We start from the raw sequence: 72,089 nt of genomic DNA, 5'->3' as shown, positions 1-72,089 counted from the left end.
TGGACATGAGTTTGAGTAAGCTCTGGGAGTTGGTGATGGACAGGGATGCCTGGCGTGCTGCGATTCATGGGATCGCAAAGAGTCGGACACGACTGAGTGACTGAACTGAACTGAACTGAGTGGCTTTTAGGCAGGGGAGTGACAGAGTCCGATTTGCATTTTAGATTGATAACCCTGAAGGCAGGGTGGGGAGGATGGTGGGAAAGATTAGGGCTGGAAGTAGGGTGACTAGAGTTAGAGAGCAGAGGATTTGCGGGGAGAGGGAGGGGAAAGTGGAGGTGACAGAGAGAGGAAGAATGAACCTGGGAGGGCAGGTTCTTAGAGGAGAGGAAATCTTGAGCTTTGGCAGCTGCAGTCCTGAATGATGGGGGTAGGGGGAAGGTCAGAGTTCTCCCACAGGCAAGAAGGCACAGCAGGAGGTGTTTGTAGGTCTGGGTGAAGTGATTTAGGAAATTGGGGGAGCTCCTGCTTGAGAGGTTCACATTGTCTAAATTTCTTGAGCCCCAGGTCAGCCTGCCTACATCCTTTGTATGGATCATCTCTCTCTTTCCCTCATCTGATGGCTCAGGATTCAGCAAAGTTTTTCCTTAAAGGGTCAGATAGTCATTATTTTCGGCATTGTGGACCATGCAGTCTCTGCCTAGACTCTAAAATGGTGGTGCAAAAGTAGCCGTAGACAGTCCATCCATGGAGGGGCGAGGCTGTGTGCCAATAAACTTTAGTTACTAAAACTGTCCAGCCATAGTTTGCAGACCCCTGAGCTACCTGATTCCTACTCAGCCTGACCCTCTATAAATGCTCTCATTGCCCTTTGTTCTTTTCCTTCAGAGCTCACATCTCAGTTCTAATGAATTATTTGTCCAAACTGTGCTTAGCACTGACTCCAGTGTTGGGGTTATAGCAGGGGCTGTGCCCGTCTTGTCTTCACGGCTCCCAGAGCTGACAGATATGTCACCCAGAATGCATCCATGCTCACAGAGTGCCAGTGTTCACTGCTTTGTATTCATCAGTTTCCTCAAACTGCCCAGGGATTGCCCAGTAGGTAGGCACCCCTCTTATCCTCCTTGACAGATAAGGAAACTGAGACTCAGAGAGGCTAACTAATGCGCTTGAAATCATACAGTTGGAAAGTAGGGGGATCCAACTTTGGACTCGTTGGGCTCTGTAACCACAACACCATTGATAAGTTGCTGGTGAAAAGTGACCCAAGTAAATAAGAAGTTCAGTTCCTCCTCTGGTAGAAAAGGGGGCAGGGTGAGGTAGGGCTTCCTAAGGAGGAGGATGGAAACCTGGCATTGTCACTGTGGGAGAGGAAGTGGGAGCTGACTGTGGACAGGAAGTGGCTTTGCCCTGTGGTCTAGGTGAGGAGGAAGGACTTACATGGATGCTTCTACAAGCTATGCGCATTCCTCTGGATGGATGCAGCAGCGTGTGGCAGGGAGGCACTGCTGAGGTCTGGGTTGATGCAAGTTGTGGGTTTACCAACAGGTATCTTATTCCCAGGTAGTGTAAGTGGTAAAGACTCGACCTGCCATTACAGGAGGTGCAAGAGACATGATTTTGATCCCTGGGTCGGGAAGATCCCTGGGGGAGGAAATGGCAGCCCACTCCAGTATTTCTTGCCTGGAAAATTCCATGAACAGAGGAGCCTGGCAGGCTATAGTCCACAGGGTTGCAAAGACTGAGCACACATGCACGAATCTTGGGTCAGAGCAGCAGTAATTACTGCCTGGATCAGATCACCTTTTGGTTCTGGTTTTGGCGCTTACTGACCCCACAGACACATTGCCTAATTGAGTTGAGTCTTAATTTTATGTTTAATAATTTTGTATCTGAGAACCTTGCTCAACTCATTTATTAACTAAGAGTTCATAGAATATGTTGAATTTTCTAGATAATCGCATAAAATGTCTTCAAATCATTAACATTTATTTTTTGTTTCTGTTGTTCATTTTGTATTCTTTCTTTTGACTTATTTCACTCTCCAGAAATGCCAGTAAATTTAAATGCAAATAGTGAGCAAGCATCCTGTCAGTAGTTTAAATATTTGGCAAGTCATTTCCTGTTCCTTTTTGTACATAATATTTTACAGATTAATGATTTCACATTTTTCGTGGAAGATTTGTGTCACTGATTTGGTAACAGTAAGAGCAAATGCACCTGAAGGTGCTGGCCTGTAATATTAATCAGAGCTCAGCAGAGTGGCCCTACTTTTCCCTCTGAGAACTTTTTGTGCATGAGTATCTATCTCTGAGGGCAAGGATGCGCAAGCCACGCCTTGGGAAGTTATACTTCTTCCTGCCTCACTGTGGCCTGTACCCCTCTCTTTATGGCCCCAGCAAGTGTTCTCAGCTCCAACAAGGCAGCACCTAGTGCAGACTACTTCCTGCCGACCATGTGCTCTGGACCCGTTTTGATGTTGTATTGAGGTGTTTGTCAGAAAAAGGACACAGTTCTTGCCTCCGCTGGGAGTGAAAGGGGTGGGCACCTTCCCCTGTGTGTTGTGTATAAATATGCATCTGAATGTGTGTACCTGGCGCTCAAATTACAACCTCCAGTTCCTTGTGGTGGAGATAAGTTTCTCTCATGATGTGATTAATAACTAAAAATAAAAAGGTGACTCTAGAGCCATGTGGGTTAGTCCTGAGAGAGTAGAGATCATGGTGTGTAGCAAACCCAAACAGGTTGCAAAGAGCTGGAAGGACATTCATATCTAATAAGATGAATTTTAGCAGAGATGAAATCAAAGCAAATTCTTTTTTAAAAAACATTGATATAATGAACTGGGCAAGTCTGTGGTAGAAGAGGCTGAATAACAGGTACCAGGGTGAAGAAACCCTGGAGGTTTGGTTGACTGAGCTCATTATGGGTGGAAGACTCCAGGGTTGGGCTGGCCCTTAGCCCCCTCCCTGCCCCCTGAGTGGACTGCTTCCTATTTTATTATCATCAGCAAATAGTAATTGAGTATGTAGTGTGTGATATTTGCAGAAGGTATTAGTGAAATATGAAATTTAATCTTCTACTTTCATATATTTTAATTCTTTCACTCATCCTAAAACTATTATTGATGACCTGCATTGTATTAAAATACAAAAGTGATTAAAATATAGTTTTTAAAGGAGCCACAGTTTATTTGGGAAGAGAGAATCAGTACACAGGGTAAAATGTCTAAAATATAAGGATATGTAGTAAGTATATGATGGGATACAAATTCATGAGGTCTGCATGTTCAAAGTCATTGCCCTTCCCCAAGAACTCCAAAGAGAATCACATGGTCTCTACTTCAATCCTCCTCCCCCATCATGAAGACCACTGTGGGAGTAGCTTGGGGACAGCAAGGACAATGATGAAAGAGTTTAATTATAAACTATGCTTTTGGAGACTCTCTCTCCTCTTTTGAGAAGTATGAGTAGAGAATGAAATTCCTTTTTAATTACTTTGGGTGGTTCAAATTTTACTTCTTGAAATCAACCCCACTCTGAAATAGAACCTCTGGTTTAGGGTATTGGAGATTATGCTGAACATGTAATGTCATGGTAGCCTTCATGATGGAAATGAACTAGGGCCTGATTTCCAGGGTTTACTATGAAAAGCCAGACAGACAGAAGAGTAAAGGGAGGCCATTGCATGGAGGAGGCCGAGGGGGTGGTGTGGAGAAAACTATAGTGAGGTGCTGAGGAGGGAAAGCTCAGGGCATCTCCAGAGGTCAGTAGAGAGGCCTGTGCAAAGGAGAGTTTGGGGATGTTGCCCCAGCCATCTACTTCTTTGGGAGTTGTCCTTCATCCACCAAGGCACTGTCCTATATTTCCTACATATATTGTCTCCAGAGAATCAGAGTTACACAGGGCAGGCAGTGATGGTGTGTCCCTTCCTATTTCCTGGGCAGTGTTACCCCTTCTGACAGAAGTCTTACTGCTCTATCTTTCAGTCTTTCCAACTGCAGGACTGGTATAAGTATCCTTGCACCTTATTTTTACTCATAGGAGCCTGCAAGTCTTATATTTAGGGCTATTTTCTAAATGACAAAGACAGAATTCAGAATTGCATAAGTGCATAAAATATTTATAATGAACCTGAGAGGTTAGTTTAATCACATACATCTCTTTCCTCTTGTGTATTAATTAATCCTGATAAATCCCCCTACCTTTTTTTTCCTCCTGCTACATCTAAATTGCTCAGAAAAGATGTGTTTGTGGAAGACAAGCTGGAGGAGGTGTTTCAGGATCATCTTAAAAGAACAATCCCTAAATATTTCAGATGGAGTCACAAGTGTAGCAGATCCATCATCCTAATATGACAAGGTTGACTTCAAGGGAAACACCCATTTTTACGTACTTGAGAACTGCCCTGAACTCACTCTGGTCTCTGAGATCTTCTCTATTGTTACTGAAGACCTGCAGGATGGGTTGAGTTTGAATCCATCAAAATGAAACCCTAAGTTCTACCATCAGTACCTACTAAGTCACAAACAAATTGTCTGGATATTTTATGCTGAGGATGAGGAAAGAATAGGAGGAGGTGTCAGGAATTATGATTCCCTTTCATAGCTCTGGCAACTGCAATAAATCTTCTTCTGTAGTTAGACAATGACTTTTACTCTTAAGATGAAGAAAACCAATGCCAACACAATCTATCCACCATGGAGATGAGCTGCTGCAGATGAATCTTAAAGATCTTCACTCTGTATTTTCTTCTCATTTAGATTCATCAAATTTCCCACAAACCCAATAGTAGCTTTTGATTTGGTTTCCTTACTCTGGTGATTTAACTCTTGTTCAAAATGAAACATTAGTTCTGACATCCATTTCCAGGAAAAAAAACCAACAACAATCTGATTTGCGAGGCAATGTCTTAGTCTGTTTGGGCTGCTATAACAAAATACGTTTCTGTCAGGCTTCCCTTGTGGCTCAGCTGGTAAAGAATCCACCTGCAATGTGGGAGACCTGGGTTAGGAAGATCCCCTGGAGAGGGGAACAGCTACCCACTCCAGTATTCTGGCCTGGAAAATTCCACAGACTGTATGAATTCCATGGGGTCACAAAGAGTCGGATACAACTGAGCAACTTCTTTCACAACAAAATACCATAGATTGATAATCTTATAAACAGCAGAAATTTGTGTCTCACAATTCTGGAGGTTGTGAAGTCCAGGATGGAGGCACCAAGTTGGTTGCATTTGGTTAGGGATCTCTTCCTGATTCATAATGGACACCTTCTCCCTGTGTCTTCACATGGAGGAAGGAGCAAGGGATCTCTCTGTAGCCTTTTATAAGGTGCTAATCCCATTCATGAGTGCACCACCCTCATGATTTAAGAACCTCCCAAAGACTCTATCTCTTAATATGACTATCTTTTGGGATTAGGATTTCAGTGTATGAATTTGAGGTGGGAGAGGGACATAAGCATTCAGACCATAGGAGGCAAATAATAGTGATAGGGAGATCTCGGAAGAAGAAACACTAACATCATCTATAGTTCGAGATTTTTCCACGTATGGTGAAAGAGACCTGGGGGTCTGGGTATACATGGTGTGCATGAAGAAGGACATCTGTTTCAGTACAGCTAGAGAGGCACTTGCAGGCGTTGCATGACTGGGGAAGCTGGGGCCAGAGCACTGAGGACATTTTATGTCACTATCTCTCAAGACAGGCTGCTCATGAAAATCTTCTGGGGAGATTCAAAAATACCTTTGCCAGCAAGTCCCCATATCAGAATAATGTATTTTTAATAATTTATGCCTTAGAGTGAATTAATTCAATTAGATCACCTGCCTCCCAAACTCTAGTTGAGACTACTGAATAAATAGAAAAGTTTTGTTTGGGGGAGTTAATTAACCTTGGAGTATGGATTAATTAATTAATTAAAAAACCATGTGTGTGTTATTTTTCTATTCCGGGTTTTAGAATGAAGAGATAAGGAAGTCCTTGTCCCACACTTTGAAGAACTCATCCACCAGTGGGGGATATATACAAATAAGTAGATATTTTATAATATTGCTGTCTAGGCAGAGGGGACTCTGCTTCTTTTCAGCACATAGTCTTTTACACTCACACTTTTGGCATTTAAGGTGATCCTTTGGCACCAACCATCACTCTTGAAGTCTTGAAGGGCTGTGTTCTGGTGAGGCATGGGTAGAGTGAGGGGATAAAGGGTCTTTCTACATGTGGAGCACAGAGGCAGATATGTCATGTTCCAAAGGGGTGATAAAGCCAAGTCAAGGAACCTGATAGAGTTTGACAGCCCAGATCCATATCAAAGACAGTGGAAGAGGGTTGAGAACTATGGTATGGGAACAATTGGAACTGGTTGGCTGAAGGGGACCAAGAAATGTTCTGGAAGGAATACTTTTTTATGGCTTCTCCTAACAGTTGACATGGGCTTGGCAAGTACATTTAAAGGTCTGGACTAGAAGCGATACTAATTGCTATATGCATTACATTGTCTCTCTGGGAAAATGCATTCTGTATTAAGAAAGGAAGTAAGGTAGAAGCCAAAGACGTTTCAATTTATATAAAAATAGTGGCATTATTGATGCTTTTCCTTTGCTTCACCAAGTAAATGGAATGACAGAGTAGCAACGTGATATGATTACTTGACTTCTCTGCTTATAGGCAACGAAAGGAGAACTCATTATTTCAATTACCGTTGGAAATATTTCAAGAATATGTTAATCTACTTTCTTGCCTTGGTAATAGAGTGTAGTGGAAATAACAGAATATTTGTTTCCCTGAACCTCAACAACCTCACATTTTGATGTTTTAATCACATATTTCTTTGTGTTATATAATAATTATATCACATAAGAATCTTATCTCCCTTATGTTCTGAATGTTTCTATGCTCTTCCCCTTAATTTATATATTGAAATCTTAACCCCCAAGATAATTGCATTAGCAGGTGAGTAGTTTGGGAGGTGATTAGATCACAAGGGGGAGTCCTCACAATTGGAATTACGTGAGCACAGAGCAAAATAGTATAATTTATGCACCAAAAAGTGGTCTCAGTAGACAGCAAATCTACTGGTGCAATGATCTTGGACTTCCCGGCCCCTGGAACTATAGGTAATAAATGCTGGTTGTTTATCAAGCCATTCAGTTCATGCTGTTTTTCTTAGAGTACCCTGAATAGACTAAGACATTCTCCAGAGTCTATGAATTCCTAAGGGAATAGAACATATTTCCTAAATCTTCATCTTCCCTACAAAACTTGGCCACTTGGCTTGGACATTAGCCTGTGAAGAGCTGTGACTAGCACTGGACTGATGAAGATATTCCAGTCCTTGGGGAGTTGCTATGGTCTAAAAGTCTGTATTCCTCCAGAATTTATGTTGAAATGCTAGCCCCAAAGGTGATGGTATTAGAAGGTGGGGCTTTAGGGAGATGGTTAAGCCATGAGGGTGGAGTCCTCATGAATGGAATCAGTGCCCTTATAAAAGAGATACTAGAGAGCTCCCTGGTCCCTTTCACATTGTGAGGCCACAAAAAGCCTGCAGCCCAGAAGATGGCCCTCACCTGATCATACTGGCAGCATGATCCTGGACTTCCAGCCTCCAGAATTGTGAGAAGCAAATTTCTGTTTATAAGCTTCCCTGTCTGTGATCTTTCCTTAGAGCAGTTCAAGCAGACTAAGACAGCCGTTGCAGTTTCCTGTTGAGTGAGGTGCTATGGATGCTTACTTAATGTGCTAAGTTGCTTCAGTTGTGTCTGACTCTGCAACCCCATGGACTGTAGCCCACCAGGCTTCTCTGTCCATGGGATTCTCCGGGCAAGAATACTGGAGTGGGTTGCCATTTCCTTCTCCAGGGAATCTTCCCAATCCAGGGATCGAACCCTCATCTCTTATGTCTCCTGCATTGGCAGGCGGGTTCTTTACCACTAGTGCCACCTGGGATAAAAGATGCATGTCAGTGAAAGGGGCTTCCCAGGTGGCGCTTGTGGTAAAGAACATGCCTGCCAATACAGGAGATGCAAGAGACGTGGGATCAATTCCTGGGTCTGGAAGATCCCCTGGAGGAGAGCATGGCAACCCCCTCCAGTATTCTTGCCTGGAGGATCCGCATGGACAGATGAGCCTGGTGGGCTGTGGTCTGTAGGATTGCAAAGAGCTGGACATGACTGAAGTGACTTAGCATGCATGTATGCATCAGTGAAACAGGGTGGAACTAAGGGGTTAAGAGTAGAAATTGCAACACATAAAAAGTAGATGTTCACTGTCAAGACATTAGGACAGCCTCTTAAAAGTAAGTTTATTAGCTGATTATTAATAAATGTGTGTTTTCTCCCATTGGCATCCTAGTCTCTGAGATCTGAGGAGACAGGAGCACCGGAGGAGTCCTTTATTTGATAGGTGCATGTTATTGGTGACCCTTGGAGCCCAGACATCACGCAGTCATGACCCACCTGGGTGCCTGCTTCTTGTCTGAACAGAGGTTCGCCTGCTTCAACTCCCTCACGGCCTGATGAGCACTCCTGCCGGCAAAGGTTGGATTTTGCAGCTAAGTCTAGACTTGGGAACCTGCAGGGAGGAAGATTTCTTGTGGAGAAAACATTTTTTAAATGTAAACTCAGTATTTTGGCGAAGAGTTCTTTTTCTGCTGAAGGAAGGCAGGGCTAGTGCACTGACGTCCACAGTGTAATGGTTTTAGATGGAATCCGTACCACAGGCCATGGTGTGCGGGGCACAGGAAGTGCAAACCGTGTGTGGATTCATACACACGCTCACACCGCAGATGCACTTTTTTTTCTCTCCGGAGTGTGATTGGTTGAGTTATTGCTGGGGTATAAGCAAAAGTCACCCTGTGGTCTGGCCTTCACTAATCTGTATGTCTTTCCTTAAAGGAAGGCTTTAGCTGTTCAATTTAGTTTTGTTTACTTAAAGTGTTGTGTTTGAACTTTGCTGCATGCCTGGAGGCTAGAGGGACATGGGGAAATGTGTGCATTCTAACTAAATCCCAAAGCACATCACATCAATTCAGACATGGACAGTCAGGACCATCTTTTACTCCTGGAAGCAAGTAGGGGTGGAAAAGAAAGTTCTTTCCACCCTGAAATGATGGAAAATGGGGAAAAAATGTTTGCAAGGGAAAATTTATACAACAAAATCTTATATCCAAAAATATAACAAAACTTCCAGAAAAATATTATGAGCAAATTTCCTATTCCACTGGTTCCATTTCAAATTATTGTGTGTCCCTAGTTGCCTGCTAGTTTCAGTTTTTGTTAACTGAATATGCTCTCACCCCTTCTGATTTAAGTAATATTAATTGACACTTTCAATTACATTGAATGGAAACTTATTGTGGTAAAAGGAGAGGAGTCATCTAGAGAATCTGTTTATTAGGAACATTTGAAAGGTTTCACTTCTCTGTCTCAACAGCAGTGCTTATAGAACAACCTTCCAGATTAATAAAAAAAAGATTAGCTCTCTCCCAAAATATTTCAAACAGCTTATAGTTTATGAGAGTACAGTTTACTCTGCAAAGAGATTGTCTAATGATCAGAGTTCACAGAAAGAAAAGTTAAAATAACAAAGAAAACTAGGTTGTGGGGTTTCCATAATGTAGAAAATATGGGAAAAATTAAATCCAGTTTTTGAGAGGTCAAGGGAATCAACATCATTATCATAACAAAACAACCAGTGATCAAGTATCTTATGTTTTATCAGTTTGGTACAATGCCCAGCAAACCAAATATGCTTAATAAATTTTAAATGATATCAACAATTCCCTTGCTGCTGAGAAACAGTTAGTGTTATCACTTTGGGAAGCTTTATTAACCCTTTAAGTATGGTTATTTTATTGAGTGAAGAGGGGAAAGGGTTTGTTGGATAACAGAGGTGAGGTAGAAATGATGTTTCTTCCTATAATGAACAGATGTCTCACTTCTCATTGAGTTAATCAATTCTAATATTATTAAGCACAAGCCCAGTAAATCTGCCCTTGTATTTTTCTGATACAAATACAATATACCTACCACTGCTCAATATCTTTCATATGTGAAGTAATAAAACTGATTCAATATGAAATCTTGTACTTTACATGTAAATTGGATTGCTATGGGCCATTAGACTCTTTACATAAACAATATATTTTGTTTAAAAGAAAACTGTGCTCACTTTAACATTCTGAAAGTTCATAATGGGCAAAACCACATTAGCAGAGTAAATGGTGTCGGGAAGGAATCTGGCATGGCCAACAGAGGCATAAAGGAGAAAAGAACCTTAACTTCTAGTAAAATAACTTTTGTCCCATGGGTGGTTTTAAGAAAATGGCTGCCAACAGGTGAGAGCTCACTAATGTCAGGTGTAATTAAAAACCTTAATTCTGGATTGATTCTCTGAAGCATTCACAGTGTACCATGCCCAGAGGCTGAGGCAGAGAAGCCTCACCAAGGAAGCAAATTATTTGCCTTTCCGAGAAGACAGCCATTTCTGCACAGAAAGGTGATGACATATTGAGGCCAAGCCTGGCAATATAATATGATGTCACAGGATCCATTTTTGATATCAGATAATAGCCTTCATTCTGGTAGGTCAGTATCTCATTCCTTGGCTTATTTATCTGCATTATGTATGAAAGCTGCACACCAGAATTCGAAGACAAGCCTCACCCAAGTGTACTGCAGTATTTGCATCTTGGCCTCCTTTGCAACACTGATCCACAGCTGTCAGAGTAATGGCTTTTTCCCCCCTTTTTATCTGGGTTGGCTTTATTCCCAGATTCCAAATGAAAGAGACAGCATTTTACTTGACCACCCCATTCCAACCGTTAAATACTGTGCCTTCAGGCTCCGATGCTCTAATGGTCGATTAAAGTTGATAACAGTCTGTCCAATTTCCATTTTTTAACATTCAGTTTGCTGAAATTGTAATATTGTGAAAATCTGAAGTCTACAGGACCTGCCTGAGAATCTGTTTGGATGTCAACACATAATAATAAACAAGGGGAAAAAAGTAATGCCAACAGACCTCAGCATCTACAGAGGTTGTGTTAGCTACATAAGATAGCCAGGTTTGTATAGATTAGAAGTCGCCAATCTATCATACAGTAAGTAGAATAGAGATGCTCATGGGGTCACTCACAGCTATGAGGGCAAATATCCTCAAAAACTCTCTTAACCAATGAACAGCCTATGCATTCTCTTCCCTACCTGCCTTACCAAGAGCTCAGTCTTTATTTGGTCTTATTAACACTCTTTCTTGTTTGGCAGACACAGAAATTATAGCTCCTGGATTTCATTGTTAGAGATGTTGTTGTGTGATGAAGGGTCACGAGGGTACAAATCTAATTGAAATATTTTCAAAAATCTGATTTCTCAGGGGATCAGAATAAAATAGTTTGAAATAATCTCTTTTGAAACCAACAGTGGTCTTTCTTGAGCCTTAGAAAAACAAAACTAAAACCAGGGATTCTGAGATGGATTTGTAGACCAGTAGAACTCAGAGATAAGCGGTTTGGTCTCAGTCTTCTAAGTGATGGAAAAAAATAACACTTTCACCATGAATCATACTCCCTGTGTTTGTAATAGCAGCCTCTACCCAGTCCCTTCCTTTGTACTAATCAGCTTGCCTTTCTTAGCCACGCTTGGGATCCTTTGTCTGATCATGTATGATCTCCCAGAGTTCTCATCTTTGAGTCTAGGCTCATTTTTTTCAATCAATTGCTCAACTCTCGATACTTTTTTCATGTTGGAGAAGCGATTGCCCATTTTCTGAGTCTTTGCTGCTAAGTGCAGATGAGTCCCTCAGATTCTTAGAAATTTATCAGTGTTGATAAACATGACATTTCTGGGAATGTGGCTTCAATCTCCTTTTGCCTAGGCAGGCTAAAATGATAACCAAAGAACCTGAAAGGGCCAAATATTTAGTTTTCCATGTTATGACTGCATCACAGAGCCTGTGCTTGCTTTTTCAGACAATTTTTTCATCTAAAACATGGATATTATTGCTTATTCATAAAAAAGACTCTAACACTATCAAACTGTTTGAACTCTATCTCTTGTCCACTTCATTTTTGTCACAGGGGGATCTTTGCATCAAGGAAAGGGGGTATTTATGTTTGCTCATATGCAATGAGATAAAAGAAGATTATGCAGAAATTAGGGCTTCCCGGGTGGCACTAGTGGTAAAGAACCCACATACCAATGCAGGAAACAAGAGATATGAGTTCGATCCCTGGGTCTGGAAGATTCCCTGGAGGAGGGCATGGCAACCCAGTCCAGTATTCTTGCCTGGAGAATCCCATTGACAGAAGAGCTTGGTGGGCTACGATCCACAGGGCAGCAAAGAGTTGGACACAGCTGAAGTGACTTAGCACAAACTCAGGCATGCAGAAATTTAACATCAGAAACTGATGTGAACTCCAGAAAATTTCTTCCTCTGATTTTGGACTGTGGTAGCATGAAGTCTGCCCCCCGGCACATAAACACTGATGATATTTGCCTTTATTGTTGTTTTTCTTCATATTAATGAAAATGTTGGTGCTAATGTTTATTGCTGAAATGCTTCTGAACTCTGGGAAGCCCAGGCTTCCAACAATGAGTGTGAATTAAAGGGGAGACATACTCCATCTTCTGGAAGTGTCTTCAGTTCCCAGAATTAGCTATTGATATTTGCCGGGTAGAAGCTTGAGGTCGCAAACTTTCTGCCTCAGAAATCCATTTGTTTACATGTTTTCTCTACTCTCATCAATTTTCTTTTTTTTTCTTTAATATTTATTTATGTATTCAACTGTGCTAATGTTAGTTGTGGCACACAGGATCTTTACTCGTGGCATGCAGGATCTTTTTTCAGTTGTGGCATGCAGGATCTTTAGTTGGAGCATGTGGGTTCTTAGTTGTCGCTTGTGGGATCTAGTTCCCTGACTAGGGATCTAACTTGGGACCCCTGCACTGGGAGCAAGGAATCTTAGCCACTGGCCCACTAATGAAGTCCTCATCAATTTCCTTCTACCTTTTGGAGATCCATGAAAAATCTAGCACATTAGATGATGATGATAACAATAGTAATAATACTAGTAGCAACAAATACTTACATAGCATGTGCCAGATAGTTTTCCAAGCACATCACAAGGATTAATTTATTTAACCCTTAGGACAACTTTGTGAGTTAGGTACCGTTATCATCCTTGTTAAACAGATGAAAGAACTGAGGCACAGATTGGTTTGCCAAAGTCATATAGCTAATAAGTGGTCAGGTGAGATCTGAACCCAGGAATCTGACCTGAGAGTTTTTTGCTTCATTTATCCTATGGGTGACCATGTTAGTTTGCTAGGGTTGTCCTAACAGAATACAAGTTGCATGGCTCATTAGGCAACAGAAATTTATTTTTTTAGGCTAGAATTCCAATATCAAGGTGTGGGTAGGTTTGGTGTCTTCTGAAGCCTCTCTCCTTGGCCTGCAGAATGCCTCCTTCTTGCTGTGTTCTCACCTGGTCTTTCCTCAATGTGTATATACCCCTATTTTCTCTTCATGTGTCCAGATCTCCTCTTTTTGTGATGACATCAGTCAGATTGGGTTAGGGTCCACACTAATGGCCTCCTCATTTTAGCTTAAGCACCTCTTTAAAGGCCCTATCTCCAGTTTGGGCCATCACAGTGAACTTCTGAAGATCTATTTTCCTGGTCTTTGTGTTTGCTGCCTTGCTTCGTTGCTGGGTATCTTTTTCTTACATCTCTACCTAGCACACTACTCTGCTTACTTGCCCAGACTTTTTATCCACAGAGGCTCATACCTTGCAGACTTAGTTCCACCTGACAACCAGATTCAGCCTCATTTTAGAGCCCATTTCTATCAATGTGATCTGTGATGCCCGGAATGAGGTGCTGCCCAGAACCTGTGGTTGGGGTTACTGAGTGATGCTGGGTCTTCTGTCCCGTTTCTGTTGGGTGTTCTTGGCAGTGATGTTTTAATCATTGGTTTTCCGATCATCCCTCCACTTTCCTAGTAGGATATGAGCTCTGGCTTCAGTATCAACTTGTGTTCTGCTACTTCACAAAGTTCAAAATTCCTTGGTGTTGACTCAGCTCTGAATTGCCTTCCATGGTTCTTTAAGGTGATGCTTGATAATGCAAAGTGAGTGGGAAAGAGAAATTACAATAGGAGATTAGAGGAAAATAGAAAATAATCAGAATCATAATGAGAAGAAAGCAAGAAATAAAAAAGTCTCTTATGTAATGTGTCTTCTGGATGGGATAATTTGTAGGAAAGCGTTTGAAAAGCCTTCCGTGCTCTCCAGTGGGAGGTGGCATTATTAGTATAATTGTTGCGTTTGTTTTTATTATTCTCACCTCAGGATTCTGGTTTTTGTCAAAGGTGAACATATAAATCGGTAGGTGGTTTGTAAACCCAGAAGGCTGGGGTGCTGTTGAACCACTGTGGACGGGCAAGTTGTCTTCTTAGAGCTTTTGCCTGTCCTGTGGGCATCCTGACAATCAAGGGAACATTCAGTCCCTCTTCTTGAAGGAGCAACTGAAAGATGAAGGGAAAGATCTGTCTGTGCTATAAACAGGGAAGGGGAAGGGCCAATTCCCAAATCAAGGCCATGCGAGATTAGTTCAAAGTGCGGGGGGAAAGTACAGGCCACCAAAACACAGAACAATTCCAGCCTGCAAAGGGGTCAGAGAGAATCAGAAACACTCTTGCAAATATAGCAGAGAAGGAGGTGAGGCGAGAGAAAAAATAGGACAAGTCATAAGTGCGAAAGGGGATTGAAGCTAGTAATGACTCAAAAACGGCTGAGCTGCTGAACCTATTTAAAAATCCTCTTAAAAACAGAAGCAGAGAAGAAAAGGAACATGGACAGGAGTGGCACAGGGATGACCTTGAAGAATAATTAAGCCAAAACCGAGTGAGGGGCTATTTTGTAGCTCAGAACATAGAGAAATCAGTGTGGGATGGCAGGGTTCCTAAGGCATTAAGGGAGCTTGCACTCTCTAAGCTAATTAGTTCACACACTTACAGCTATTCTGGGGAAAAGTAATAGGGATCTAAGGATACTTGGAGGAGAACGGAGTATAAAAGGTGGTTTCAATCTTAAACCGAGACAGAAACCTTATGGAAATGCAGTTCAATAGAGCTGATGTCAACACGCAATGGGGGATGTGAAGGAGGGACCCCAGCATCCAGAGGGTAATGGGATCCTTGGCAAGAACCATGATTGATTTTTTTCAAGAACAAAGCAGGCCCAACAACTGATTTTTTTCCTTGTGCACTGGAATTGGCCGAATTTTAAAAGATAGCATAAATCTTTGAACTTTACTTACACATTTGGCACCAGGGTTCACATTTATTTCAAAGCTGGGTTACCTTGGCTCTATGGGCCCTTGTCATATGAATTAAGAGTGGCCAGAAGACCAAAGCAGAGGAGGAGACAGACAGCAGTTTATCCTGCTCATAGTAAGGTGGGGAGTAAATCCTTAATGTTAATGAAGCCTTCAGGTGGTTCTCAACTGGGGGATTCTGATAATCCTTTTAGAAGGTGAAGTCGTGAACAATAAGTTGAGAAAATTGTGAGATGAGTTTTGGCTGAGGGCAAAAACTACTATCTTAGTAATGTAAGTGGGCTTGGAGAGGTTCTTGCTTTGGATGGATGACTGAACTGCATGAATTCTCATGTTCCTTGTATATTGAGTATTTTAGAATTCTAGAAAAATGACTAGAAAAAATTTATAATTTTTATAAATTTTTAATGGAGTATAGTTAATTTACAATGTTAGTTTCAGGTGTCCAGCAAAACAAACCGTAAGTTTATTTTCTACATCTGTAACTCTATTTCTATTTTATATTAGATAAGCTCATTTGTACCCCTTTTTATAGATTCCACATATAAATGGTATGTGATACTTGTCTTTCTCTGTCTGACTTATTTCACTTATTTCACTCAGTATGACAATCTCCAAGTCTACAACCTATAACTCACCTGAGTTCCTCCATTGTTATTCCTAACTTGAGTCTGATTCTATTTTTGGTAGAGTCTATACTGTGAAAATGCAGAGTAGGGCAAAATGTTAGGGATATAGAGGCTAAGACGAATATATAATCTAGTATTTTATGACAATTCAGAAATCCCCATAGGCAAAAATACATGAAGTCTGTGAGATTCTGAATGAATAGAATGAAAAAGTAATCAACATTGATAAAATGAAAGACAGGTTGATAGATCAAATAGAAGATCCTGGCTCATGCCACACAGTAGGCCAAAAAATAAAAAGATAAAAATAAACTCCTACCAGAATGTCCTGGCTTGTGATTATCCTGAAAGTCTCCCTCCTTGTATGATTCAATACCTTGAAGCCTTCAGGGCAGGATATTTTCCATTGTGTAGGTGAGAATATTAAAACACAAGCCAAAAGGGACTCTCAATTTTAAATCCTACGTTTGAAGAGCTTGGAAGTCATCACTGCCATTCTTACAAAAAGAAAAAACCTGAGCAAATTGAAAACCAGCAACTTTTTCTTGGACCAGAAGAGAATTATACTGTGGAGCAAACCAGCACTTTGAAATCTAGACAGACAGGTGAATACGGAAAAGTCACACTGAAATATGCTTACCTGGAGAACAAAAGTAAAATAGTTTTTTTTTTTTTAATATTTCTTACTCTTAATTAATCTAAAAGATAACTGTTGAGGTAATCATAGTAATAATTTATTTGTATAATGTAATTGTATCATTTGGTTTATGGATAAGTGAAATGTCATAAGGCACTGGGAGGAGGAATTGGGAAAACTCTATTATAAGGTACTTTTACTAACAGTATGCTTTTACTTGAAGGTAGGCCTAGATTAATTTAAAATGTATATTTCAAACTCTAGGGCAACCACTGATTTTTTTTTTTTTTTAAAGAAGAATAATTGATACACTAAGAGAGGAGAGAAAATGGATTCATATAATTAAAAACCAGAGATGGCGTGAAAAAGATGGGGAAAAGAAACAAGTGTAATGAATAGAAATACCTACAAATATAATAGGTATTAATCCAACTGTATCAGTAATCCCCTTAATGCAAATGGTCTAAATATACCAATTAAAAGAGAGAAACTGAAAGAGTGAATAAAGATATAAGAAGCAATTATATTTTGTCTACAGGAAAACCACTTTAGATATAATGTTTTATATATTTTCAAAGTAAAGGGATGGTAAAAAATATACAATGCTAACATTAATCAAAAGAAAGCTGGAGTTACTGTATTAATTTCAGACAAAGCAGACTTCAGGACAAGGAAAATTATTAGGAATAAAGAAATTATATAATAATATTGGGGTCATAGTTATATATTACCACAGGAGTCAATTATCCAAGAAGACCTAATAATCCTTAATATATGTGCAACTAACACATCACAACCAGTCCAGGTCTGCTTAGTGGTAGCTTTGGTTATACCTGTCTGGATTCCACCAGGGACATTTAGTAAAGCTTGGAATCACAGCAAGATTCCCCTCCCAGACTCAGAGCCCTGCCCAGGCTACAGGCAAAGACTCTTGGGATGGGAACACCTAGCTCTGGGTTGGGTCTTGTACACCCCTAAATTTTAGAAGTCCCTGCAGTCTGGCAGGGGCCCCTAAAACTTGGGGGTATATGAGGGCTTCCTTGGTGGCTCAGTGGTAAAGAATCTGCCTGCCAATCCAGGAAACATGAGTTTGATTCCTGGGCTGGGAAGGTCCCTGGGGAAGAACATGGTAACTGATTCCTGTATTCTTCCCTGGGAAATCCCATAGACAGAGGAGCCTGGTGGGCTACAGCCCATGGGGTTGCAAAAGAGTTGAACATGACTTAGCCACTAAACAGCAAGCTAATAAAAGAGTGCTAAAATACATGAGACAAAACTGACAGGACTACAAGGAGAAATGGAAAAATCCATGCTATGGTTGCAGACTTTAATACCTCTTTCAATCATTGATAAATAAGTAGTTTCAGAATCAGAAATGATATACTTGACCTAAGTAGCATTATCAATCAACTTGATCTCATTTACATTTGTACAATATTCCATCCCATGACAACAGAAAATACATTTTTCTCAGGTTCACATGGAATAGTGACCAAAATAGACTACATTCTGGGCCATAAAACACATCTTAACAAATTAAAAATAATGGAAATCATATTAAGTATATTCTCAGACCATAAATTAACTGGAAATCAGTGAAAAAAAGATAACTGGAAGATACTCAAATATTTGGAAATTAAACACAACACTTCTAAATAATACGTGAATAAAAGAAAAAAATCTGAAGAGAAATTAAACATTATTTTGAACTAAATGAAAATAAAACATCAAAATTTGTGGAATGCAGTGAAAGTGCAATGTTTAGAAGGAAATTAATGTGTTTAATGCATATGATAGAAAAAAAAAGAAATAAATCAATAACCTAGCTTCCACCTTAGGAAACTAGAGAAAGAAGTACAATTTAAACCCAAAGCAAGTCAAGAAATAATACAAATTAGAGCAAATGTCAATGAAGCTGAAAATAAAGTAATAGGGAAAGTCAATAAGACCAAAATCTCATTCTTTGAAAGTAAAAATAAAATTGATAAACATTTAGTCAGGCTAACCAAGGGAAAAAGAGAGAAGACACAAAACTTTCCAGATAAAGAAAGAATGTTACCACTGAGTCAGTGGACATTAAAAAGATAATAAAGGAATGCCATGTATAACTTTGTGCTCAATAAATTGATAACTTAGATTATGGATCACTTCCTTGAAACACATGACCTGCCAAACTCCCCCAAGGATAAATAGTTTATATGAATAGTCTGTATGAATCTCTTTAATATATATTGAAGAGGTAAAATCAATAATTAATAACTTTTCAAAAGAAGAAAGCATCAATCCCAGATGGTTCACTGGTTGATTATGCTGTGTATTTACAGAAGAAATGATACTACTTTTCAACAATCTTCTTCAGAAAAAGAGAAGCAGACAGAATACTTCCTGATTCATTCTATGAAGCCAGCATTAACCTGATAGAAACATCAGATAAAGACATTATAACAAGGGAAAACTGCATCAACATAGAAGCAAAAGTTTTCAACAAAATATTAATTAATGGAGTCAAACATGATATCAAAAGTATTATACAACACAATCAAATAGGGTTTATCCCAGGTATGCAAGGCTAGTTCAACATCAGAAAATCAATCAGTGTAATACACCACATTAACATGTAAAAAAGAAAAGTCATATGATAATAGAAACTGGTACAGAGAAGGCATTTGACAAAATCCAGCACCAATTCATGAAAAAAACTCTCAGGAAACTAGGATTAGAGGGGAAGTTCCTTAGTTTTATAAAGAACACCTACAGACAATCTCCAGTTGGCTTTATGTGTAGTGGTGAGGAACTTACTCCTTAACATTGGGAACAAGTCTTGGATGCCCTCTCCTGCCACTCATATTCACCATCATGCCAGAGTCCCAGCTAGTGCAAAAAGATAATAAAAACAATTATACAGATTGGGCAGGAAGAAATAAAACTGTCTTTGTAATTTGTATATTTTTTAATAATGGCCATTCTGACTGGTGTGAGATGATACCTCATTGCAGTTTTGATTTGCATTTCTCTAGTAATTAGCAATATTGAGCATCTTTTCATGTTGGCCATCTGTATGTTTTCTTTGAAGAAATAAATGTCTATTTAGGTCTTCTCATTTTTTGATTGTTTTTTTATTTTATTTTATTTTTTGCTTTTTGATATTAAGCTGAATGAGCTATTTGTATATTTTGAAAATTAATCCCTTGTTGATAGCATCATTTGCAAATATTTTCTCCCTAGACTGTAGATTGTCTTTTTATTTTGTTCATGGTTTTCTTTGCTGTGCAAAAGCTTTTAAGATTAGTTAGGTTATAATAAATAAATGTATTTATCTTTGTTTTTCTTTCCGTTACTCTAGGAGGTGGCCAAAAAAAAAAATTGCTGTGATTTATGTTAGAGTGTTCTGCCTATGTTTTTCTCTAGTAGGTTTATAGTATCTGGTCTTACATTTGGGTCTTTAACCTTTTTTAAGTTTATTTTTGTGTATGATGTTATGAAGTGTTCTAATGTCATTCTTTTACATGTAGCTGTCCAGTTTTTCCAGTACCACTTAGTGAAGAAGCTGTCTTTTTTTTCCACTGTGTATTCTTGCCTCCTTTGCCATAGATTAATTGACCATGAGTATATATATTTATTTCTGGGCTTTCTGTCTCACTCCATTCATGTAATATATGTCTGTTTTTGTGCCACTACCATACTGAATTTGTGACTATAGCTTTGTACTATAGTCCAAAGTCAGGGAGCATGATTCCTCCAGCTCCATTCTTCTTTCTTATGAATGTTTTGGCTACTTGGGTATTAGGGGTCTTCTGTGTTTCCATACAAAATTAAAATGTTTCTGCTCTATTTCTGTGAAAATACTACTGGTAGTTTAATATGGATTTCGGTGAATGTATAGATTGACTTGAGTAGTGTAGTCACTTTAACAATATTAATTCTTCCAATCCAAAAACATGGTGTATTTTTCCATCTATGTCACCTTCAATTTCTTTCACCAGCATCTTATAGTTTTTAGAGTATGGGTCTTTTGCCTCCTTAGGTAGATTTATTCTTAGGCACTTTATTCTTTTGATACATGGCAAATGGGGTTGTTTCCTTAATTTCTCTTTCTGATGTTTCAGTGTGAGTGTATAGAAATGCTGGAAAGGGTGTGGAGAAAAAGAAACCCTCTTACACTGTTGATGGGAATGGAAATTGGTACAGCCACTATGGAGTACAGTATGGAGGTTCCTGAAAAACTAAAAATATAGTTACCATATGATCCTGCAATCCCATTCCTGGCAATATATCCAGAGAAAACTCTAATTCAGTATGGTACATGCATCCCAGTGTTTATTGCAGCACTGTTTACAATACCCAAGACTTGAAAGCAACCTAAATGTCCATAGACAGATGAATGGATAAAGAAGATATGGTATGCGCGTGCACACACACACACACACACACACACACACACACATATGTATGTATTTGTATATACAATGGGATATTACCTAGCAATGAAAAAGAATGGAATAATACCTTTTACAGCAACATGGATGGACACAGAGATTATCACATTAAGTGAAGTAAGTCAGACTGAGAAAGACAAATATATACTATTAATATTACTTATATGTGGAATCTGCAAAAAAGGTATGAGTGAACTTATTTACAAAGCAGAAATGGACTCACAGTCATAGAAAATAAACTTACAGTTACCAAGAGGTATAGCTGGTGGTCATGGGGGGGATAAATTCGGAGTTTGGAATTAACATATACACACTACTATATATAAAATAGGTAAATGACAAGAACCTACTATATAGCATAGGGAACTATAGTTAATATCTTATGATAACCTATAATGGAAAAAATAATCTGAAACAGTATATATATATTATATATGTATATAATATAACAGTATATATGTATATATGTGTGTGTGTAAAATGCTTTGCTGTACACTTTAAACTAATAAGACATTGTAAATTAACAATGCTTCTGTTTTTTAAAGCACCCATATAAAACAAAAAATTTTAAAAAAGCAAAGCTATTTTTTTTGTTTACAGATGACATGATTGTCTAAAACCCCAAAGAGCTGAGAACCAAACAACTTCAAAGAACTAATCAGTGAACATAGCAAGGTCATAGGACACAAGCCTCATATTCAAAAGTCAAATGTTTTCTTATATACCAGTAATAAGCAATTGAAATTAAAAGAATTACAATGGCACCAGAAGCCAAAATGCTTAGGTATAAATTTAACAAATATGTAGAAGATATATATGTGGAAAACTACAAAACTGATGAAGGAAATAGATGAAAATCAATAAATGGAATAATTCTGTGTTTGTGGACTGGAAACACAGTCATGAGAAATATTAATGAGAGGGCTGGGACTAAAGCTTCTATTTTCAGATCCTCAAACCAGAAAAGAACTTTAATTTGAGGGACTGCGTTTGATGACTTCTTAACAAGAACAACTTTTAAAAATTAGCCAATTGATTAATTGTCTGATTTGTTTATCTTTGCTGTTAGAAGGCAATGCATGCTTAGAGTGAAAAATTCAAACATTATAAAAGGTTATGAAAAGTAAGTTTTTCTCCATTCCAAGAGTAATTATAGTTATCATTTTCTGGTATGATTTTCCACAAATGTTCTAATCATATACTATCTTTCAGAAGATAAATCAGAGCTTGTAGCTCAAAATGCTAACAAGAATGTTGACTTTTTCATTTGTGTAATCTTCGTAAACCATACATATGTGGAAACTTTTACTTTCCAGTTTGAATTGTTCTAATTTTTTAACAGAGTACTTACTAATTTCATTGTTAACTAAATCATAGTTAATTCATAGATACTAAGTTTATAGTTAACATGTAAAATTTCTATGTCTACTGCCTTCTATTCTGTTTGGGCAAATAATTAAAAAACGAGGTCACAGTTGGTGAGATTTTTCCCATTCTTTCCAACTGGACATTGAATGTGAATATGTATGTGGAGCTTGGAAAGGAGAAATTAGCTAGAAAAGATGGAAAGCAAGAGAAAAGAAAGATATCTTTCTTCTCATGTGTCTCCAGGTCCTCCTGGATGTCTTAGGAGGGGCACAGGGGTGTCCTGGGCCATAAGATGTTTCCTGTGGACAGCACTATTCTGGAAACACATTAGAAACAGTCGTCAGAGCCTTAAGGTGCAGCAGGTCTTTAAAACCTGGTTTCTTAACCTTTTAGAGGCCTGAGCCTATACAATTTTCCAGGGTCTGATTGTGGATAGGGAAGCTGTGCATCTTTATAAAGATCCCTCTACCTCCCCATTCAGAATCTCATAATCTGCACTCGGCAAAGTCAGTGTGAAGTGAGAAGGGAAATGTACAGAGAGCACCAGTCCATCATGACCATCTTCAATACCTGGCCCTGATGAAAACCAATTCTATCTTCCTAGTTTTCCTGTTCATAATGTCTTGCAAACCAGACATATCATAGTTTAGAAAGCAAATTACAAGCCATTTTAAGGAACTTAAAAATTAGTCTAAGAAGGAGGAGTTTGCTATGCAAGAATGAATACTGTGGTGATGCTGGTACATGGCAGTTGTCTTGACCAATATCATATATCAAGTCTGTATCCTGGGATTTCTATGTGTTTTGAGGTTGAAGCAAACAGGGTTCTGTTCTTTAAGTCATAGCACAGGCATTAGTGTGGGGCCTGTGCTGAGGTTAGGGCTGAAGTGAGGTCTGGGGCAGGGTTTGGAGAAAGAACAGGGAACATGAAAAATTGGAGACTGGCTTCCTGTTGCCCTTGAAGAAGTTAAGATTAAGGAGGGGAGGCAGAACATTTGAACAATGTTAGAGGCATTATTTCAGCAGCAATCAAATAACACATCAATATCAGGAATTCCTGGAAGGGTGCAGAAGCTTGTGTGGAAGTAGAGAGAAGCAAAGAGGATGTGGTCGGAAGATTGCACGCTTGCAGAGGGCTGTCCAGGAGCATCTTTCAGTGGTGATTGGCTGTCCTCAATTCACTATCTGGAGGCTCTGTGTAGCAAGGTCATATTCCCAAATGCTCTGCTTTTGGAGTCCAGCCAGATGAGGCCTCATTCATTGCTCAGAATTTATGGGATGCCCTGTTCAGAAGTCCTTTGGCTTAGTGACATGTTCCTATAATATGGCACTCTGTGACTATATGGACATGTACAGCCCACTGCCATGAGCCCCAGGGGGAATCTGGTGGTTCTCGTGTTGACCACTTATAGGCTTGAAAAAGAGCACCTCTCTTTCCACGTGATGTGAAGAGCTGACTCATTGGAGAAGACTCTGATGCTAGAAAAGGCTGAGGGCAAGAGGGAAAAAGGGGCAACAGAAGATGAGATGGTTGGATAGCATCACTGCTAGATAGTGAAGGATAGGGAGGCCTGATGTGCTGCAGTTCATAGGGGTCACAAAAGGTCAGACAGAACTTAGCCACTGAACAACAACTCTCCCTGGAAAATACTGGTTCTCATCTTTCCAGTGCTTGTACCTTGGTGAAGATAATATAGTTGATATTTTTGGTTCTCATCATTTCTCAGGGGAGTAATTGTGTTTTCAATGTCCTCTGAAGAACACCTTGGATTGCTCTGAAAAAGCACTATCTGAGCCCAGGTGTCCATCACATCTGCGGATGTGAGTAAGGGCAGCCTGGGTGAGTCAGATGCCTCCTGTCACCCAATGAATCACCTGGAAACCTTATTAGGAACTTTGCAATGACAGGCTCCCATATATTTACTTGACATCACTCGGTTCTTTTGACTCTAGCTTGCTCATCTCAGAAAGTAGGAAGGGGATGCTGGGTGCTATCAGCTGTTGTTGTTTGTCTGCTCTGGGGAATCTCATGGCCATGGAAATGTTAATTCTTAACTGATGCATTTTAATAGTGTCAAGTTCAGAATGGAAAGGAGCTTAGTTGTATCTAAAACATTCTGCAGTCTCAAGTTAGAAGCAGCACCTTTTCTTTCCTAAAATTTTATATAAGGACCTACTGTTTATCCTGGCACTGTTACTCTGTGCCAGGCACAATGCTTTAGACCAAGCATTAGGTCTCTAATTCTTTCATTTAGCTCTCACATTAAATGAGGCCCCATTCTCAGGTGGCGGTAGTGGTAAAGTATCTGCAGGAAATGCAGGAGATGCAGGTTTGATCCCTGGATTGGGAAGATCCCCTGGAGGAGGACATGACAACTCCAGTATTCTTTCCTGGAAAGTCCCATGGACAGAGGAGCCTGGCAGGCTACAGTCCATGGGGTCGCAAAGAGTTAGACACGACTTAGCACACATCTTACAGGTGAGGAAACTGAGGGGATGCTTTAAGAACACTTCCTTAGTTAACTCAGTCAACATCCCATCACTAGACTGTGTCAGAATAGTGGAAACACCAAGTTCACCTCCCTTTGCTACTTTTTTATTTTTTTAATTAATTAATATTTTTTGGTTGTGTTGGGTCTTCGTTGCTGTGTGTGGGCTATCCGGTTGCAGTGAACAGGGGCTACTCTTCATGGCTGTAGGTGGGCTTCTCACTGCAGTGACTTCTCTTTTTTTGAAAGAGAAGGCTCTAGGGTACTTGAGCTTCAGTAGGTGTGGCCTTGGGCTGAGTAGTTATGGTTCACAGGATGCAGAGTGCAGACTCAGGAGTTGTGGCGCACGGGCTTTAGTTGCTCTGTGGGATGTGGGGTAAACTCGTATCCCTTGCATTAGCAGGAGGATTCTTATCCACTGACCCCCCAGGGAAGTCCCACTTTGTTACCTTTTAGAAGTCCTCATGCAGTGTGGATTCATCTGAAAGCACTAAACCCAGGTTTGTTAACCTCAAGGAAGATGTGCTAGGTGTGGGGAGCAGACTGTTTAAACCACCATTGAAGATGTCTGAGGACTAGGGGAGAAGTTTTGATTCACTATTCACCTCTCTTCTTCAATGAATAACACATAGATTTCACCAAATTTACCCAGTGCCCACAACCCCTGTAAAACATTTGTGTTCAGTTTCCCTTTTTATCTGTTGGCCTAATTCATCTGTAAGCCCATCTTCAACCCATTCTTTCTTTTTCAAATTGTTTTCTTGTTATCTGCCTCCAAACTGATTATCTTACATTATTTAGCTGTTTCTGAATAAGATTATACTTGGAATTAAATTTTTTCCTGCTCCATGACATCAATAAAGATAAACTATATTTAGTACCAAATACAAGGAGGAGATAGCTTTGTTATTTCTTTACTAAGACCTACAGTTTTGCACTTATCTAGTTTGGGGGAGTCAAGTTCAGCCCCATGCCAGCCTTTATCATGTGTCTGTCTGAACCTTAATTTTGATCTCTGGAAATCAGTGATAGTTATGAATCATATATGTCCAGCCACCTCAAGGCTGTTGTGAGGACAAAAGAAGTTAATAATATGTTCCAAAGTACTTGGAATATATATGAATATATATATGTATTCATTGGTATATATACAGATGAAAAGTTGTATTATGAGCAGTTGTGGCATTGACCTTTCTCTTGTGGCCCTGTCTTCTGCCCTGGCCCTCTGCTACTCATACTCAGTCTCAGGTGTGGGATCTTCTCTCTGAAGATCCCATTGAGACATCCTGTGTACACTTGTTGTTCAGTGACGAAGTCACGTCTGACTCTGTGGCCCTATGGACTGCAGCACGCCAGGCTTCCCTGTCCTGCACCATCTCTCGGAGCTTGCCCAAACTCATGTCCATTGAGTCAGTGATGCCATCCAACCATCTCACCTTCTGTCATCCCCTTCTCCTCCTGCTTTCAATCTTTCCCAGCATCAGGATCTTTTCCAGTGAGTCAGCTCTTCACATCAGGTGGCCAAAGTATTGGAGCTTCAGCTTCATCATTAGTCCTTCCAATGAATATTCAGGATTGATTTCTTTTAGGATTGACTGCTTTGAATTCCTTGCAATCCAATGGACTCTCGAGTCTCCTCCAACACCACATTTCAAAATCATCAATTCTTTGGTGCTCAGTCTTCTTTATGGTCCAACTCTCATATCCATACATGACTACTAGAAAAACCATAGCTTTAACCATATGGACCTTTGTCTCAGTTCGTTTCCAAGGCAAATCATTCAATATCACAGTAATCCAAGTCTATGCCCCAACCACTAATGCCAAAGAAACTGAAGTTGAATGGTTCTATGAAGACCTACTATACTTTCTAGAACTAGCACCAAAGGAAAAAAAAAAATGTCCTCTTCATCATAGGGGACTGGCATGGAAAAGTAGGAAGTCAAGAGATACCTAAAGTAGCAGGCAAGCTTGGCCTTGGAGTACAAAATGAAGCAGGGCAAAGGCTAACAAGAGTTTTGCCAAGAGAACACACTGGTCATAGCAAATACCCTCTTCCAACAACACAAGAGATGACTCTACACATGGACATCACCAGATGGTCAGTACCAAGATCAGATTGATTATATTCTTTGCAGCTGAAGAAGGAGAAGCTCTATACAGTCAGCAAAAACAAGACCAGGAGCTGACTGTGGCTCAGATTATCAACTCATTATTGCAAAATTCAGACTTAAATTGAGGAAAGTAGGGAAAACCACTAGACCATTTGGGTATGACCTAAATCAAATTCCTTATGATTATACACTGAAGTGACAAACAGATTAAAGGGATTAGATCTGATAGACAAAGTGCCTGAAGAACTATGGTTGGAGGTTCGTAACTTTGTACAGGGAAGTGGTGATCAAAACCATCCCCAAGAAAAAGAAAAGCAAAAAGGCAAAATGGTTGTCTGAGGAGGCCTTACAAATAGTTGAGAAAAGAAGAGAAACAAAAGACAAAGGAGAGAAGGAAAGATATACCCATCTGAATGCAGCATTCTAAAGAATAGCAAGGGGAGACAAGAAAGCCTTCCTAAAGGAACAATGCAAAGAAATAGAGGAAAGCAATAGAATGGGAAAGACTAGTGAGCTCTTCAAGAAAATTAGAGATAACAAGGGAACACTTCATACAAAGATGGGCACAATATAGGACAGAAACGGAATGGACCTAACAGAAGCAGAAGATATTAAGAAGAGATGGCAAGAATATACTGTGTACACTAGGGCTGCCATAACAAAGTATGCAGACTGTGTGGCTTCAGTGGCAGAAGTTTATGTCCTCACAGTTCTGGAGGCTGAAAGTCCAAGATGAAGATGTTATCAGGGTTGATTTCCTGTGAAGACCTCACTTTTGTGGCTAATAGATGGCCATCTTCTCCTGTGTCTTCTTGGTCTGCCCTTTATGTGTGTATCTTAGGTTTTTCCTCCTATAAAGACATCACTGCATTAGGACCTGATCCAATGACTTCATTTAACCTTAATTTTCTCTTTAAATACCTTATTTCTCAGTACATTCACATTGGGAAGTACTGGGAGTTAGAAATTCAACATGTGACTTTCGGGGTGACAAAATTTAGCCCAAATCACCTTATTACTTTTTCCCCATTTCTGTCCTTCCAAGAAGTCCTTTCTGTGTATTTTCACAGCACCTTGTATATTTTCCCTATCACAGCACTTATCACTGCTTCAATTTCTTATTTGTTTATATTTCACATTGGACTGATAAATCTGAGTAGAACTCTGCTTTGTTCTCCCTGTATTTTCAGTTCCTGGAGCAAATAGATTTCTAATTAATCCTTGAATATTTGTTTAATGATTAAGTTCTTGTTACCACCTCTAAGTATATGAAATTAAACTGAATATTTATTCCATATTTATGATGTCTCAGATAGTATATGTGTCTTATTTCATGTAAAAATTACAAGAGCCCCATGAGGTAGATTCTGTTATGCTATTAACATCCCTGTTTTATAGCTGAGAAATTTGAGGCACAGAAAGGTCAAGCAATTTACCTAAGGTCAAAGAGCAAGTCGTATTAGTAAAGATGGAATTTGAACCCAGGAAGTATAACTTCAGAGTCTTCATGGTTAAACGCAATACTGTTTCTTGGTAGAACAAAAATGTGTTTTACAGTTACACCAGCTGCTGACTTGTCCAAGTTGATTCCAATTCTCCCCCTAATCCATGTCCTAAACTAAGGGTTTTTTTTAAAAATGATTGTCTTAAGAGTGATAAAATGGAGGTAGAAGGAAGCGACGGGAGCAATCAGCATGTTTGGGGCACAACTTGAGGGTTGTGTTTGGAACCAAGTTAGTGGAAAGAGAAACAATGAAGGAGCTGTAGGAGATGCAGTCCAGATGAGAGTGGATTCACTACAGTTTTCATCATCCATCTTATCTTAGATGTGAACAACTTACAAAGTCTTTACAGTCTTCAAAACACTCTCTCTTTTATCATCTCATGTGATTTTTGAAACAGTCAACTGACATAAACTGAGAAGATATTATTATCTGTGTTTTATTGGTAAGGAAACCAATTGAGAGTGGCGAAGTACATTGGCCAACATTGGCAAGCTAGTCATCGGAGATCCATAAGATTAAATTCTAAGCTTTTTGCCCTTTTCTTCCTGGGATTGAGTTTAATATGGAAAAGAAGTAGAGAAGAATTTCAGGGTGAACACCATCAATCCAGAGGAGAGAAGAGAAGGAGTGTCCTGAAAAGGAGGCTGAATTGGTTTGCTAGGAAACATTGAAGGAGAACTAAGAAGTTGCTGGTGGCAGAAGTCAATGGGCCAGGGAGCTGACTTCCATGATGGCTTGATGCATGTGAATGCGCAGAAGTTGGCAATCGGGAGATCACTGAGCATGCTCTAGAGCCTGCTGTCCATGTTACAGTGTGGTCAGGTCTCAGTTGTTGTCCAGGTGAGCTCCTCTCTTTGCGTGTAGTTTGTATTTTTTTCTCTAGAATTTCCATTAGTTGAATAACACCAAATTGCTAGATACCTTTTTATTTGCTTTTGTTTGTTTGAATTCTCTTTGCCTGAAGACATGTATCTTTGATCTTTCCTCAGGATGAGTCCTCTGTAGCAGATTTGTTTGCAACTCCAAAGTACATGTTTGCTCTGGCCTCCCCCTTCACACACCCAGGTACCCTTTGTTGTAATGCAAACAAGACTATTATTTTAAAACCACTATCTCTGAGATTTGGCATCTTAATTTTCATCTTGACTTTCTTCCCTTTCCTTCCATGGGCTAGAATTAAAAATTAGGTATGTTTTAGAAATATGTCTAGAATTAGAAATGATATTTTCTTCCTTGTACCTTGAGGCTTCCTCAGCTTTCCTTCCTCCCTCTAATCTGTTTGCTGACTCTCTAAATTGTTGTGCTGTGGTGGCTGCTCTTTGAGATAGTCAACTTCTAATGAGGATGTGATGTATTTAACTGGTGTTGCAAGTTGGCAATGAGGTCATTGAACCCAAGACAGGTGAATGTAATGTTATTTAACTTCTAACAATTCTTGTGGACTCTCTATTCTTCGTGCTGGAATTAAGCCTCATTACTGAATTTTCTTATTTACCAGGATAAGAGCACGCTAGCTTGAGGTAGATACACTATTCTGATTGCAGATAACTTTTGGGGAGGATCATGGGGTGAAACAATGCTTAGTCTGGGTGCTTTTCTATACCCTAGCAGAATATCTTGTGACCAGAAACCTAGACATTTAATTTTCATACTGGATGTCATTCACTTTTTGACAAAGTGTTTCAGCCCAGTATTGGTGTACAGAGACTTGAGTATTCATTGCTGCCTCACCTCTCTCCCTTGATGTGGAGAACTTGGGTATTATCTGTCTTGTATCTACATTATAGGTGATGAATTTGTCTTTGGATGAGCAATGTGACCCTTCTCCAAACATAATCAACTCAATCCTGCCTCTGAGGCTTTAATAATTGCTTTATTCTCAAGTTCTCATCCCCATTTTTCCTTTCTATGCATATTCTGCCTGCTCTCTAAATTCGATTCAGGTGCTATCTCTTCTCAGAAGCCTTCCATGATATGAAAGTGAACAGTCCTCCTCTGTATTCTAATAGCTCTTGTCGTCTCTAGCCATGACCTAATGTACATTATTAATTTATTTTCTGTGTGTTTAATCTTTGCCACTAGATTCTAAGCTCTCCAAGACCAATGACTCTGCCCTTTTCAATCTTTGTATGACCAGCATCTTTCTAGCACAGAGATTTGTTTATTGTAGGTGTGAAATAAATGTGTGATATTGGTTGATTTATGAGCATGCTCTCTAACACAAGACATATGGAGTTCATTGGCTTGGTGCTTGAGTGTCAGCACCCCCACTACCACCCCTTTCTCCAAGTTATCCTCTTGGCCTGGTCCAGCTGAAGCTGTGGAAAGTAGATAAATCACTCAGCTCCTAGGTCAGACAGCTCAGAGACAAATGAACACAGCAGGTTGTTGCCACTATAATGATGCAGTGGCTGTGCTGTTTGCCAGTTTCTGGACAACAATAGATTGCCTTCCTTCCCTTAACTTTAATTCTGTTTCTCATAAGACTGAAATTGCACTTGCTATTTTCCAACTTTTCCCCCCTACCCTGCCCTAGTTCATGTCAGTGTTCCTTAACTAACATTTTTATGGCTTGAAAATCAATTCTGTACCAGATATAAAGACATACTCTGTCTCCAGCCTTTGTTCTCAGTACCAGCTTCAGCACCCTGCATTAGCTCAGTGCTGTGGCTTCAGTCCTACTTGATGGTTTCTAGTCTCTGATTCTTTTTATTTGAACTCTGGTTAGATCTGTGTTGATGTTTATGAAATAGATTTTCTCATGTTCTCTTTTCATCAGTTTATTCCCAGACAGTAGAATCTTTGGAATTATGGAACTGAAAAGATAACTGGTTTGAACAATTTTTGTTAATTGAAAGCCTCACGTATTCTCTCCAGTTCAACCTGGTGATTTTGGAAAAGAGGAAAGACTTGTGGGCTAAAACAGAGGATTTGGAAAAGCCTTTACTGATTTTCAATGGCCAGGTTCAGAGTAGTATTCAAGACCCCTTACAACCCAGATTCAGATTACTTCGTTTTTGCTTTATGCCAACTATGCAGGTCTTTAAAGTCAGCACCATGGAGGGGGGGTGGGGGGGTGGTGGGGCGCGATTAGCTCAGGGAATGGTTGGAGCAAAACTCTGGGGAAGTTTAGTAGGGCACAAAGGGATTTAATTTTTAGGGATGACTTTATTTAAAGACACATGCATTGTGAGTTCAGAAAAACTTCATAAAGGACACGTTTGCTGCCCTAAACAATCATCCAAAGTAAAATAATCAGTTAAAAAGAAAACACAAAACACAGAGCATGTTCTTTGGAATCAAAATATCAAAACTTGAATTCTAACTTTTTAAATATTTACTAAGTGTATGACTTTGGGCTGATACCTTCTCTGAGAACCAGTTTCTTTTTGTGTAGATTTGGGAATCTACTACCCTTAGAAACTCCTTCTTTGTCATTGCTACTAGCATAGCCCTTGGTATCTTTCTGCAATCCCTTCACTGCCCTGTCTGCTACTGAATGCTGGTAGATCACAGTATACCGCAGTGTTTATCCCTGGCACTCCCCTGACACAGTCCAGCCTCGATGAACTGAACCCAACACAGACACTTCTGTCTCTCCCAGACACTGTGTGGCCACCTAAGGCACAGAGGCCTTTCTGAGCAAGCTATATAGAGCTGGGCTTGCTAGCTCTGTTGTTTGCATACACCAAATTTGAGACGGGCTATCATTAACCAAATGGAGAGCAGCTGTGCTTACTGAGAAAGCATGCTTCCTCAGATTTGTGGACATGCTAGAAATTCCACAGCCAGAATGTCTGGCTCAAGAGGCCTCAGGAATGTGTGAAAATGCCTCAGTTAATGTTCCAGAAGAACCCCTTTCTCTCTGGCCTAATCTCTCCTGGGCTGATCTAGTGATGAATTCTTAAATTTCCCAATTAGATGATTATGCATTTGGGATGAGTAGGATTTTTCTCTGTTAAAAGGCAAATTCCAATAGCAGGATCTCACATTAAGCAGTTCCCAGACAGTGACACCTCCTTTAGTGTGAATTAGGGGCTGGCAACTTCCTCTAGAACTTAAACACAGAGCTGGAAAGAGATCATATGAGGGAGAAAAAAGTCCAGAATACAAATCCCCTCACCTGGAGGCTACCAGAATGGGGAGAAGCTCACAGATGGAAGGCAGAGCTGCCAAAGACCATGTCTGCACACCTCCAAGTTGTGTCCAGAGTTGCCGCTGGCTGAAGTTAGATTCACTTTTATTTGTTCTTGCAATATGATCAAACTTATGATTTGACATCTCTTGCACCTTTTTATCTATCTCTTCCCCAACACTCTACATTTTTTATCTCTTCTACTTTTTGTCTCCATTCTCTGGTCCAGGATCCAAGTTGCCACCAGTATCTTACAGTGCATATTACCATCTGTGCATGTGTGCTAAGCTGCTTCAGTCATTTCTGACTCTTTGCAACCCTGTGGACCGTAGCCTGCCAGTCTCCTCTGTCCATGGCATTCTCCAGGCAAAAATACTGGAATGGATTGCTATGCCCTCCTCAAGGGGATCTTACCAATCCAGGAATCGAATTCATGTCTCTTAGTCTCCTGCATTGACAGGTGGGTTCTTTACCATCAGTGAAGTAAAGTGAAGTGAAGTCACTCAGTCATGTCTGACTCTTTGTGACCCCGTGGACTGTAGCCTACCAGGCTCCTCTGTCCATGGGATTCTCCAGGCAAGAATACTGGAGTGGGTTACCATTTCCTTCTCCAGGGGGATCTTCCCGACCCAGGGATCAAACCTGGGTCTCCCGCATTTACCACCCCCAAAATGACTTGTGGTGACACAATTTCTAGAATGGTGATTTAAGATGCTCCATGGACCCTCTCCATTCAGAGTCTCTGGAAATTGTCTTCAGGGTATACAGCAAATGAAATATTTACTCAAGATAGTTTACTGAATCTCAATAAGAGCATTAACAGTGTGAAAATTTTGTGCTGCAATTCATGTCCCTCACTTCTCACTCTTCCAGCTACCCTAACACCCACTCCAGGCAAATGCAACCAGGACCACAGGTCTCCTTTTTCACTCAGTTCCCTGATAAGGGCTGTGATGTCTCTTAGGGAAGGACAGGCCATCAGCACATCTCACCCTACCAGCACGTCTCACCCTACCAGCACTCCCATCTGTGTGTTTCAGAGGCTTTACTCCTGGCAAGAATAATTGAGAGGTATGGGGCTTTCTTCCTCTACCCAGTCCCCGCTTATAAGGTGGCAAATATATTTCAGGCATGGAAGGCCAGAGATAGAGGGCAGTCACCTTACCCTAGCTTGGTTATAAGGCAAAGGCTCCTTTCCAGGAAATGCAAGCTGCAAAGATGAGGCTGCTGCCCTAGCCTACTGTTAAAGGTCAAGGATCAGGGGTGTGACTCTGAGAGAAGTAGGTCATTATCCCTGCTCCCAGCTATGGAGCAATGGTATAGATTTGCTGCTCAAGAGGAGAGGCAGGCCATAAGAATTAGAGCTCTAAAGCTATCCCTGAGAGAACTGACTTTATTTGTACCGTGGTATGAGGAAGTTCAAACCCAGGAGTATTCTTCAAACCAATGGACATTATAATGACAAGCAATTAAGAGGAAATTGGTAGTACTATGGGACCAACAAGCTAAACCATATAGAAATTAGACCATATAGAAATTTACCAGAGAGAACTATAAAAAGAGATCGCTAACAAGAACCCTCCTGGGGTTAAAACAAACCTCCAAGACTGTCCTCAAAGATTACCCCTGCAAGGGACCTGCATTTAATTGCAACAGACTGTGGAGCAATTTATGCCCCAGGGCATTGTCAAAATAATAGAATAATCAGTCAGCAATTAGTGGAGGCTAATAGCTGGGCACAGTATCAATGGAGGCAGACAACAGAGAGATCAGCAAAAGAGACAAAAAGATCACTAATAAAATCACTGGCATCCCAGAGTGACGATATGCATGCCCAAGGCTGAACCCTCTGAGCAGGGATATCAGAGGCTGCTTTCTTAGGGAGAAATAAGCTACAAAATAATCCAGCTAGCTCATCAAACAAATAGCAAACAACAAACCCCAGAGGAGGAGATCAGCATACAGAGGTACATTATCTAAAATGTCCAGTTTTCAATAATTATGAAACATGCAAAGAAATAGAAGGTGACCCAGATGGGAAAAAAGCAGGCCACAGGAACTGTCAGTCAAGGATCAAATGTCAGATTTAGCAGACAGAGACTTTAAAGTAATTATAAGCATTGTTGTTAAGTTGCTAAATCATGTCCGACTCTTTGCGACCCCATGTACTGTAGTCCACCAGGCTCCTCTGTCAATGGATTTCCCAGGCCAGAATACTGGAGTGAATTGCCATTTCCTCTCCAGGGGATTTTCCTGACCCAAGGATTGAACCCGTGTCTTCTGAATTGGCAAGAAGATTCTTTACCGCTGAGCCACCAGAGAAGCCCCAACTATCGGCGTACATCAGAGATATTGCAGGTTTGGTTCCAGGCAATGGTTTGGTTCCAGGCAGCTTCAATAAAGCATGTATCACAACAAACTGACTCACTAAGTTTTTGATTTCACAGTGTGTATATAAGCTATGTTTACACTATACTATAGTCTGTTAAGTGTGAAATAGCATTATGTCTCAAAAGCATACATATCTTAATTTAAAAATACTTTATTGTTAAAAAATGCCAAACCAATTATAGTAATAACATTGAAGATCACTGATCACAGATAAAATCACTATAATAAATATAACAATAATTTATAAGTTATTAATATTAATAATGGAAAATATTGTGAGAATTACCAAAATGTGACACAGAGATATGAAGTAAGCAAATCCTGTCAAGAAATAGTGCTGATGAACTTGATTGACGCAGGGTTGATACAAGCCTTCTATTTGTAAAAAGTGCAGTATTTGTGAAGTGCAATAAAGTATAGTGCAATAAAATGAGGCCTGCCAGCATTATAAATCTATTCAAAGAACTACAGGAAACTGCACTTTAAATAAAGGGAGGAAGGGAAGTGTAATTGCTCTGTCTAATAAAACAGAGAATAATAATGAAGAAATAGAAATAATAAAGAACAAGATGGAAATGATGAAGGTGAAAAGTACAATAATCAAAATTAAAAGTTTACTAGAGGGGCTTACCTGTAGGTTTAATTTGGGAGAAGAAAGCATCAGTGAACTTAATAATACAATTAAAAACCATGCAATCTGAATAACAGAAAAAGTGAAGAAAAATGAGCAGACTCAGAGAAATATGGGCTACATATGTGTAATGAGAATACCAGAAGGAGAAGATAAAAGAGGGCAAAAAAATGTATTTGACGAAATTATGGCTGAAAGCTTTCTAAATTTGATGAAAGCCATTCGTTTACACAACCAGGAAGCTCAACAAATTCCAAATGATGACCATAAACAGATTTATGCCCAGACATATCACTTTAAAAGAGCTGCAAGCAGCAAGAGAATGTGACTCATGATATATAAGGAGACCTCAATAGTATTGTGAATTAATTTTTATTGGAAACAATAGAGCCCATAAGGCAGTGGGTTGACATACTCAAAGTGCTGGATAAACAACAACAACAACAAAAAAAACCAAACTTGTCAAACTAAGATTCATATATCCAGCACAACAATCTTTTGAAAATGAAGATAAAATAAAAACATTCCCATATAAACAAAATCTGAGAGCTTTTGTTGCTGGCAGATCTGCAAGAAATACTAAAGGAAATTCTCAGGATTAAAACAAAAATGACTCCAAGCAGTAATTTGACACCATATTAAAAAAAAGAAAGACTAAAAGATAATTAGGTTATTATAATAGATAGTATAAAAGCATATTCTTTTTTCTTCTCAACTGACTTAAAAATTAATTTATTGAGCAATATGTGTACAATTCTATTGTTTGGGATTTTAACAAAGAGAAATGCTATTTTTTGACAACACAAGTACCAGGAGATATGTGGGAGAAAACTGTATTGAAACAAAGAAATGACACTAGTTGGTAACTTGAATTTTTATAGGAACAAAGAACCAGAAATGGCAAATAAGATGGTAAATATAACAAACTCTATAAATAAATATTAATTCTCCTCTATTTTCTAAACTTCTTTAACAGACATAAAATTATATAAAGTCATAGCATGAGAGTATATTTTGAGGTTTGTAGCTTATCTACATATAATATGTGTACCAATAACAGCACAACAGGGGAAAAGAAGGTATAAGTTTATATAGGAGTGACGTTGCTATGTCACAGTGTAACTAAATTGGTGAAAATCTGAAATGGATTTATCCTTCTTATTGTTCAGTCACTCAGTCATGTCCAATTCTTTGTGACCCAGTGGACCACAGCATGCCAGGCTTCCCTGTCCTTCACCATCTCCCAGAGTTTGCTCAAACTCCTATCCATTGAGTCAGTGATGCTATCCAACCATCTCATCCTCTGTCAACCCCTTCTCCTGCCTTCAATCTTTCCCAGGATCAAGTTTTTTCCTATTTAATAAAAAAACCAACAGAAGGAAGGAAACAAGATTTGAGCATAAATTATAGAAATATAGAAAATGATAGAGAATATAAAAAAAGCAAGAGTTGTTTCTTTGAAAATACCCACAAAATTGACAAATCCTTAGCTAAACCAACCAAGACACAAGTAATGACTTAAATTACAAAAATCACTCTAATTCACAGAATTCTGGAGGTCCTGGTCAATAAAGTAACACATACACAAAAAGACATACACACAAACACACACACACAATTAAAAAAAATGATGTAAGACTGGTACTATCTTCTTATAAAAACCATCAGAATCAACAAACAGTTAGAACCACTTGGAGAGTTCAGTTATGAAACAAGATGATGTAAAAATATATAGTGTCTTTCTACATCAGAAGTAACAAAATTGAAGACATGACTGAGTATAACATGCCATTCACAATATCAAGAAAACCCTGCAGGACATATAAGGATCAATCTAATGAAGAATGCATAAAACACAAGTAGAAAATATCATATTAAAGGACATTTAAGACTTTAAAAAAGAAAAAAGTGCTGTGTTTATGAATAGGACATTCATGACAATAACTCTCCCCAAATTAATCTAGGAAAATGTCATATGGCACTCTCCCCAGAAGCTTCAAGGAAGAGCTAATGTTTGCAGACCTGGCCTCATTCCTGTGAGTTCCACACCATGTTCAGGAGAAGGATGGTAAAGAGAGAAAAGTTGAGGAAGATAGATATTTTCTGATAGATATCTTTCTGATCTCTCAGTGTGTAGAGGGCCCGGAGGAGTGTACTGAGCACCAGAAATGGTGACAGTGAGTGACAGCTGTCACCAGTAGGGAGAGTTGGAGGCCACCCCCAGGGTTTGGACCCAACTCTGTCAGTGACTCCTGTCTGATGGCAGGTGACTTATTGTATGATGCTGAGTGATGTATATTGCCCTATACACAGTGAGGATACTAATCCCTACCCCACCCTCCCCATGGAGTTGTCCTGAGGATCTATTAACATGATACAAGGGCTCCTTGAAAAAATGTAAGAACACTGTGTGACATTTGAGATGACATTCCAGCTGTCTTGCTAAGACACACAAAGTGACACTGAGATTCTGATCATCAGAAATGACCAGATTTCTCATCTCTTGGGTCATTCCTTAGCACCATAGGGGAAGACCTTGGTCAGGCTGGGGCTAAGTTGGAATCATTGCCCAGTTTAATAATTTTAGTAACTTACAGGCCCACACTTAATCTCCAGTTTAGCAATACACCTAGAGTTTGCCTCTCTGAGTACAACAGATGTGGCCGCTGTCTGTCTGTTCTCTATTAAGCCCAGTTCCATTAGGTGGGAGAAACGTGCAGAAAACTTGCCGGTGCAGCTGGTTTGGTGCTTCATATGAAGAAGGTGATCATGAAAGGATTCATCCCCACCAGGAACTTAGGATCCTAATTTTAAGGGGGTGTCTCCAGCCAGTAGCTCTAAAAATGGGGAAGCTCTGTCTATGATTCAACCTGACACACTTTACAGTTCTCAAAAACAAGTAGAACCTCAGTTCAGTTCAGTCGCTCAGTCATGTCCAACTCTTTGTGACCACATGGACTGCAGCACGCCAGGCTTTCCTGCTCATCACCATCTCCCGGAGCTTGCTCAAACTCATGTCCATCTAGTTGGTGATGCCATCCAACCATCTCATCCTCTGTCGTCCCCTTCTCCTCCTGCCTTCAATCTTTCACAGCATCAGGGTCTTTTCTTTGGAAAAGCAGAACCTCTCTTAGGATCAAACGAAATAGTGCAATGAAATAATTTGTTTGTGATCTTAACTTACCTCTAGAGGTTGAGACTCTTAGAGGAGAAGAAAGAAGAAGCTGCAGTCTGATGTATCAGTCTGATTATTTTCATTCATTAAGTAAATATTTATTGAATACCTACTATTTTTAAAATCTTTAAAATGATTTAATTTGTTGAATCTCAGCCTCCATATCACTAAAAATTCAGGGATATGAATGGACCTAGAGACTGTCATTCAGAGTGAACTAAATCAGAAAAACAAGTTTTGTTATTAACATATACATGTAGAATCTAGAAAAAAATGGTATAGATGATCTTGTTTGAAAAACAGAAGTAGAGACACAGATGGAGAGAACAAACATATGAGCACCAAGGACGGGAAGGGAAAGTAGGATGAATTGGGAGATTGGGATTGATATATATACACACTGTTGATACTATGGATAAAATGGATAACTAATGAGAACCTACTGTATAGCTCAGGGAACTCTACTCAGTGCTCTCTGGTGACCTAAATGGGGATGAAATCCAAAGCAGGGGATATGTGCATAACATATAGCTGATTCATTTTGCTATACAGTAGAAAGTAACACAACATTGTATTATTCAGTCACTAAGTCATGTCTGACTCTGCAACACCATGGACTGCAGCATGCCAGATTTCTCTGTCCTTCACTATTTCCTGGGGTTTGCTTAAACTCATGTCCATTAAGTCAGCTTTTTAGTTCCTCTTTGCATTCTGCCATTAGGGTGGTATCATCTGAGGTTGTTGTTATTTCTCCAGCAACTCTTCTCCAATAAATTTTTTTTTTTAACAGTCAGGGGAAAAGTCCAACCTCCTGCTCATTTAGATCAGGCTGCCTTAGGAGCAGAGGATGATCTCAAGTCATGTCTCAGATGCACTAGTTGGCTCTTGCTTGTAGTCATGCCGGCCTCACCTTCTTTAGGAAGTGTAGTAAGAGTCAGTTACCCAGTGTGTTGTGTACATGTCCTACGCCCACAGACCAGCAGCCTGGAGTGGCTTTGCATTATCTGGAGGGGATGAGGAGTTTTGCCTACTTTAGATGAAGCTGGTTTAGTGCACAGCGACAGAACTGTGGGAGTGCTCACTCTGGTTTCTGTGACTTAGCTTGGAAAGAGTAATCTGACCCCTTCAGTGGGAACACAGGACTTCCTCTGGCTTGGAGGTCCTCAAAGCTTATTTCAGGAGCCTCTTTAACCCCCTCTCAGGCTGTTTTGAAGGAAATCTTGTAAATCACATTTCCTCTATATAAATATCTCAGTGTGTTTCTCTAAAAGAGAAAGCATTGCCCCTTTAATAAACAAAATAAACCCTGTGCTCATCCATCCAGACCTGGAGGGAGATGAGCCGTGTGACAGGCAAGGTCAGACTTAAATGATGTTGGCTGTCTTTGGGAGGGTCCAAAACCTGCTAGCCTCTTGAGTTCTTGACCTAGAAACTTAAGCTTGGAATGGACTAGAAAATCATGGCACATGTACGAGCCCCTGTGCTGTGAGGGTCCCTCCCCCAGTGAGGGCAGGATGGTGCTTTGACAGCTAGCCATGTTCCCAGCCAGGCTGTATTAACTGGGTCATTTAGCTCCAAGCAGACTTAAGTTACTAACTGGAGAGGAGGGAAAGAGAAATTAGGAGGTTTAGTGTGGTCAAAGGAAAAGAGATGGGTTTGCATTTAAGACACACTTTCATTGTCTGCATAGGGCACAGGGTGGGCACAATTAACCCTGGAACACCATGCCGTTGGCACCAATGAGCAGATATACTTCCCTGTTTCAGATTCAGGGAACAGAGCCTGGCTGGACTTCTGTTCTGAGGCTGTAGTATATCCTGAATGGGATGGTTAAGTATATGTGTCAACTGATTATCTTAAGGGATGCTCAGGTAGCTGGTAAAACGTTGTTTCTGGGTTTGTTTGGGAGAATGTTTCCGGAAGAGACTAGCATTAGATTCTGTGGATGGAGTAAAGAAGATCCACACTCACTCACTTACCAATCCAATCCGTTGCGGACCCAAATAGAATAAAAAATCTAAGGGATGGTGAATTCTCTCCCCCACCATTTTTTTTTTTTTTCTTTTGAGCTGGGACTTGTATCTTCTCCAACCGTCAGACACTGGAACTCCTGGCCCTCAGGCCTTTGTCCTTGGACTCATAATGACACTGGATTTCCTAATTTTCCATCTTATAGAAGGCAGATGGTGGGGCTTCTCCACCTCTATGACCACCTTATCCAGTTCCCACAATCAGTCTCCTTTGATAGATCGCTGTATATAAATCCTATTGGTTTTGTTTCTCTGGAGAACCCTAACCAGTATACTGAGTCCTGAATCCCTGTCTTCTCTCTTATTTGGTCCTTGGGATCAAGGTCGGCAGTAAAGAGAAAGAGGCTGATTGTGCCCATCTCTAGATTTCTCTTCCTAAGCTAGGATGGGGTATATTAAGAAGAGCTCATTCATGCTTTTTTGTTCTAGTGTGAACTCACAACAAGCCCATGTGTGAACTCTTTTCATTCCTATTTCACAGCGAGTGTGGTGGTGGAACAGCAGGCTAGGGGAGCTGGGGTCTCAGGGTTGGAAGTGTAATCTAAGGACAAGCCACCGAAGTTGCTGCCCCCTTGTAGGTTTCATGATTTCAGAAGTGTCTTTCTTGCTCTGATCCTTGGATTTCAACTATGAACAGCCCTCTGATGGGGCCATTAGGCAGCCCTGTTTCAAACTAAACCTTTTGAGGCTGCTAAGTGGGCCAGCTCCATCATGAATCCATGCCTGGGAAAAGTGGATGTGTCATGCTACTAATTATGAGGTTCAAGTCCTACTGGGTGGAGAGACCCCAGGGCCTCCAAGGCTCTAGTTTTCTGTGTAAGTGGGGACCTCAGTCATTGCAGCTCTCATGTGGGAATAAAAACTACCACCATTTCCTAGACCTAGAGGGAATTTGTCTTTGGGAAGTTCTCTAAGCCAAACAGAGGGGAAAAAGCATATAGGGATAGAAGTCAGAAAAAACCCATTTGAGTCTCAGATCTACCACTGGTTAACTTTGGGACTCTCAATTTCTCACCTGTGGACAGGGACAATGGTAACTGTATTTAGAAGGTTGTCATGTAGTCAAATTAGATCATGTAATCTCTGAAATCATAATATGTTTTATTGCTTATGTTTGTTATTGAAAAAGTCATTGGATTTATATGTCACATGTGACAGTGGTCTGCCTCTCTCAGTAGCATGATCATACTACATCCAGTGGCTAAAAAAGGAATATCCCACTCCTGCCCATTATCTGCTGTCATCTTAGTGAAGAGTACTGCTCCTCCTTCCCTCCTGCCCTTAAAAAATATATATATAAAGAATCTTCCTGATAATTAGTTCCAACAGCACCAATGCTAAATTCATTCTCATTTTGATTTCCTGGCCTCAACCCAATTCCTCCTGAGTGGGCTGGCTGCAGTTTTTCTTTCCTTGGCTTTCTTTTCCCTGAGGACACAGAATATTTGCAAGGCGCAACATTTTCCTTTAAAAAGATTTCCCCTAAAATCCAAATGTTATTAATGGATCTTCAGTCCCTCCTGGATGACACTGACCCAGTTTGAAACCCCACACAGTCATGTAATGGCCTTCGACTTCTCCCCTCTGCTCTTTCTGTTCCTCTTGGATACGCAGGATGTATTCAGAAAGTCACATTACAGTATTTAGTAGTAGAGTTTGACACTATATTGTTTTATATTTTCTTGCCAACTTGATGATGGATTAGAAGGAACTGAAGCTCATTTATGAAATTCTCAACTCTTGCATAGTAAATAAACTTTCTTAAAAATAGGGCTCACTTATTCCTGTAGGCATCAACCATTTTTTGAGGGTTTACAATGTGCCAAGTCATTGCTAGACATTGTAGAGAATACAAAAGCAAGAAATTCACGTTCCTGATCTCAAGGAGCTCATATCTAGGATGGGGGTAGGAAAATGAGTAGAAAGATAGATAGAAAAATGTGAGAAGATGAAGGAAGGAGTCAGGGGTTTTGCCTGGAAGGATGAAGAAGGCTCCTGGGCTTGGCTCACTTCTCACTGCTCCACATCCTGTGTGGGCTCTGTTTCCACACCTCTGATTCTGGCAGTTCTTATGGACCTCATTTCCGAGGCTGCTGGCCTGTGCACATGTCATCCAAAGGTAGGCTTGGCCACTCTTACATTCTGACATCGTACTTCTCATTAGCACTTTCCCTGTCACAGGAATTGTGTCTCATATCCTTTGGATATCGGTACTGAGGAAGTCTGGGCTTCCCCAGGGGCTCAGTGGGAAAGAACCTGCTTGCAGTACAGGAGACCCAGGTTCAAGCCCTGGGTTGGGAAGATCCCCTGGAGGAGGTTGTGGCAACCCACTCCAGTATTCTTGCCTGGAGAATCCCATGGACAGAGGAGCCTGGCGAGCTATGGTCTGTAGAGTCACGAAGATCTGGACACAACTGAGGTGACTGAGCACCACACATACACTGAGGGCTTCTAAAGTATTTCCAGGAAGGAATGTCAGTGAGAAGGGGGGCAGAAGGTGACTGGATCTAACCCATCTCACCTCCCTCTGTCTCCATCTCCCTTCCCTCCAGCTGGCGAGGTTGCATGAGCCAGGGGCTCAGAGCCCCGCTGGTGATAGAAGTTGCCTGAGGAGGTGTGAGGACCCAGATTCAATGGGTCATTACACTCAAGTTCTCCCTAAACACCTAATGTGAGGTGTTTAATGTGAGCTCATCTCTGTGGCTAACCAAATGGAACCACCCTGGAGGAGGGGCAGGGGTGAGAGTGGAGACCTTGTGGGGCTGGCAGTGTTGCTGGGGGACCAAAAATTGCCAGGACAAAATGTTACACGTTCAGCCCTGTGCTGGGTCTTGTTGGAATCTGTGGGTAGGGGTGAGGTGGGTTGTGACTTCGCAGGAGCCTTAGGTATACAGGGTCAGTGCTTGCTCAGAGCCTTAAGAGGATCAGAGGTTGACAAGGCTAAAGGTGCTCAGATGTTGAAGCTCTCTAGTCTTCAGTGGTCAGAGGAGATTCTGGAAAGCAGGTGGGGCAGACAGGTGAAGTTGAGGCTCAAAATGTCTGAGGGATTTTGGTGGGGGTGGGAGGGGACTGCATGGTGTCATCTTTGTATTGCTGGATTCCTAAAGGTTAAGATAAGAGGTGGTGCTTTGTAATATTAACTGATGGATCCGTTCATTTTCAGTTGAGTCTAAGACTGGTATGAATTCTGAAAAAGATTTCTTTTCATTCCACTGCTTTGCTTTCTTACTGTATTTCTTTTCTTTGCCCTACACAGAGACATTGCTGCTGCTGCTGCTTCTGCTAAGTCGCTTTAGTCGTGTCCGACTCTGTGTGACCCCATGGACTACAGCCTACCAGCCTCCTCCATCTATAAGATTTTCCAGGCAAGAGTACTGGAGTGGGACACAGAGACGTTAGACTCTCCCTATGTTTCATTAATTTTACTAAAGCATTCCAGATAATCCTTCTTAATGACTCTCCTCAGCAAATGGTTTATCTCGCCAAGTGTTGGATGTAGTATATTCTGAACAAATGCTTGAAACTGCCACCTTGTATATGTGAATCTCCATCTAGAGTTCAACCCATACCTTTTGCTGATTTCCAGACCTCTGTATCTACTCACTTGCTGGGTTTCCACCTGGATATCCTGTAGAGACTTCAGAGTTAGCATTTCTGACGCTTTCTGTTGTATTTGTCAGCCCCACCGCGAACACATGCTCAACCTAGACCTTCTTCCTCAAAACCTCTACAGCCAAGACACTGGGGTCATCTCTTACCCCCTCACCCTTTCTAAGAGATGGTGTCTCGGTTCTATACTTGTGGCTGCTAGATCACTTTTCATCCCACCCCTTCTCATCTATCCCTGCAGTTTTAGCCACAATCTCTTTGCACAGAGCTTAGATTATTCGTAGAGCTTGAATTACCCTGAAATACAAATATGACCAAGCAGTCCATTGCTTGACACCCACCTGCGGGTTTGTCTGCAAGTGAAAACCAACTTCTCAGTGTGGTTTATTTCCCTCTCCAACCTCCCCAGTCTCACTTCCCATGCTCCTCAAAAACTCCTCATGATCTTGACTTCACCCACATCCAAGTCTTTGCATGTACCCATAAGTATGCTAGCTATGGTATCTTTTCCTCATTTCTGTATCTGGAAAAGTCAGCATCTGGGCCTCACACCCTCTCTTTACTGAAGACTTCTTTAACTGCTCCAGCAAGGGTCATCCCCAACGTGGGTTTTTGTGCCACGTGGGGTTACTACATTTTATTATCACTGTATTTAAATTTGTATTATGATGATCTGTCAGACTGAGAGGGAAGGGATTACTGTCTTATCCATCATGGACACTTCATTGCCTAGCTGAATGCTCTAAGTGTTTGTTAATGGTTAAAATAGAAAAAGATCTTAAAGAGTCTCTCCTAGTTTAATTCCTCTTAAATTCATTTATTTACTCATTCATTCATTCGCTCCTTGTGCAAACATTTACTAAGTACCTACTACGTGGGAACTCGCTCTCTCTCTCTAGGCAACAAAGCCTTGATTAAACAGACATGAAAGAGAAACAGCTGCCAATCTTTACTCCAGGAAGCTCTGCTCCACGGGCCTTTGTTTAAGGATCCTGGAGCTTCAGTTTTCTTCCGTCAGCTTTTTCCTTAATGGCCAAACTCATGGTGGCAGTGACAATGGATTCTGCATTAGTATTAAAAATTTATTCAATAAATAATGGATTAGAACCTCTGTTTAATAATTATTAATGCACTGCAATTTCAGTTGCCCAAACCTCAAGATGTTTTAAGCATAACTAATTGAATACACAATTAACGGCAACTTGCTGAAATAAATCTGGAAGGCAAAATACCCTTGAAAGCCTCAGATGATGAGAACAAAAAATCCAGAAGCAGCCCCCTCCTCACACTGACCTGAGATGCAGGGTTCATGCCAGGCTCCAGCAGAGACTCTGGCAGCAGATGGTGGCACCTGGCTGGGCTCGGGATATGAAAGTCAGTTTAATGGCAGCTTTTCTGTAGCTACTGAATCTTCCGGTGACCACTTCATTATGCCTGAAGGCAGGGGGGATTTGCCTGACCGGTATACTGGACACCGACACTAGCGTCATTTGGGCCCTTAGAGGCTAATTCAGTGACCTGGTTACATGCAAACTCAGCAAAACAGAAGCCAGTTCCTAGGTCTGGCAGTGCCTGAGGTGGGACTTTGCCTCAAGTAAAGTCACAGGATGAGTGAGGAGCAGAACTCCGGCTGGGGAACCTAGGCTCCCAGCATCAATGCTCCCAACATCCCACCGGCCCTAATGCCTCCTGTGTTCTTTCTGAGGCTAGTTCTGCTTGTCCCGACTCAGCACAAATGGTGCATCAGGGTCTTTGGATCAAGGGCCAAAGACAAGGGTTCCTTGATTTTCTTTTTTCAGCAAGAGTCAGCAAGGAAAGGAAATGCATGAGGTATTTATAGGATGAGCCCTAACTGGCTGTTGGATGCTTGTATCCTATAAAGGCACTGAAGGAAGACATTGGCCTTTGGGCTGGGCTTAGTATGAGTTAGAGCTTCCCTGATGGCTCAGTGGTAAAGAACCCGCCTGCAGTGCAGGAGACTTGGGTTCTATCTCTCGGTCAGGAAAATTTCCTGGAGAAGGAGATGACAACCCACTCCAGTATTCTTGCCTGGGAAATCCCATGGACAGAGGAGCCTGGTGGGCTACATTTCTTGGGGTCACAAAAGAGTGGGACATATCTTAGCGACTAAAGAATAACAACCAAATAGTATGAGCAAGCATGGGTTTTTTCCCTTCACTTTTCGTCTTCTCATACCTGTTCCTACCTTGCTTTCTACCCCAGAGACTGGGCCTGGACACACTGGTCTCCTAGCTTTCATCAGTCCTTCGCAGGTGGTGTTTTGTGTTTTGTTTGTTTGGTTTTGGTTTTTGGTGAGTATTCAATGAGAGCTTGTAAGGGAATTAATTAACAGGATTGACCAGAGGCATGCTCTCTGGAGGAGAGAGCATTACATATGGTAATTCCTCTTCCACTCCAGCCTTGTTCACTATTCCTTCATGGTCAACTCATTCTCAGGATTCTGAACACTGCTGTGGGCATGCTTTCAACAGAACACTATGGTTACTGAACACGTGGATGTTATTCCTGGAGAACCCAAAATTAAAGGGGGTATGACTCAGGGTTGCACAACCTTGCTTGGCCCCAGTCTGGTATGGACCCAAATTTTCTGTCCACTGGATTTGCATGGAGCTGGTCAGTGAAAACAGATATGGCTGGAAAGCCTTGCCAATCTCCATCCCTCTCTGGTTGGGGGAGGTGGCCCTCAGGTGTTAGCAGTGCCTGTATTCTGTACCAGCTGAGCTGATGAATGGAGCCAGCTGTTCTCTAGAAGGACAAGGCGAGAGTCTTGGAGTGTTTTTCTTGAGCGAACTTTTAAATCCATTTCTGTTGTTGTTTGTTTTTGTTTCTGTTTTTGTTTTAAGGACTTAATCTATGGTGCTCCATCATGCAACCAAAGCAATCCAAGTTTAATCTCTAAGCATTCATCTCCCAAGTTCAGATTTTCCTTCCATCTTCTCAGCTGGTGCATTCCCCAAATTCTGAATTTCTAAAAATACCCAGAGTGGTTCCCTCTACAAAACACCAGCACCCTGCCAGCTGTTAAATAAATAAACTCAAAACAAAAATGCTGGAGTTGTGAAAGAAGATATATTTAATTAAATAAAAAGGAGAAGCAAGTGCTATTACAAGAACATAAAACTGTAAGGCATAAGATAAAAACTAAATTACTACAAGGCAGCTCGATCCAATCTAATCCTTAAAGATAAAGATGAAACCAGAAAATTGCATGTATTGAGAAATCAACATAAGCCCTGAGCAAATATTAACTAGAGATCTATAAAATGGTTGATAATAAACAACCCTATGAACATTAGGATTAGGGAAGGAAATGGAAATGGAACCTCACTGGTGTGTGGGGGACTTGAGTTCATCTTTCCATCCAGCTTGGAGCAGGCTTGGTAGAATGAGTTTGTTAGAGTGACTTTTCCATTAGCTGATTTCAGTAAATCTGAGAGAAAAGATTGAATGGCATAGAGGTACCTGGGCAAATTTTCTATCATCTTGAAAGGCATAGAGATGGATGTGATATCATCTTACCAGGCTATAAAATGGAGCTTGCAGATAAAATGTTTGCCTTTTACTGTGGGTTTCTAACTCAGCTATTGACATGATTTTAACTATGTGTTTAAGCATGAAGAATGGTCCAATTACATGTTAAGCAGCCTTTTTTTATAGTTCTAATAAAGGTTCATTTAGACGTTTATACTGACAACTCAGTTCTTTGCAAGAGTATTTTTCAAGCTGCCTGCTAAAAAAGGACATTTCCTGGCTGAGTTAAAAAAAAAAAAAAACAACACATGAAGCCTGCTATTAGCTAGAAAACGTTGCTCCAGCTTTCAGAGATGTCATTGGTGTAGAGGATAGGTCCTCTGATGGAGGAGTCAGCAGCGGCAGCTGGAAAAATCAAGCTAATTCACAGGTGAAGATGCCCTCTTTGTCACAGCTTCAGGCTCTGGGATAAAGACTCTCCTTTGAGAGCATTCATGCACTTCCTGCCCCACACAGGGAACTTCAGAATACAATCTGAATGGGAAACCGGCTCCGAGAGTGAGAGGGATGGCTCTGACAGGCAGGGAAAGCAGATCAAGGTCCAGGGACAGCTCTATCCTTCGGAGGGAACTGGAAGGCCCTTTGGGGACAGAGTTAGTGTTCTTAGGCCCCTGGGGATGTACATGACCTGGGGGCTCTTAGAAACAATTTTTCCCCCCTTCTAGTCAGACTCCAACGAATGTGTTCCTGATAGAAAAAGAGATACCTGTGTGCTCTTAGGTCTGGAAAAAAGTCTCCTCAATTTCCTATAGTTAGGATCTACTTTGAAGTCTTGTCACTAACTCAGTATAAGTCTTTTGGGGGCCTCGGACTCTTAAAAGGGACTTGTGTTCATGGACAGGGGCTGCCATAAGAAAGCAGCACAGACTGGGGAGTGTTAGCAACAGAATTTCCTCACAGTTATGGAGGCTGGAAGTCCAAGATCCAGGCATCGGCAGGCTTGGTTTCTTCTGAGACCTCTCTCCTTGGCTCACCCATGGCCGTCTTCTCCCTGTGGCTCCACATGGTCTTCCCTCTGTGTGTGTCTGTGTCCACATTCCCTCTTCTTGTAAGACCACCAGTCATATTGGATTAGGGCCCACCCTGATGACTTCTCCTGCCATGCATGAGACCTGGATTCGATCCTTGGGTTGGGAAGATCCCCTGGAGAAGGAAATGGCAACACACTCCCATATGCTTGCCTGAAAAATCCCATGGACAGAGGACCCTGGCAGGCTACAGTCCATGGGGTCACAAAGAGTCATCCCCCACTTAGCGGTTAAATCTCCACCTTGGCCATAATTCTCATTGAATGTTAACTAGATGTAACATGAACTTCTGGGAAGCCTACAGTCGAGTTGTGAGGATAAAGTATGTCCATGTGAAAATATGAGTTCCTACATACATCTAAATGTTTTGCCACCAGTCTGTTGCCTATATGGGCAGGCTCTTAGAGGAAGGATTGTTCAACGTGTGCCGGAAAGAGGCTGGATCCATGGAGAGTAGGGACTTGACCGAAGCCTTACACGACGGGGATGTTTATAGGGGTGGGGCCTTGGTAGAGGTAATACCTCGAGGGCAGACACAGTATATATTATGGTGAGTGGCGAAAGAGCAGTGATACGTGAGGCCTGACTGCAGGGTTTGCAACGGGGAGGGTGTTGGAGATGCTGCATGATAGAGCATAACATTTTGGAGGCACTGGGTGGAAATGTGGGTGAGTAGTGGGGAGTGGTGACGGTGGTTTAGCCACTAAGTCTTGTCTGACTCTTGTGACCCCATGGACTGTAGCCTGCCAGGCTCCTCTGTCCATGGCATTCTCCAGGCAAGAATACTGGAGTGGGTTGCCAGTTCCTTCTCCAGGGGATCTTCCCAACCCAGGAATTGAATCTGAGTCTCCTGCATTGCAGGCAGATTCTTTACTGACTGAGCTACGAGGGAAGCCCGAGTGGTGGGTGGGTGGACAGTTATCACCTGATTGCTGGGTCACGTTCCCCTGAACTCTCTCTCCTCCCACTTGTACTTTGCTATGATAAATAAGCCAAAGAGCCGCTGAGAAGCTACCGAAGACATATCTTTCACAGCTGATAAGTACTAAGTGGACAAAGGTAGGGATGGGGGTTGTTGAGTAGAGATCAAGGAAGAAGAGGCCAAAGGGAAAGAAGCAATTGCTTTACTTTAATAATAAAAGAATGAAAAAGTAGATTAGATGTGGGTGATTTCTTGCTGGACTCAAAGGCTCTTTAAACCATTCCTATCTTTTCAATTGGCTCTTGTTCAAACTGCATGCCCACATTCCTAACCTACCTTAAGGAGTCCTATTTTCCAAGTTGTTAATTGTTTTCTTGCATTCTTAGAGATTTTCAAGTTTCTCCTAATCCCTCTCAAATCCTGTGCATTTCAGAGGTAACCCGGAGAGGCTCAGAGTGCCCTGGAGATGCTGATAAATCTCCAAATACTTCATCTAGTGAAGGAGCTTTTCCATCATCCGCCCCTGCATTTAATTCACTTAATTCCTGTGTATGTGCATGTTGACACCTCATGTGCAGGGGGCAGGAACTGACGGAACACAATGCGAATGAAACTTCAATCCTCACTTCGCAGAAAGATGAGTAAGCTATGCAGGAATTTCTACTGAATGTGCTATAAGATCAGATATGGATTAGCAGAGGAAAAATGAAACATAACTATGGTTTATGTAGAATATCAGCCTACCTAACTGGCAAGCATTTAAAAAAGTCACCCCTTAAGGGGAAAATAATAGTGACATAAAATCATATCAATAAGGCTATGTTATTCACAATAAGTTACAAAAGTTGAACCAAGAGGGAAATCTCAAAATTGAACATCTAGGTCAAAATCATGGTGAGTCAGGGACTTTTGTAGAAATCGTTCTGCCTGATTGTTTCCTAAGTCGTAACTTTATGTCAAAGGCGATTTTCCATTGTTTGAATTTGCCAGCCTCCACCCTTGTCTCTTCCCAGAGCCCAGAAGACCCTGCAGAGGGCGTTCAGGAAGCTTGGACTCAGGGGAGGCAGCCCTGGGGTGGGGGTCACCAGAGTTAGTCTGATAAGCCATCCTGAGCTGTGCCAGTGAAAACTCCCATGCCCATCCTGGCCGCTTCTTCACTTGATGCACTGAGGCACTGAGGGCCTGGTTGGAGCTGTCAGGACATCACAGCGTTGCTTGGCAAAGAGGAGGGGTCGGAATAGGGGGAGACTCAGGTGTTCCCATGCAACCTCCAAGTCTGGGGTACAGAGAAGGCAAAATTGCGGTTAAAAGTAACCATGAACTCCTGTAAAACAGTGGCATGGGAAGTAGTGAGTTTCCAGGGGAGGAGCCTGGAGTCAGGAAATGCTCGATGGGCCCTTTGAAGACTAGGAGGACCAGGAGGTTAGTGCCCTCTGGGGTCAGCTAGCTTCGCACACTCAATATAATGGCTCTGGGGCCATGGTCAGCCTTGGCAGGCAGGAGCAGTTCATCACCTTGATGGGCAGGTAAGGGGATTGAGGAGTGTGAGCCAATGCTCTATGAGTCCTCTGAAGAATAGGAGGACTAGAAGGTCAGTGCCCTCTGGGGTCAGCTAGCACTGCGCACTCAGTATGATGGCTCTGGGGCCATGGTCAGCCGTGGCAGGCAGGAACAGTTCATCACCTTGATGGGCAGATAAGGGGATTTAGGACTGTGAGCCAGCCCTGGCCTGGAGGCTGCTGAGCTCAGTAGCAGAGGGGCGGTGGAGGCTTCAAGTAGCAGTGGGTACCCCCCTTGGTCTTTCCACATTCTTCCCAATATGCCGAGGTTGGCCTAGGCCCTTTGGTTCTGCTGTGTGCCTGGGGAGGCTACTGTGTGTGTGGCAGGTGGCAGGGGAAGATGGGCAGGACTTGGAATAAGAGGGCATATGTGAGAGTCCTGGAAACCTGACCACTTCTCACCTGTTTTCAGTATAAGAGAGGCTATCATTTTCCTCCTGATTCTGCCCTGTGCTAGGGAAAGCATGTTGCATCCACATCAGTGATGAGAACACAAAGGTTGAAATGGGTATAACTGGGTTGTATTCATCTCCTAGAGCTGTCCTAACAAAGAACCACAAACTGTACAAGTAAAACAGCAGAAACATGTTGCCTCCCCATTCTGGAGGCTAGAAGTCCAAGATCAAGGTGTTGGCAGGGCTAGCTCCTTTCACAGGCTGTAAGGGAGAGTCTGCTACTTGAGTATCCCCAGCATTTCCTAGTATGCTGTTATCTTTGTTGTTCCTGGGCTTGTAGCTGCATCACCCAGATCTCTGACTCTTCATTTGCTGTTCCCCCAGGGTGCACAACATTTGTCCCTGTGTCCACATTTCTCCTTTTCATAAGGATACAGTCATATTGGAATAGGCCCACCCTAGTGACGTCATCTTGACTTGATCATCTGCAAAGATTTGTTCCCAAGAAGGTCACATTCACAGGTACTGGGGTTTAGAACTTAAACATCTTTCTGAGAAGACAGAAGTCAACCCATAGTAGGGGACAAGTGTGCCCCCTGAACTATAAGGTGTTGTGTTGGCTAATAAGTTTGTTTGGGTTTTTCCAATGGTTATAACGATAAAACCCAAATGAACCTTTTGGTCAACCCCAGATCTGGGGATGATATGAGTTTTAGGAATGGGCTAGGGGGCAGCCCTGTAGCATGTGGGCTGGGTGGGTCACTCAGGGCTTGTCCTTAGTTGTAAAATCAGAATTTCCAGATGCTGCATCACCAAGTTGGTGTAAGGATGATAATGGGTCTAAAGACCCCTCGACAGTTGGAGATCATGCACTTGTCAGTTGTTACGGCCATAATGTGCCACCCGTATGTTTCTTCTCTGAAGAGGGGGATTCTATTCTTAGTCCCCTTGTTTGCTCAGCTGTGAAATGGGTTGAATAAATAGTGCATTTAGTGGGTCTTGTAATCCTGCAGCTGCATTTAGTGGGTCTTGTAATCCTGCAGCATGGCAGTTATGAAAAGGGAGGCATGTTGGCTGCAGGCCATGTCTGGAACGAGGGGTGGGGAGTTAAGATCAACAAGGCATAGAAGCCTCAGGGGATTTGGTTAGGCTGTGAGGAAAGGGAGGTGGCACAGAATAGAGGGGTTCAGACTGGGCATAGAGCAGCAGAAGGAAGTCAGGAGATAAGCTTACCTTCAGCTGTATTCCAGACAATGCCTGGTGTGCTGCAGTTTATGGGGTTGCAAAGAGTTGGACACGACAGCAACCAAACAACATATGATGCTGGATTCTGATGCCAACTAGTTCTGATGTGTGGGTTTTTTCCCCACACCAAACAAATCTCTGACACTGGCTGCGTGTCCTACAATTCAACTAAACTCTGACACTGTGGAGGCTTCATCACGTAGACGTGATTTATCATTCATTCCATTTTCATTCTTTCTCCCTTCTCAAGAGAATGGGGGTCGCGGTTAAAAATCAGAAACTTCTAATCATGGCTGGTTGTTTCTGATGACCAGTCCTCATCTAAGAGTCCACCCAGCGTTCCCTCATTAGAATAAAAGACACTCCTATTACAGAGTTACAAGGGTTTTAAGAGCCCCATGTTGGAAACAGAGGTCAATTACTCAGTTACAAGGGTTTTAGGAATCCTGTGTTGGGAAAAAGAGGTCAATCACCAGTATTAGAACAAGAGATGCTCCTGACGTTCTTATTTCTTGGGAAATGCCAAGGGTTTCAGGAGCTCTGAGCCAGGAACTGGGGGCAGAGACCAATATATATCTTCTGTTATGTCGCACATTCTATTTTACAGCCATGGTGCATATGCCACCGTCCTGTCTTTGGGTCACATTGGCTATGATCTCTGAGATCCCTCCCAGAATTGGGGGAAGGCATGTGCCTTGCTTCTGGAAAGTCCCAGGACTTCAGCTGCTCAGCCTCTGAGGCTTCCTGTATTGCTCTGTTTACTAAGTGTGGATTCCTTTCTTTGTTGCTCTATTATTTATAAATAAACATCTCTAGTCTACTAGCCTAAAGAAAGGAAATGACTCCTTGGAGGCAATAGGATGTCTGGCCCCTCCATCGTGACCTTGATGGTCAAGTCATCGCAGGTCTTGGATCAGTGCCCCTCTGACCTCGCTCATCCCTCCATGGCCCGGGGGGCCTTGCTGGTGGGCCAGGGTTTGCATTTGTGTACCACCTCGGATCTCTCCCTGACCTCCAGTCCTCTTCTTGGTCTCCCCATCCTCATCGGTGTTCCTGGACTGACTCTTCACTCCTTAAGGGCTGTAAGCCCATACCTGTCACTGCACCCTGAAAGGGGAGGCAGCCGGTTCACAAAGAAGGCTATGGCTGGTGATTTTTCCTTTTCCTCTTGCTCAGTTTTGAAGCTGGGAAAAAAAAAAAGAAAACACAGCATACTTCAAACTTGAGCAGAGGCTGTGAATGTATTCACTCTTGAATTCATCTGTGAGGTTATTATACGCAGCTTTGATGTTACAGCAAGACTACCTGGGTCGTTTTGTTCCAATTACTCAGTGCAGAGGAGGAGGACTTGACGCCGCACAAAGGCGCCGACTTTGATGTTGTGTAGAGGCTGCCCTTCCCTGGGCTGATGCATCAGGAGTGGTTCTGGGCAGCTGGGGCAAGTCCACGTGGTGGGGCCCTCACTTGGAGTGGGGTGGCTGGGTGCTCTGGGCCCCTAGGAGCTGTGGTGGGGAGGCCGGCAGAGCAGGGCCTATCGAGCACTTTTCCCATTGCATCACCAAGGGCTTGGAAATAACCTCATTTTCCTCAATTAGAAAGATGGAGATGGTAATGGCTGTACTTTGCTCTGTTCAGACGTCTTTCATCTCTGCATCGCAAAGTGCTCTGAAAGCATGATTAAGGAAGCTTCCCAACTCCCCAGCCGGGCAGACGCCCCACCGCCAGCTTCTGTCAAGGCTAAATGGTTGAGGCCCGCTCTCTGGGTGAGCTCAGTGTAATGGGAGATCCTGCTGACCCCAACGTAGGACAGGGACAGACACTAGGAGCCCTGGCTGGATGGGGGCTGGGAGGGAGCTCCGGGCCACCTTGGGGGGCAGATGTGGATTCCTGGGCAGAGAGGCAGGGGTCTCAGACCAACCCATTGTCCCATTGGTCTATTGTCAAAGCATGGACCAGTTACCACCCCCATCTGGGTCTCAGAGTCAGAGCCTGCAAAGCAGGGATGGAAATCTGATGATGTGTCAGGTTCCACACCCGCTCCCCGACTCTGCTGTTCTGTGTGACGATGGATCTGAGATTCTGGACTCCCCAGGCCAACCTGGTATCTGTCCTTGATGTACCTTCTCAGAAGAACCCAGGCTGCTCCCTGGTCCTTGTGGGATGCCCACACCTCGTATCTCCCAGAAGCTCTCTTTGTGGCCCATATGGTTTGTCCCCCCATCACTACCTCCATTCCCGGGCCCAGGTTCACACGCATCCTCTGCATACACCACTTGGTCTGATGGCTCCCCATTTAGACCATGCGGAGCCAGCGGGGCCTGAATTCCATGCATTGCCTTCCAGGTGTGCTGTTCACCCTTGCCGTTTCCCTCTGCCTTTTCTCCTAACATAAGTACCTGCTCCTTCCACTTTTTTTTTTTTTTTTTTATTTGCCAGACTGGATTGCTTGCCTCTGTCCCTTCAGGCAGGACTCCCTCCTCCAGGACCTTCCAGCTCCTGCCAAGGCGTGGGTTGTTTACTCAGGCATCAGCGACCCAGCTGCCTAAGCTTTTAGAGCTTTTGTCACCTGCTTTTAGATTGTTCACCTCCATGCTCCCAATATTCCCACCTCCTCTGTGGTAATTCCGGTTCCCTTATCGTTTAGCTGCCCTGTGTGCCACAGGCTACGAGCAAAACTCACGGAGCTACTAAAACGTAGGTGTGACAAGGAGGCTGAGGGGCTCCCATGTGTGTCTGCATGGATAGTGGAGCCTCTCACCTGGGCGCTCAGGTGCCCTTTAACGCCTTTCTTTTCTCAGCTATGCTCCAAATGGCTGAGGTTGTAGGACACTTGAGTTCTGGATGAAGACACATAACGTAAGTGCAGAAAAGGGGGTCCATACAGTGTGAAACTCCAGAGAAAAGAGGGTAGTGAACAGTCCATCTCCTTCTACTTGAAGAGGATTAAAAAAACACGAAGAAAGAAACTCACCTATTCTTTGTGATTGCTGATTAATATATGCTTCTACATGTGACATCTTAAAAAAAAATTATGATACCTACCACACACAATATGTTTCCCACCAGTGTTTTGGAAATCCCAATGGTTTTCCAGGTGAGAAAGTTGACAAGGGCAAATCATGGCCTTGGAGGATGGCTTATTAATTGGAAGATTCTTATTCTTGCTCTAGTTGTTGTTGCCCACCCATGGAAGGACCCTGTGGGGGAGAGGGGCTCACCCTTGACTCTTGGGAGCTGGGGTTTGGTGCTATCAGGTTGGAAAGCTGCCTGGGTGCCCCAGTCGATGGGTTTCTCTGACCAGTCACAAGAGCAATTCTGGAGAAAAGCTATATTTTGTAGTAGAGGTTTTCAAGTGTAAAAAGCCCAGTAAAACTTAATTCTATCCTTTTTCTGGAACAAACACAAAGAAAACTGCTGAAGTGGAAAATTCAGAATGGGAAATATAGGGTAGTCATTAGGTCAGAGTTTCAAACAGGAGAAAGAATTCCTGTGAGTGTTCCATGTGTTTGCATGGAGGGCGGGGGAACCACCCATCTGTTGGGCAATGGACTCAGGTCTCACAGGCTGTTCTGACATGAGTGATAGGCTTCTCATGGACTCTTTCCATGAACTTCTCTTTTCTTTGGCCTCATTGCCAGTCCTGACTTCATTTCAGCATCCCCTGGCCCCACCCCAAGCTGCTCACAGGCAAGTTCACTGCTGCTGCCCACACGGGCTCAGTCCTGGGGGAATCCCTTCCTAGTCTGTGAGCAGCTGCAGGGCCCCTCCTATGGCTTTCCAGGACCCAGGGCCTAGTCACCCTGCTCTATGCTCTTGTGTCTCTGCTCCTGGGTCTCCTGTGCTGCCGTCAAACTTGGGCCACATGTTCCCAGGGACAGCCTTGGGGTACCTCTGTGAGACAAGATTGCATCTGGACTCCTGAGTTTCACCTTCACAACCTGCTTCCTTCTTCAGTTTCATTAGGCTCCATGGGTCATCCTGCCTGTCCCTTGAGCGGTGACCAGAATCCTTGGTTGAGGTGCCGCACCATCAAGGCATCTGTGACAGTATGCAAGATAGGCAGGGTGGGGAGTGAGACATGAGAAAGTGAAAGTGAATGTTGCGCAGTTCTGTCCCATTCTTTGTGACCGCATGGACTATGCCCTGCCAGAGAATTCTGTCCATAGAATCCTCCAGGCAAGAATACTGGAGCAGTTGCCATTTCCTTCTCCAGGGATCTTCCAACCCAGGGCTCGAACCTGCATCTCCTGCACTGCAGGTGGATTCTTTATCATCTGAACCACCAGGGAGAGGGGACACTAAATCCCCTGTCCAGAAAGGGCTGCAGGGTCCCATTTGGAAACAATCGCCAAAGGATCCTTTTCAGAAGTTACAAACAGGAGAAGACAGTGAATTTTCTTTGCCATCTCTTTAGGTTATTTGTTTCATGGTTTTAATTTGCATCTCATGGCAGTGTGCAGAGATCCATCATTTCACGAGTACCTTGGCCTTCTCTCACCTGTGCCCTGTTAGGATCATCACTGGCAGAAGTGGCCAACTGATCACCAAGGATATGCCACAGAGCTGTAACTGGGAGGAGCTGCCCAGTGAGGGCAACACTCACCATCCTTGTGTTTGATAGTGATGTGATGAGCTGTTGCCAATAGGAATGTTAGTGGAGTTACTGCGTGTCATGTATGGACCAAGGAAGTTCAAAAGTCTCTCCCCACTTGTCAGCTAATTGGAGAAACCTTTGAAGGACTTAGAGTGGGCAGAGCCACAATATAGACGGAACCTGGGTCACTGAGGTGCTTGACAAGAAGCACTGCAATTGAACTCTGTCATGAACAGGAAGTACATTTTCATTGTGTTAACCTGTGAGAACTCTTGAGAATTTAACTAGTATAGTAGCTAATGTTACTAGAACTAATGCATGTTGGTCTTGTCAACTCTAAGTCTTTTTGGTTTAACCAAGCCTGGGCCACCCTGTCCTGGTCTGCAGTGATCTCCCTAGTTCCTCTCTTCATTGAGGAGCTCAGGAGGTGTCCTGGTTGAGTGGAAAGGTTTTATAGAAGGAATTCTGTGAGGAGACAAACAGGATAAGAGCTGGATTGGGGTAGTTATGGAAGGAATTTTCTTCTCTGGGTCCTATGAGAATATTTTTTTTTTAGTGATTTCTGGGTCTCTGAAATTATGAAAGTAATGGAGTCATGAATATAATTACCTCTATTCTGTAATTACCCGGCAAATATCATATGAATACATAGGGGGTTTGAGTCAGCAGATCTGGCAGCTGCAGAGTTTGATTATGATGATTTAGCTGTTGGGAAATGCCAGGGATTAATTTCAGTCATCAGTGTAGGAACAACAAGGAGAAATGGCCCCAAATTAGGGAAGGACACATGCAGTTCGCATGGTGAGAGCACTTGGTGACTGGGGGGTCAATTAGTGGAAGGAGCCCCCCCTCAGAGGAGGCCCACCCCTCCAGAGCTGTTCCTGCAGGACCAGGGCATGCTGCTGATTTGTTTGTACTCTGCTATTTCCCCAGGTCATTGCTCTTTGAGCATTTCACACGTGCAGTCTCGGAAGGTAACAGATGTGTTTGCTTGAGCTCTCTGGCTTTTTCAGTGAGTGTTGTTCCTTTCCAATGTAGCCACCATACCCCGGATAGTGAGGTCACAGAGCAACTACCATCTTACAGATGCCAGCCCAAGTCCTCAAGGAGCCAGTCTCTCAATGTGGCCCAGTGAGTGGCATTTTCTAGGTTAGAACCCAGGTCTCCTCACCCTCCTCCTTATCTTGTACTGGCTTTGAGGGAGGGATATACCTCCAATTATAATGTTTTCCCAATGGAAAAAGGTGATTTCTTTTTTGATTGCTTTTTCAAATGGTTCCCAGGGTAGGTTTGTAAAGAGTGTGGGTACTGGTGTGCAAGTCAGATCCTGGTGTCCCAGGAAGGCGTGGAAAAGAGCCTCTGCAAGCTTGAGGTCTCCTGAAAGGATCGGAGTTTCCCTGTGCTCTTTGCTGTGTTGCATATCGTAGCTGTTTTCCATGTCCTTTCCTAATGGGGGCCACGTCTCCTCATTGTTATTACACTGATGACTGAAACGAATCCCTGGTGGTTATTAGCAGCTAGACGATCAGAATCAAACTCCACTGTTTGGTTCTACTTATGAGGCTCCCATGGTCTCTCCACTGGACAAAGCCCACCCATCACCATTGGAGTGGAGAGAGTTGTTATATCTGGGTGAGGCTAGCTCTGTCTTGAGTATTTTCCATGAGTCTGATGTGCTCTTTGCTTTTGCTGGGGACTCAGTGCTCTCTGTTTACTGTCCCCCACATTTCCTTCAGGTTGAGTTGTTCAGCTCCAAGTTCAGCTGCTTAAGAGAAGAGGCTTGAATGAGGGATGACCAGGGCTGTTTAGGACTGGGGCTGTGCTGTGGGGCTTCAGGCATGCCACACTTTTCCTGAGGGATGTGGGCTGCTGTTTTGAGGGTAGGAACTGTGAGTAAGACAAGGTCGGAGGGCTGGCTTGGCAGTGGCTCTCGGTGGGGAGAGGTATGGAACCCTAGGATTCTTGTTCACAGGGACAGCAACACCAGGGACCTGGGGCAAAGCTGCTGTGGGCAGTGGTAATGTCCAACATACTCCTTCTAGACTGTGAAAGTGTCTACACCAGATGCAGTCCCAGACTGTCATCTGTACTTGCCAACACGCAAAAACTGGTCTCATATGTCTACCCAAAACACAGGCTGGCTGCACATCCTTTCTCTGGGCATTATTAGCAACCTGAAGCATAATATTCTTGAAGATCAGAATTCAGACCTAACTACTAACTCCAAGCTCTTTTCCTGGTGGAGATTTGGACTCTGACAATAAACGGAAAACAGTGACCCCAAACCAGATCTCAACAACTTCTACTATATTACCTAACACTAAAGTCTAGGTCAAAACTCTGCCCTGCCTGAACCAAACTTCACTTGAAGCAAAGTTCTCCTCCTAGCATATAGACTGATCCTAACCCTTACCTGCTGGCTCAGACAGTAAAGAATCCACCTGCAATACAGGAGACCCAGGTTCAGTCCCTGGGTCAAGAAGATTGCCTGGAGAAGGGCATGGCTACCCACTCCAGTATTCTTGCCTGGAGAATTTCATGGACAGAGGAGCCTAACAGGCTAGCATCCATGGGGTCAAAAAAGTCAGACAGGCTTGAGTGACTAACACTCTGACTTTCACTTAAACCCTTATCTTGGTCTAGACATTGCCTATAACTAAATCTTGCCACTATAGGTTCAAATACTAACTTGAAACCTAACCCAGTGAGAAAATGGTTGTAAGGTCTGGCTCTTCTGAGCTGAAATTTGGTACTTTCATCTGTCACTTGTAGAGGAGAAAAATTTTCCTCTACCTTCTTCTATTTTCTGGCTATGTCTGTGAAACAAAACAAAACAAAACAAAACAACAACAAAAAAAAAAAACAACCTGGCAACAGGCAGATTAGCAGGAGAAAAGCTGTGCAAATGTATTTGATGTTAAAAGTTTTATGTTGCATGGGAGGGCTTCATAGAAAGAAAATTCCCAAAGAAAAAGCTAGGCTCCAAGGCTTTTAAACCATTTCAGGAAAAGAAGGTAAATTTAAAGAGAAGTGATAACACAAAGGAAGGGGATTTTGAGATTTGAGGGTCAGCAAATTGTAGGCAGGAAAATATATGGGGAAACTGGTCCATGTAGTCAAAGCTATGGTTTTTCCAGTAGTCATGTGTGGATGTGAGAGTTGGACCATAAAGAAGGCTGAGTGCCAATAAATTGATGCTTGAACTGTGGTGTTGGAGAAGACTCTCTAGAGTCCCTTGGACTGCAAAGAGATCCAACCAGTGCATCCTAAAGGAAATCAACCCTGAATATTCATTGGAAGAACTGATGCTGAAGCTGAGGCTCCAATACTTTGGCCACCTGATGCAAAGAGCTGACTCATTAGAAAAGACCCTGATGCTGGGAAACATTGAAGGCGGGAGGAGAAGGTGGTAACAGAGGACAAGATGGTTGGATGGCATCACTGACTCAACGGACATCAGTTTGAGCAAGCTCCAAAGATGGTGAAGGACAGGGAAGCCTGGTGTGTTGTAGTCCATGGGGTCAAAAAGAGTCAGACACCACTGAGTGACTGAAAATCAAAAGATGGTAGTTAAGGACAGGTTAGTAAGATGTGGGCAGACTTGTAGACTATGTTTTGTGCCATTGCATCACTGGTGATAAGACTGTTATTCCTTTCCTGGTATGGGAAGTAGATTGGGGAGAACACCTTCCCAGGGGGATGTTAGGATCTAATTTCAGGTAGACACAGGTATGGTAGAGGGCTCATCTTGTGTCCACTTTTTCTCAATTGCTTTCAGCTCAAAATAATCCTTATGTCAGAGTGGTTATTTTGAGGTGTCATATTCTGTTTTCCTACACACCCTTCCCCCACTTACCCTTCCATTCACACATCGATTGCTCTGGGCATCCCTAATATGATGACCTCTATCCTCCAGGCAGGGTTTCGAGCCTTAAATTTTGAACTCATGTCATTGCTTTTTGATTCCCAGAGTGAAAGACTTGCTGACTTGATTGATGATAGACTAGTCCTGGGTAGTGTATTAGTTGAGATCTTTAGGTTAAGGTACCACCCCTTCCAAACTCTATTTGCGTTAAGAATCTCTGCTATGAAGCCTCAGGCTTTGAGGGTGGAGAGAAAAATTTTAAACATGTGTTGGTGGAGGGGGAGCAAGGCGTAGTTTTTGGCTTGGGCTCCTCATGTCTCTTTGTCTCCCTTCTCTATACTGTGAAGTAGGGATATAGTAAAGGTTAAGTGAGCTAATACATGAAAGACTTCTCAGGTGGCTCAGTGGTAAAGAATCTGCCTGGCAATGCAAGAGACACAGAAGACACGGGTTTGATCCTTAGGTCAGGAAGATCCCCTGGAGTAGGAAATGGCAACACATTGCAGTATTCTTGCCTGGAAAATCCCATGGATAGAGGAGCCAGGTGGGCTACAGTCCATGGGATTGCAAAGAGTCAGACACGACTGAACACACAGGAGGTATATGAAAAGTGCCTAGAACACTCAGTAGATGTTCATTATTATCACCATCACCACAATTCTATTTCTCAGTAACTGAATAGATCTGAAATCATTTACATTTTCACAAAAATAACTTAAAATCACAAACCCATTTTTTGACGGTCTTCTCAGCAAAAACTACCATTGGAGATACAAATATTTTCAGTAAAGAGAACCTCTCTGAAGGCTGACACGGGAAACTGTTCTGTTGAGCAGAGAGATCAGTGGAAGATGATTTAAAAATGTACATGTGTGTGAAGCAGAAAGCATCTCTTAGCATGTTTTAATGTGGCACAAGGAAGGAAAATCTCGGAGTTATTATATCCTTGTTCCACTGTCTACCAGTTAGGAGTAACTCATTCATTCATTCCTTCATTGATTCATTCCCTCTTGTGTCTCCATCACTAACCAGAGGAGGCATCATTCAGTCCTCACAGGGCTATCAATCTGGCGACATGGGTCGTAAGCAGGAGAGCAAGTGTATATACAATTATAATTTAAGATAAAATTATGATGTTGAAATGAAAAATAGGGTATAGAGAGAAGGTGACATAAGAGGGTTCTCAGTTTGGTGGGGTTCAAGGAAGGGAATTCTGGGGCTGAAAGATGAGTAGGGGTTACTCAGTCAAAGAATAAGGTTCCTAACTGCAGGGGAATTTGGCCTTATTTCACAGCAGTGTTAGTGGTAACTGTGTGTGACTTTGTCACCAGTGACAATTGCAGCTATTTTATCATGTTGAAATGATGGCAGTTACTAGACCCATTGCTGGATCTTGTTAGTTAATGCCTTGATAAAGAAGAACATGTATTGCTGCTACATCACAAGTGAATTTTTTAGGGTTTTTTTTTTTTTTAAACAGCTTTTAAGTTGACAGCAAAACTGAGCAGAAGCTAGATTTTTCATAAACCTTCTGCCCCTCCTCCTTATACACACAGCTTCCCCCACTATCAAAATCCCTCACCAGAGTGGTACGTCACAAATGAGTTTTTATATTTCAAAATATTATTTTATGAGTTTTTAAAGTAATATATCAATATATTTTGATATAACTGGCTCCCTTGGTAATCCTTTGTGTTTTATTATATACACTGACAAACATCCCGAGCCGGGGCCCAGAGGCTTCCCCAGGCTGCCCAAGCAGTCAAGAGCACGAAAGGGTTAAGATAGCAGAGTGCAGCAGGAGCAGCCTGCTGAAGCTCTGAAATGGGAAGGGAAGGGAGGCACCACCAGTGAAGCAGGAGTGGAGTCAGCCAGGAAGAGGATGGCAAGATGACAAGATCAAAGGGCCTTGAGGGTCACACTGAAGCATTTGCTTTTCTCTTATGGACAATGGGAATCAATTGGAAAGTTTTAAACATAGATCAACTTCATGATTTGACTTACATTAAAACATTTACAAGGATACAACTACCACTACCATCACCACCAATAACTTCCTCATTGTTGCAAGTGAGCAAAGGAATATTGGGTTGGTAGAGATAATACAGGGAGATTTGCACCTTGGAGGAGGGTGATGGCAATTGAAACGTAGACAAGGGAGTTGAGATATTTGAAGGTGAAATTGGAAGCTTGCAACAATGAATTGGATGTGGGAGGTGAGAGAAAGGGAAGTGGCAGGGATGATCCTGTGGCCTCTGACTTAAGTCATCATTGGTGCACGATGATGATAAAGAAAAGAAGGGCCGAGTAGAAGAGGAACGTTCAACTTTCAACATGTCAATTGAGGTGACTACAGGGCCTCCAAATGGATGTGTCAAGTACATGATTGGATAAATGAATCTGGAGCTTGAGTGAGATCTGGGTCGGAGATATGAATTTGGAGATGCCAGCATACAGATGTCATCAGAAATCAGAGAGATGAATGAGGCTGCCTTAGGCAAGAGTGAGATAAGACAGGGACCCAGAATGGCTCTGTGAACTTCAAAATTTAGAGATAGTATAATAATGGATTATCATAGTGATGCTACAAAATGCTAGCATTCATGGAGGGCTTACAGTGGGCTAGGCATTGTGCTAAACATGCTGCATGGATTTATTTCTTTATTTCCACCAGAACCCTATGAAGTTGACTGAGATGTCCAAGGTCACAGTTAGTCATTGGAAGAGACAATCTGGCATCAGAACTTTTCCCTTAACCCATGTGGAGCCTGAGACAGAGTAATCAGAGATATCAGGAGACAGAAGGAAAACGAGCACCATGATGCCTAGAAACTAAGAGCAGAATGTTTCCAGGTGGAGTGGTCAGCCTGGATGTATGCTGCTTAGGTCCAACAAGATGAGCTCCAAAGAGTAGCCATCAGGTGTGGCAACACGGGGGTCATAGGCAACATCGGAAAAGGCAGTATTGGTGGATTGGCAGGAAGCCAGGAGTGGACACTAGTTGGCATGGCTGAGGGAGAAAAAGAGTTGAGGACGTCGAGATGACGTTGCCCTTAACTGTCCCCTGAGGATAGAATATTTGCAGGTAGTTACAGGGTTTGGAGAGAGAGTGTGTATAAAGTACACATCATCGTGCTTAGCACACAATAGGCATGTGATAAATGTTAACAATTTTACTACTTGTCTGCATAAATCTTGAGATCATAAAGGTCTGCAGTATAGGTGACAGGAGCAGGAATATAAATGCACAACATTTGGTCAGCCAGCATATAGATGCACAGGCACCAGGACACATTCAGTGAGAGTTCAGGAGGAAGACTACCACTGGGTGAACTGCCAGGCTGGAACTAGATGAAAGGCATACCTATGAAAAGGTAATGAATGAGGCTGTCTATGACATACCATACCCAGTGAGTGTGCGCATAGGGAGAATTGAAGGAGTTCAGAGGAGAGATCTCTGGACTTGGATAGGATGATGCATTTGCCTGGAGATGAGAGTCTCTGTGGCCAGCGTCTCTGTTTCCGTATGAGGAATTGGGGTCTCAGGCAGAGACAGTGGTTTTGCCTTGAGCTTTGGTAGGTGTCAGGCAAAGCTATCAGTCACACTTTGACAACAAAGGGCCATCCATTCAAAGCTATGGTTTTTCCAGTATTCATGTACAGATGAGTGTTGGACCATAAAGAAGGCTGAATGCCAAAGAATTGATGCTTTCGAATTGTGGTGCTGGAGAAGACTCTTGAGAGTCCCTTGGACTGCAAGATCAAACCAGTCTATCCTAAAGGAAATCAACCCTGAATATTCATAGGAAGGACTGATGTTGAAGCTCCAATACTTTGGCCACCTGATGCAAATGGCTAACTCATTAGAAAAGACCCTGATGCTGGGAAAGATTGAAGACAAAAGACAAAGCAGGCAGCAGAGGATGAGATGGTTAAATAGCATCAACAACTCAATGGACATGAATCTGAGCAAACTTTGGGAGACAGTGAAGGTCACGGGTGTGCTGCAATCCATGGGGTCACAAAGAGTAGGAAACGACTTAGCAACTGAACAACAACAATCAGTCACACATCCTCTTTCCATGGCAGTAACACTTCATATTTAGACGTACCTCCCTCTTTCTAAGGCTGAAGCCATTTGCACTTCGAACTAAATGTATCTCATTTCTCCTCCTCACCAGCCTCCCATCCTGCTGCAACCAACAGCTGGGCATGAGGGGAGAAACCACAGGACCACGGTGTGACCAAAGACAGCATTGGGAAACTCCCACAGAAGTGACTAAGAGCTCAGAGTTAGAACACAGGGTGTGGATGTGGGTTCTTCCTGGAGTTCTTCAAAGCAGCTCCTCAAATCCTCCCCTAGAGGGGCAGGCAGTGAAAGCAAGCCTCCTTGAACTGCTCCTAAGAAAGGTGGATCCAGCCTTCTGCCTTCAGGGAGGCCATAGGCATTTTCTCTGTCCTTAGGCTGTGTGACTGATGACTGAAAAAAGCTGAGCTTTTTTTTATTCTGCAGATTTTTGGGAACACCTGACCTGCGCCCTTGGCAGGAATCCTGGGACGGGGCAGGTAATGGTGGGGAAGGGCCAAGTAGGTCATGGCGGGTGGGCTGCCTGGCAGAGCTGCTGGTGCCTCTGGGGTTGAAGGGTGGGTCACGTGATGCACAGTCACTCAGACCTCCTGGCCACAAGCCTTTGGACTAATCTGGGGTACTCTATGGCTTTCTACATCACTTGGAATTCACCCCGGTTTATCTGGCATTAGCACATTGCTCTCCAGTAAGGCTTCTTTTTCACACAATTTGTATAAAACCGTCGGCAAATGTGTGGAGTGCCCTTGGTAATTCCTGCAGAATCTCCACGTGCTGGGTGGAGTCTTTGAAAGCATTAAGTGAGCTAAGCCTGGGGAAGACTGAGCACCAACTTGCAGATTTGCAAGAATGTCTACTGTGTGGAATTAATGCGAAATTGTTCTCTCCCACCCCCGGCCCCGCCCACCCTGGTTTACTATTCCATGTTCTCCTAGCTTGCCTAATCCCAGTCATCTCTCAAGGCCTGGGTTAAGTTCTGCATCTTCTGGAAAGCCTTCCTTGATCTTTTTCTTTTTCTTTTTGGCTGGGTTCTTTTATTTTTTATTGGGGCAAAATTTATATAATGTAAAATTAACCATTGTTGGCATTTAATAGATTTACAACATTGTGCAAGTGCCACCTCTATTTAGTTTCAAAACATTTTTATCACTCCTCCCCCAGTGAAGCTCTGTATTCTTTCAGCAGTTACTTCCCACTACCTCTCAGTCTGGGCTTCCCAGTTAGCACTGCCAACGCAGGAGCCTAAGAGACATGAGTTCGATCCCTGGGTTGGGAAGAGCCCCTGGAGGAGGCATGGCAACCCACTCCAGTATTCCTGCCTGGAGAATCCCATGGACAGAGGAACTCGAAAGGCTGCAGTCCATAGGGTCTCAATGAGTCAGACATGCCTGAAGTGACTTAACACACATACTCACCCCTCTCAATCTGGCAACCACCAATCTGCTTTCTCTCCCTATGGATTTACCTATTCTGGCTATTCATATCAGTAGAGTCATGCAATGTATGTGCCTGGCTTCTTTCAATTCAGTTCACTTCAATTGCTCAGTCGTGTCCGACCCCTTGCGACCCCATGGACTGCAGCACACCAGGCTTCCCTGTCCATCACCAACTCCCGGAGCTTACTCAAACTCATGTCCATTGAATTGGTGATGCCATCCAACCATCTTGTCCTCTGTCACCCTCTTCTCCTCCTGCCTTCAATCTTTCCCACCATCAGGGCTTTTTTCTAATGAGTCAGCTCTTCACATCAGGTGGCCAAATTGTTGGAGCTTCAGCTTCAGCATCAGTCCTTCCAATGAATATTCAGGACTGATTTCCTTTAGGATTGACTGGTTGGATCTCCTTGCAGTCCAAGGGACTCTCAAGAGTCTTCTCCAACACCACAGTTCAAAAGCATCAATTCTTCGGCACTCAGTTTTCTTTATAGTCCAACTCTTACATCCATACATGACTACTGGAAAAACCATAGCTTTGACTAGATCGACCCTTGTTGGCAAAGTAATGTCTCTGCTTTTTAATATGCTGTCTAGGTTGGTCATAACTTTTCTTCCAAGAAGCAAGTGTCTTTTAATTTCATGGCTGCAGTCACCATCTGGAGTGATTTTGGAGCCCGAAAAAATAGTCTGTCACTGTTTCCATTGTTTCCCCATCTATTTGCCATGAAGTGATGGGATTGGATGCCACGATCTTTCAATTAACATGATGTTTTCTCAGTTCATATATGTTACATGTATTGGTACTTTATTCCTTTTTTATGGTTGAATAACCTTACATTATATGTACATACTGCAACTCATTTATCTCCTGGGGCATTTGGATTATTCCTCACTTTTGACTATTGTTAACAGTGCTGCCATGAACACATCTGCTCAAATATTTGTTTCAGTAAATTTTTTTTTAATCTTCTTTTGGGTGTAAGTGTAGGAGTAGAACTCCTGGGTTTTATGATTTTGTGTTTAGCTTTTTGAGGAACCAGTAAATTATTTTCCCCCAACAGTTGAACTGTTTTGCATTCCCACCAGCAAAGCTTGGTCATTTTGTCTCATAGGAACTCTTCTACAAAGAAAAATTTGGCATGTTTTATCTGTGTTAGATGCCTTCTGGGTTCTCTATTTTTGTCTTTACATCATCTTTTAACTTAATTCTAAGCTCTATCACCTCAAGGATGTATCTTCACTATTTATTTATTTGTTAACTCATGGATTCAATTAGTAGTTAACATTATAGTTTACTATTAAGAATCCTGGCTCCGGAATCAAACTACCAGGGTTCAAGTCCTGGTTCAAGCCAGTTGCTCTTTAATAGATGTATAATTTAGGACAGTTATTTTACATCTCTGTATCTTTTTTTTTTTCATTTGTGAAATGGGAGTGATGATAGTTGTATTAGTTTCATGTTGTTGCTGTGGCAATTACCACATTCTTTGTGGCTTAACATTGCACACGTGTCATCTTAGAGTTCTGGAGATCAGGAATCTGAAATGGGTCTCACTGGGTTAACATCCAGTGTGGCAGGGCTACATTCCTTCTGGAGGCTTTAGGAGAGTCTGTTTCCTTACTGTCTCTGGCTGCTGGGGGTATCTGCATTCCTTGGTTCATGATCCCCTTTCATCTTTATTATCTTCCATCTTCTGTACCACTCTGACCTCTGTTTCTATCATCTCATCTCCTCTGACTCTGACCCTCCTGCCTCCTTCCTTTAAGAATCCTTGTATGATATTAGGCCCATCCAGATAATCCAGAATTATCTTCTCATTCCAAGATCTTTAACTTTATCACATCTGCCAAGTCCCTTTTGCCATAAATGGTAGCATATTCATAGATTCCAGGGTTTACGTTGTGGACATTTTAGGTATTATTCAGTCACACAACTATACTACCTCATTAGATTATTTTGAAGATAAAATGAGATATTTCACAGAAAGCACTGGTTGGCACTCAAAGATATTAGATATTGCTGTTGTTCCTACCAGTGATGCCTGTGCCTATGGTTAGATTTAGTACCTAGAACAGAGTGAGTGCCCTGTGGATATCTGGGGACTGTATGTGTCTGACCCCTAAAGTCTCAGTGGTGTTGCCTCCTAAGCATGAACTGCCTTTTCTCAATAGGAATAGAGTCACTCATCAAACTCCTCTTACTAGAGTCCTCTCTGGGGTTCCACTTTGTTCAGACCCATCTCTTTGGGAATCTGAATCCTAAAGCTCCAGTCTATCCCAGGGGTCTTAATTGTCTCTGAATTACTCAAAAGTTCTGGGTCACAAAAGACACACCTGAAAAAAAACTGTCACCCAAAATATACAAAGAACTCTTACAATTCAGCAATAAGAAAACTACCAATTTAAGAATGGGCCAAAGGCTTTAACAGACACTTCACCAAAGAAGATGTATAGATGGCAAATAAACATAAGAAAAGATGCTTTATCATAGGCCTTGAGGGAAATGCAAATTAAAACAACAATGAGGGGACTTCCATGGTGGTCCAGTGGTTAAGACTCCGAGCTTCCACTGCAGAGGGCATGGGTTCAGTCCCTGGTCAGTGAACTAGAATCCAGCATGCCTCACAGACAAAAAAAACCCAAACAAACCCAAACAGCATCAAAACAGCAATGAGATACCACTATATACCTATTAGAATGGCCAAAATCCAGAACACTGATCATCCCAAGTACTGTAGAGAATGCAGAGCAACAGTAGCTCTCATTCATTGTTGATGGGAATACAAAATGGCAGGGCTACTTTGGAAGACTTTGATGATTTCTTATAAAACTCCACACACTCTTATCATAGAATCTAGCAGTTACATTCCTTGTTCTTTACCCAAAGAAGCTGAAAACTTATATCCTACAGAAACCTGCACATGGATGTTTATAGCAGCTTTGTTCACAATTGCCAAAAACTTGGAAGCAATCACCATGTCCTTCTGTAGATGAGTGGATAAATAAACTGGGACATTCAGATAATTGAATATTATTCAGCACTAAAAATAAATGAACTGTCAAGTCACAAAAAGATATGGGAAAATCTAAAATACATATTACTAAGTCAAAGAAGCCAGTGTAAAAAGATGATATGCTATATGATTCCAATTATATGACACTCTGGAAAAGGTAAAACTATGAAGAGGGTAAAAAGATCAGTGGTTGCCAAGAGTGGGTGGGGAAAGGGATGAACAGGCAGAGCCCAGAAGATTTTTAGGATAGTGAAAAGACTCTGTATGATACTGTAATAGTGGGTACATGTCATTACACATTTGTTCAAGTCTGTAGAATGTACACCACCAAGAGTGAACCCTAATGTAAATTTTGTTGTTGTTGTTCAGTTGCCCAGTTGTGTCTGACTGTTTGCAACCCCATGGACTGCAGCATGCCAGGCCCCCCTGTGCCTCACCATCTCCTGGAGTTTGCCCAAGTTCATGTTCATTGCATTGGTGATGCCATCCAGCCATCTCGTTCTCTGACACTTTCTTCTCCTGCCCTCAGTCTCTCCCGGCATCAGGGACTTTTCCAATGAGTCTGTTTGCATCAGATGATCAAAATACTGGAGCTTAAATTTTAGATGATGATATATCGTGTAGGTTCATCGACTGTAACAAATATACCACTCTGGTGGCTGTGTTAGTAATGGAGGGTCTGTGTATGTATGGGGGTAGTGGGACATGGGAAGTCTCTGTACCTTCCTCTCAATTTTGCTCTGAACCTAAAACTATTCTTAAAAAAATCTTGGAAAAATGTTCTGGGTCCCTGGGAAGTCATAGTGAGTCTCAGGAACCCAAGGTTGGGACATAACTACACATGAAGGGAAGCAAATCTGGAACTTGTGTAGAACTACGAAAACTTCCAAATCCTGTATGAGATGGATTTTTTTTTTTAATAGAGGTATAGTTACTTTGCAACGCTGTGTTGGTTTCTGCTGTACAATGAAGTGAATCAGCTATATGTATACATATGTCCCCTCCCTCTTGGACCCCCATCCCACCCCCCTAGGTCACCTAGGACCCCCATCCCACCCCCCTAGGGCACCTAGCTGAGCTCCCTGTGCTATATGCAGGTTCCCACTAGCTGTCTATTTGACGTATACACAACAGACTTTTAATCCCAAAGAAGATTCTGTTTATAAGAGATTGTCCACCGGGAAACAGTAGAAGAAGGATCCCTAAGACTCTCTCCTCTTGTCTGGCTTCAGGAGATGGGCTCAAAGACAAAGAAAGAATGGGGACAAGAGCCTTACAGACAACGTGACACCTGTGTGTAGTCACTTAGTCCCTTGTGGAGAGAGGGAGACTTCGCTATTGATGTTGTCAGGCAGACTTGCTCATAACTGCATACACTGTAGCAGCCACAGTTGGGAGATGTGAAGCTGCTCTCAGAGCATGTGGCAGGGCCAGAGATTCCTTCCCTGTGTGCAGTGTACAGACCTATGAATGAGGTCCCTGGGTGAGGCGACTCTAGGTAGGGCTGAGGGACAGGGGACTTGGCCCCAGAAAAGAAACTTGAATTCCTTAATTTTCCCCTCTTGGCCCTGGTCGCCCCATCTGAAAAGGGTGGGCGGATTGAAGATCTTGTGCAAATCCTAGCAGCAATCAACAGCAGTGATTCTATAATTATATAAATAGTTATGCCACAGCATATTTAAATAAATACTTCTCAGATGATTCATGTGAAGATCATCTGAACCAAGTGTAACTCTTAAATTTTGACTCAGTCCGTGGAGATGTCTGGGTCATGTCCTCTCATTTATGTTTGTTCATATTAACATTGGAGGAACTCTTGGGGATCCTGAGTTCTGCCTCTTATCCACATTCTAGTGTTGCTATAACCAGCTGACCCCTTGGGGCCTTAAGAGGCTCCAGAGTTCCTAGGATGGAGGAGAAAGATGTATGCACTGATGATTATGGGATATTTCCCAAGCAACGGAGAA

The sequence above is a fragment of the Dama dama genome, chromosome 11, assembly GCF_033118175.1.
Source record: "Dama dama isolate Ldn47 chromosome 11, ASM3311817v1, whole genome shotgun sequence".
Taxonomy (NCBI): domain Eukaryota; kingdom Metazoa; phylum Chordata; class Mammalia; order Artiodactyla; family Cervidae; genus Dama; species Dama dama.
The sequence above is the reverse complement of the archived record's forward strand: the minus strand, read 5'-3'. Positions refer to the sequence as shown.